Source organism: Lathamus discolor, chromosome 6 (assembly GCF_037157495.1).
Source record: "Lathamus discolor isolate bLatDis1 chromosome 6, bLatDis1.hap1, whole genome shotgun sequence".
Classification (NCBI taxonomy): Eukaryota; Metazoa; Chordata; class Aves; order Psittaciformes; family Psittacidae; genus Lathamus; species Lathamus discolor.
Genome location: NC_088889.1, coordinates 83,110,329 through 83,180,792, shown reverse-complemented (window position 1 = coordinate 83,180,792; position 70,464 = coordinate 83,110,329). Strand labels below are relative to the sequence as shown.

Below are 70,464 nucleotides of genomic sequence, written 5' to 3'. Positions count from 1 at the left end.
CTGGACGGTGCCCTGTTGTCCCATTTGGAAAAGCTCTTGCTTGTTTCTCTGGGCACTGTGAGAGTCCTCTATGAGGGATCCACTCACTTCCAATAGTAGGACCTCACCCAAGTCATGGACGCGCCCCTTCCCACCACTGCTGAGACTGGGGAAAAACAACCTTTTGCATTCACCATTCTCCTCCCCCATTTGCAGGTATCACTTCAGAGATGGCAAAGGGGGCAGGAGACAGAGCACATTCCTGGAGGTGCAGTAAGAAATAAAATGCAGCTGTGAACCCACTTGCTATAAAGTCAGTTTGGGCTTGTCCTCAGTCTCCCTTAGGCGAGACTCTGCAGTTCCTGTTGTTTCAGTGAGTTTGCTTTGCATTTGTACTGATGTGAGATGAGAAGAACAACTCATATTTTACAGTTCCAGGGAGCAAATATGATGTCTTCTGTATCATAAAACAAAAAAAAAAAATAGATTTAAATTGAATTATGTAGGACATGAAAGATGATCCCACCTCTGTTCAAGTGGTGGTTGGCACTGTAATAATAAGGCAACCTATAACACTAGATGTAAAAATAGCTGTCATTTGATGAGCTCATCTGACTGGCCTTAAACAAAGGCAGGTAAATGCTATGCTTGCTGTCTTGCTAACGAAGTAATTGTGTTGCTTTGCATTGATCTGTGGAATGTTTAATCTTAGTTAAAAGGGCACGGCCTGAGCAATCAGTGTGGAGGTATGCTGGGAAAAGATCAGGTTTAGCCTTCCTTGTGGGATTTCAGACTCCAGTGTTGTAATGCTGGTCCCCTCAGAGGGCAGCCAAGCCAGTAAAGAATTCCCTGTAAAGCGGGAAGACTACATGGGTAAGGCTGAATTTTAGGCATGACTTAAGCAACTGCATATGTGAACATCTATACCAGGCACTGTGCTGCAAGATGTTCATTTCAGCCAACGAGCAGTGCCTGCAGCATCCCCCCAGCATCTTTCTACCCAAATCAGGTGGGCCAGAGCGGTGCAGAGGGCACTGTCCCATGTGGACTGGTGTCACTGGGGTGGCACTTTCTAATGGAGATGCTGCCAGCTGGGGATTGCTGCCAGGCTACCTCTCTGAGCCCAAGTACCTGTGCTACTGTCCCATTGGGAATGCAGGGGTGAGAAACAGTGCTAGCTTGGGCCCTTTTATCAGTTTCAGGTTGCTTTTCCTTTTCACATGCCACTTTCCTTTTAAGCCATTAGCTTTTCTCCTCTCTGTCTCTGATGGGATGAGATAAGGGTCTAAGACAAGGCTTCCTAAGCTACCACTGCCCTCCAGTCTTTCGGCATGGATGCTGTAAGCCAGAGCATCAGCTTTTCCACCCTATTTGCCGAGTGCTGAGAAGCCGGTTTCCCTGGACTGATCCTTCCTCCTTCAGGTTTCCTCCCAAGCTGGTTTTTTCCCTCCTTTTCCCTGGGTGGCTGATCCAGGCCAGGCTCATCAGGAGTGTCAGCTGAGCCAGCATCATCTCATTATTTGAGACTGTAAGCTGATAACAGAGCTTGTTCACTGTTGTGCAGTTGCCTTTGATTCTGTGTGCTATATCTCATTGCTTCATGCCAAAGCTTTATCTTTGCAGCTCGCTGCTGCAGGTTATTTGTCAGGCACAAAGCCCCTTCTCTACCTGCATAGCAAGCTTAGGGGTACAGAAGCCCAACACTGGAAGACACAGAGGCCAGGCAGGCTCAGAGTTGGACCCGGTAACAGGAGTCACTAGTGGTAGGGCTGCTGCTGCCCCAAGTCATCAGTGACACAGACACAGCACTGCTGAAACCAGTGGAAAGCTGTGGGATGAGCATAACGTAGCTCCCTTGCACTGCTTTATGGAAAACAGAAGCTTTTTGATTGTTGTTGTTGTGGTTAAGGTGATACGTGTCACAGAGGAGCTGTTTTCACTGTGTGACGTGAGACTCTGCCAGGATAAATTCACAAATGCTGGTAGATGAGGTTTAGATGTGTAGTGGTGAAGGTAAGGAAAGTTTTAGTCTGCTTTGTAAGAACCTGTATTTTTGAAGTTAAAGAACAAGTGATCATCTGAGCAGCTCTTGAGGTTTTGGCTCTATTGCTCTCAGGTGGAATGAGATGGCCAGGCAGTGCTGATGTCTTGCTGCAGCCTGAGGACTGTAACAGGATCTTTCCTGTATGAAATTGCACATGTTAATGCTTTGGACTTCTGCTCTGCTTCCCAATGGCCAATTTCAACCAAATTGATTGCAAAGTTATTTGGAGGGGCAGTGCTGGACAAGCAGCATAGTTTCCTTGGGAAGCAAAGGGAAAATTGTTTCAATAACATGAGCAATAAATAGGAAATTGGAACTTCTGTTAAATTCTCTTTCCTAATTCATCAGCAAACAGGTATGAAAGATCCAGACCAATTTAAAATGATCCAATCTTGCTACATTGATTTAAAAATCAATCAAATGGCATAATAACCTCAAACTTGTATCATGAAACCATTACAATCCCCATTTAGATTACTGTGCTTTAATCAGCAAATTAGGGCTCAGCTATGTGATCAGTTTTTATTAGTTCAGCAAGTTATGGTGCAAATACACGTTTAAGCGACTTAGCATTAATTAAGCTAAACCATTTCAGTCAGTGATTAGATTTACATTTGGACACACACATGCCCAGGTTTGATTAGTATTAAACTGTTTTTTTGTTAAACTAGTTTAACACAAGCACATGTAAGGTTGGGCTCTACATGATGTTTTTTACACCCGTGGGTTACCTGCCTCCACCTTGGGGGTCCTCAGACCCACAAGCTCTGCTAAGCCCCGCGGGTGGTGAGGAAAGGGAAGGGCTGAGCAGGGTCCTGCACTTATCTTGACCTGGAGAGTTTTCATGTTTCCATTTTCAATGTAAGAAACATCTCCGATAGAAATACTGAAGGATATTTCATTCACAACTACTGCTGATTCCCTTCCCTATGATGCTGTATACTTGCATTCCCCTTGCCAAAAAATGTTTCCTCTCCATGATGCTGTAGTTGGCTTCCTTCACAGTAGCAGCAGCTTCAGCTTGCTGGAGGGACGTGTGACAGCAGCCTCGCATGGCCACAGCTTGGCAGACAGAACTCAGCATGCTGACTGACACTAATATAGATAGGCTGGGGGTTTTGTTCCTGTTTCATTACTTAGCTGCAAACATATAGGCATGGCTTCCTGAATGCTGGTGTGATGGGTAAATATAAATGCTCTGCTCACACAGGCTTCTAAGCAAAAAAAGTCCTTGAGGGTTTTCAAACAACATGGGACAAGCTGGAGATATGCCAGCTGATGCTGGTACTGTTCACCAGTGTAGAGGCAATGTATTTCTGTCTATAATGAAAACAGGCTTGGGCAAGAGATTGTTGTATGAATTACTCAGGAAGCCATCCTTCTACAGCAAGGAAATCCTGTATTGGGTATTATGTTGTTTATAGCAACAAGGTCTGCTTGCAGGCCTTCTGATTAAGAAGTGCTGTACCCTGCGATAGCTAGTAAGCAAACAGACTAGCAGAGGTAGTGAGAACATTCCACTTACTAAACAGAAAATGTTTTAAGAGAGAATGTGCAGTAACACCTCTACCCCAAACTCTTCCATGTGCATGCATGTGCTCTGGAGCTATGGCTCTCCTCAGCCCTGGGTTGCTGAATCTCCTCAGCTGTTTGTGGTAGCAAGGCACCCTCTCCTGTTTTCCCTTCCTTCAGTGGGGAGTCAGTCACCTTGCTGCAGTGACTGGCAGAGATTCATTAGTCCACAGGACAAAAATGGATCCATGTCTGCCTGACTGTTGGTTTGCATTGTCATTAATAGTGTCCCTTAAAACCTGGGAGTCAGAGGAATGTCAGATGAAGGATGTTTATTTTGATCATGGCATCTCGCTTGTATGACTACCCAGTGGGCTGGGGGAAGAGTTGCTGGCAGCCTTGCATTCAGAGGATATACGTAGAAGAGTAATGATTGAGACATAAAGTGACTGATCAAATGACTTGCATTTCTTTTTGCATTCAGTTATTGTACTTTTCAGCTCTAGACTGTTTAAAGTGTGTTATAATAAGTATAATAACTTCCACTTGCTGTAGAAGAGCAGCAGCAGATCACTGGTGCAGGAAAGGATCCCCATGTATTTCCTTCTTAAATAGACTATGTGCAGCTTTGGTTCACCAGGGTGGATACAGACCAGGCATAGCCGGTGGGAAGTCCGAGGCCTGAGTCTCAGGTACATTGTGAAAACATCAGACAAATGCCAACACCGGTCCGCACCTTCTGTCTTCCTGCCACTTTCTTCTACCCTCTCAGCTGGTGAGCTCACTGGTTCAGACTGCTCTTCCTACCTCTCAGGCAGTATCTGGTGTACTGTAGCATTAACAGATCGGATACACAGATGTATAAAATACTACTAACTGTGGAGAAACTTTGATGGATGCTATATACCCAACACTTCCCTTTGCCTCTGCAAATCTCCAGAGAGATAATGCAGATTGTATATACTGGTATATCTATTTTTAGCTCAGACTGTTGTCCCAAAATCAGGGTTCTTCACCTGGTGTGCAGAGAGCCAGTTAATACCCAGAGTCGAGATACTCATTTATTCTATGTCTGTGCAGAGATGGGTGCAAGGCAGTCACTCTGCAAAGCCAGCAAACCCTCAGTCTGCCAGCTATCCACCCTTATGCATTTCAAACAGTGGAAATCAGTGTTTTCCTTATACATAAGTCTGTATCTACATCACTGGCTCTTACATTCTCTTGTCTCTTTTTAAGGACACAGCATATATTGTTTCATTACACGTGTTCTGTAAGTAAGGGTTTCTGTGGGCAAGGGTCTCTTATCTCAGGGGGATGATTTTTGGTATTATAATGAACCAAGCTCCCTTAGGAACACAGTTACCTGCTGTTCTGCTGAGCTTTTCAAAGGCTTTCTGCCTTTCCTGATCTTTCTGAAGTTAGTTGTTACTCTTCTAATCCAGATGGTTCATTTATCTTCTACCTCTCCTCAAGGTCTGTAAGCTTGTAAGGAAACATTGCTTTTCCTTGCTCCATGCAATTCTAAAGTTGAGATTTTCAAGCTTTCACGTACATAGTCCTCTACAGAATCATAGAATGGTTCATTGCCAAATAACAAGGCTTCTTGTGGATAAATATAACATTATTCCTTATTTAATGAACAGGATATCCTGGGTATGGGATATTCTGAAGCAAGTGTTTAGATAATAGTTATTAAACAATGGACAAGCTAAACAATGGTAGTAAAAATTGATGTTGTGAATTCTCTCTGGTCTTCATTTTGAGGTCATGGTTATTATTGTACAACCTATTGCTTTTCTGGAGTACACAACTGCTATTAAAAACCTCATGAACTCTTTTTGTTCATTTTTATACACAAGAAGACGACCACTGCTTAAATGAAAAACAAGGAGCATCAGCGTTATAATTTGCCAGCAGTTTACAGATATTTTAATCCAAACAGATGAGCTGCTACTTCTTTGGGAGACACAGAAATTGGAAAGCAAATCTGATGGCCAACACAGTAGTAAATGTATTACGTATGGTCCAGCTCCTGGGCGTGCATGAGAGGTGAGTCCCATCACTGTGACTCATTCTCAGGTTCAATGCATTCTTGTTACTAGAAGTGACAAGAGGAGCAAAGTACTCTAGATAAAATGGTTTGTTTCTTGTCTGCTGTGATGGGTTGTAAAATGCAAACGATAAGGTGTGATAATGTGGGTGAACCGTATCCATGGCAAAGTAAATATAGCCCCTGCAGCATAACTGCAGTAGGACTGGAAAGATGGGTAATGAGGAATGATGCTTGTTGCTACTTGGTAACTGAAAGCAGTTTTGTGTTTGTGACCAATTCAGTTCTACAGCAGCCATCAAATGCCCTTAGCTTGTGCGAGCAGACACGCGGTGTGGCTCATCAATTGGCTCTTTCCAAGGAAGGTCCAGAGCACTCTGTGAAGTCTTCCATCTCTGACACATTCAGCATTTTGCCCAGACACCCAGTCTGTGCTCAGGGAGTCGGGAAGTAGCCGAAGTCCTGGAAAAATAAGCTGTTGGCCATCTTTCATCAGCACCAAGCTCAAGAGCTCTCAGAATCCCAAGGGTTGGAAGGGACCTCAAAAGATCATCTAGTCCAACCCCCCTGCAAGAGCAGGGTAACCTACAGTACATCACACTCTCATCTTGACACTGGCTGAGGAGGTGAGAAAGGGCTACCTCACAATTTCAACAGCAGTAGTAAAAATGTGGATTTACTCTGGTCTTGACTTTGAGGTCACAGTTATTAGCGTACAACCCTTCTGCAGCCTGAGTGGGCCTGCACAAGAACTGTATGGAGCATGTACAGGCATGTGCTGAGCTGGCGTTTGCAGTGGCAGGTCTGGTGTGGCTGGTCACCCTCTTGGTCCTTGGACATTTCCCACTGGCTTGGGGTCACATCTGCATTTTCTCCAGCCTGTGGGCCCCATGGCTGGCTGGGAGGCTGCAGCCATTCCCCTTTATGCAGGTCTTACCCTGATAATCGCCACACTGCTAAGCTCTAGGTCACCCCCTGGGCAGCAGCTGCCTCCCAGGCACAAAGGGCCATGCCAGCTCCTGCAGATGTAGCTGTCTGTCTCCTGAGCGTGGATGTGCAGCTAACTGAATCAACCTTGCGTGAAAAGACAGCCCAGGCTGCCTTGAAAAGGCAGTATGCTTGTCGTGGGATCTGAAAGGATGTAGAACATGATGGGCTCAAGGATGCAAACAAGCACAGGCTAGTGAGAATCGAGCACATGGGGCAATGGGTTCATAGCATTCAGTGGTAGTTTTCAACAAAACATCTTTAAGGTCAGTTTCATACAAGCACAGCTGTGCTTTTTAAATGTTTTTGGGTTTTGGGGATGCAGAACAAAGTGTTTGAAGTGATGGGTCACAGGCACTAGGCAGCATGATGATGTTTTTGTCCACTTATCTGCCTTTGTGAAGAAGAAATACAGGAAAATACAAATCCAGGAGTGAGGAAGAAAAATGCTCTTAATTTCCTGGTTGTTTTCAAGGATTTGGTTGTTGTGGAATGAAATTTGAGTAGCAAGGTTGTGGCTTCAGCTGTTCCACAGCTGTCAGAGACAATGTTCTTGGTTATGGGGCATGGAATATTGTGCAGATGATGTAAAATTGCTGACAGTTTCTTACCTTTACATATCCTTTGCTTTTAATTTAATAAATAAAGTCCTGATTCTAACTCCAAGGTTCAGTGTTTGGAGTAGTTAGGACACCTTTTTGTAGCTCTCAAGTGTGCTTCTGACTCTCACCCTAGTTTGGTTGCCTGTGAATTAGTTCAGGCTGCTTGAACTTGGTTACCCAGGCTGACTGTGAGTGCAGCATCTTGGCTATAAAACATAAGCTGCTTTTTGTGAAGGAGGGTTTTTATGTACTTGAAATAATGTTTTCTTTCACATAAAGTCATATTACATAACCAAACACTTGTACAGCCTTTCTCTTTGCACTTGGTGCTCTGCCCTGCTCCCTATTACAGCATTTTCAGCTGGCTGGGGTTAGTATCCTGTATTCAAGCACTGCTCCGTCACCTTCATGGGGCCACCCATGACACTATGCAGATGCAGCAAGTTGCAGCAATGCTGTAATAACTTGATCACCTGAAATTAAACCACAACAGAATGCTTACACAGATGCTCCTTAAACTTCACCAAACGGCTTTGAAACTAAGTAGCCACATATTAAATAGAAGCTGAGGACGATTACCCTGAACCGAGGACACCCATCACCATCTGAGAAAGAGCTAATACGCTTCCAGTAAAATAAATGTTTTAACAATGATCTCAAGTACCTGTGCAGAAAGCAGGTGGGATGAATTCTAGAAAGAAAATGTGCAATCCCCAATGCAGCCCTATGATAAATAAATACAGTGATAGACAAATACTATATAAAGAAGTCTCGGATCTGTGTGGCACAATTTTCCTTTTCTCTAAATTTAAAATGCTGCTTTCTCATCTTGAGGTAACTGAGATCTCCAACGACTTGCAGCAGTAGGAGCTTGATGTGCTAATTTCTTAGGTTTAATCATCATCGCCATCATAGAGGACTCTTCAAGCTAAAGCTAGCTGGGACACAAAGCCACGTCCGGAAATACAGCTTAGCCACAGTGAGCATGTACCACCCATGAGAGAGACATCACGTGAGACATGAGGAAATGTGGGTTCCAGTGATCATCAGATCTGCAATACCCTGAAAAAGTAGTTGGGGTGAAGAAGCCTTAGTGACAGGCAAGCCCCAGTGATTTCTATGGGGTTTAAGGTGACTGTTCAACTCTCCAGCAGTGCTTTGGTGGCTTTGTATGTGTGGTGATGTTTTTGTGCCTGTTTCCTGACTTGAATGTTTGGCTCTGCTATTTGTAGGCTTGGGACAATGCCTGAGGTAGCTCTGTGTGACTGTTTCTGACAGATGCTCCTTTTTTGCCTCTTCATGCTAAGGGTGATGCTGTGGGCAGAAGCGTTATGACAGTCGCAGTTAACAGTGGGCCTCATGCCACACTGTGTCTCATACAACAGATGAGGCCACAGAAGTCCCTGTGCAACAAATGAGTAACTTCTCCCAGGGTTATTTCTTCCCTTTCAGTTTGTCAGCGATTGAGTAACTTGGGCACAAGGGAAGAAACCAGGCTTTTGAACAACGTGACTGCAAGCAGCTGTTAGTACAGCGACAAACCATACGCATCCTGGTGAATTAATGGCGATGGCTTTGCTGTTCCTTTGGCACTGAGACCCTCAGGCAGCGCTGTGAGCGGGAGAACAGGACACAGACCTTTAAGAGAAAACCATTCGGGGAAAAACGTGCAGGATGGAAATTGCCCCCCCAGCACCACTGCCCCCGCAGCACCACTGCCCCCGCAGCACCACTGCCCCCCCAGCACCACTGCCCCCGCAGCACCACTGCCCACTCAGCACTACTGCCCCCCCAGCACCACTGCCCCCGCAGCACCACTGCCCCCGCAGCACCACTGCCCCCCCAGCACCACTGCCCCCGCAGCACCACTGCCCCCGCAGCACCACTGCCCCCCCAGCACCACTGCCCCCGCAGCACCACTGCCCCCCCAGCACCACTGCCCCCGCAGCACCACTGCCCCCGCAGCACCACTGCCCCCGCAGCACCACTCCCCGCCGACACAGCCGTCCCCGCACCGGGGATAATGCGGCCGCAGGGCTGTGGTGATGGGGGCATGCACCGCGTGCTCGCGCCCCGCAGTGGGGCAGCGCAGCCCGGCCGTGCGGGACCCGCGGCCGCTCTGCCCGGAGGCTCCGCAGGCTCGGCTGCGCTCCCTCAGCGCGGCGGCGCCGGCGCGAAGGAGCGGGAGGCGCCGCTCCCCGCCCCGCGGGCGGCCCCGGCCCGGCCGGCCCCCGGTCGGACAACGCCCCCGGCCCTCACGCCGCGGCCGCGCCGGCCGCCCGTGGCATTTCCTCTGAGCTCACTGAGCGGCGGCTGACGCGGCGCCGCTTCCCTCGGAAGAGGAAGCCTCGCAGCGGAGCAGGCAGGGGGGCACCGCCGTGCCGGCGGCGTAGCAGGGGGGGAAGCAGCGGCGCGGCCCGCGCTGGGGGCGGCCGGGGCGGAGGAGGGGGGCGGCGGCGGCGGGGCCGGGCGCTCCCCGCCCGCGGGGCCGGGCGGCGGCCCCCGCCGTGGCCCGAGCCCCCGCCGCGCCGGGCCCGTCTACGCCGCCAACCTGCGGGTGCTGTGGCCGCTGGCGACCGCCCTCTGCACCGCGCTCCTCTGCCTGTACCAGGCCCTGCGGGGCGGCGCGGCGGAGGCGGGCTCCGTGCCGCTGCTCAAGGGCTCGGCGCTGCTGCTGCTGGGCTGCCTGCTGGCTCGCTGCTGCGGCGGGGCGGGTGGCGGCCCGAGGCCCGGCGGGTTCCGCTCGGCGGGCTCGGCGGGGGCGCAGCGCGACGCCCTGGAGCGGTTCCACGCGCGACAGCTGAAGGTGTCCCCGCACGTGCTGGGGCACAGCAAGGCGCACGTCGGGCGCGTCGTGGCCGAGCTGGTGCGCGCCGCCAAGGCGCAGGGGCTGCAGCCCGGCCCGCTCGCCCTCAGCCTGCGCGGGGACTTCGTGCGCATCGGCAGCGCCTACGAGCAGCACAAGGTGCGCAGCCCCGACTGCTTCGACATCCTGGTGCCCCTGCGGCTGCCGCCCCACCTGGAGCCGCGGCCGCGCTGCGCCGAGGGGCTGGGGCCGCACGGCGCCTTCGTCTGCGGCTTGCGGGCGAGGGGCGGCTGGCCGCGCCGCTACCGGCCCTTCGCAGAGGGCTTCTGCGTGGAGCTGCAGGGCCGCTGCCACCTCTCCTCGGCGCTGGTGCTGCGCTGGTTCCAGGGCCACCTGCAGCGCTGCCTGGGCGCCGTGCGGTACCGGCTGCAGGAGCGCTGCCGCATCAACCTCTCGGCCTACCCGGGCCGCCCGCCCGTGCTGCACATCGTGCCCTGCTCCGACTACGTCTGCTGCCACATCTCCATGGCCGTGCGCCTCATCCCCGCCATCCCCGTCGGCGACGCGCTCTACCTCACGGCCCTGCCGCCCGAGGGCCCGCTGCCCACCCCGGCCCCCGAGGCCGTGTGGGGCCTCAACGCCTCGCGGCAGGAGCAGCGGCTGCTGAGCTGGCTGAAGGAGCAGGCCCCGGCCTCCTCCTGCCACCTCAAGTGCCTTCAGATCCTCAAGGGCCTGCGGGACCTCCGTGGGCAGGGCCTGGAGGAGCCCTTCAGCTCCCAGTGGAGCCGGGTGCTTTCCTCCTACGTGCTGAAGACGGCCCTGTTCTCCCTCCTGATGCGGGGGCCCCTGGAGGCCTGGGACGAGCGGTTCCTGGTGGAGCGGCTGGAGGACCTGGTGCTGTACCTCAGGGACTGCCTGCGCAAGCAGGTGCTGATGCATTTCTTCCTGGGCAACACCAGCCTCCCCGAGGCTGTGGCGTTGCCCCGGTTCCTCAAGGAAGCCGCCCCTGTGAACTTGCTGGCTGCCTTCGATGGGCTCATGCTGGACCTGACGGCTTTCCAGCTGATCAACACCTGGATCCAGGCCCCGCACATCATCAGGATGTACAGCAGCCCCCGGTACTTGCGACCAATGCCCACCCCGTGCCGCCATGTCACCGAGGCCAAGCAGGAGCCACCAGCAGAGTGAGCCGGTGTTGTCCGTGGACCCTGCCAGGCAGCACACGCTCACAGTCCGCTGGTCCATTGAGAGCCCGTGTCTGCCTGAGGAAGGTGGGACCCGTTCCAGTGTGGTTCTCTGGTTTTGTCCCTGCCCTGAGAAGACTGGGAAACCAGAGGCCAAGACTTAAGGGATTTGCGATTCTTGGTTTTTAATCTCATTGCTTGTTCATGGGGAAATTGTGAAGTTTCTGGGGAAATGCGTTAGTAGAGAAGCGTTACGTTCAGTCAGCTGTTTGCAGACCTAACTATAACAGGCTCAAACTGACATTTCTGGAAATCCATTTTCACTTGTCTTAATGGCATATTTGACCTTTTTATGATATTTGCTTTTTATGATACAAAATCCATTTGGGATTTAAAACTTGTAAGTGCAAACAGCCCCCCTAATGTACCAAGATGCTCTTAAAATGCGTCAAGCAACGGAGCATGGTTGTGGATCGCAGTTTGAAATGCTCAATGGCATGCTTTAAATTTCCTGTGTAATTGAGTACGTTGTTCTGAATAGAAATACAGTGCATATGTTAATGTAAAATTGGGGGTTCTTCCTCCAAACCCTCTCTGATAACAGTATGAAGAATCTAGGTGCGCGTTTCTATGTGAAGGTTATACTGAAGGATTGAAATATAGATAAAAGGAAACAAATAGCACTTTATTTTCACAAAGGCCTTCTCTTTAGGATAATTGGCTGCACTAAATATTGCATTAGGAGGCATTAGTATTTGTTAAGGGAATGATGTTTGACATCCCCAGGAAACCCTTTTAAGGAAATGCCAAAGAGGTTGGTTGGTTTGTGGGTTCTTGTTGAGTTGTACTACTTTTTCTGTCTTCAAGTATTATATTCTTAGCATTTGCTTTACCTCAAGGACCAAAAACAAAACTAAGAAATTGTATATTATGTTTTGAAACAAACCTTAAACGAGCCCAAATCTCAGTGCTGTAAGCTGACTGCTGCGCCTTCCTGCTCTCTGATAGGAGTTTGGGGGGATTTTTGGATGACTGCCTAGGCAGTTGTTTGATCGTGGCAGTGTTTTGACCAAATAAGCCGATGGGAATTTCTAGTGCTGTGCTATAGCAAATCATTACCTTCTTGTGGGGAGGAGAAAGTGAAGTGTTTTCAGGGTACTTCAACTTATTTAGCACTGATTCATGGTACAGTGGCAGTCTTAGGCTATGGATTCAAGTGTCCCCTAACTATACGCATCAGCCATATAATTTCCACTTCTTGCCCAGTTATGTCCCAGTCTCTGGAATAACCTGCTGAGTTCTAACACAGCCAGTTCTGCAAGTGTCCTTAGCTCCTGGTGTAGGTACCTGGTGCATGGGAACCTGATGTGTCTCAGGGTGTCAGCAAATTCAGCATTTCAATCCTTGCATTATTGGGCCGCCTGCTCAAGTATTTGATATATTAAGACTCAAAATGTGTTGCTGAATTGCTGGCGCTCAGGAGGCTGAGGCCTCATTACCCACTATACTGTGTCCTCGGGGAGCAGTTGGAAACAAGTTATAAATGACCAAGTGTGCCTTCGGGGAAGCTTTAGGGTAACTTGAAGTTACTAATACGCTCCTCCTCTCCCTGCTGTACATAACGATACCAGTGTGCTTTATCCAGAGTTCTGTGCATCAGAGCACAAAGCAAACGTTTTCAAAATCTATGAAGCTTTATAAAAATCTATTTTTCTAAATGGAAACACTCCCTAGGCAGATGTTTGCCTACTTCTGTCTGTTTTTTTTTTAACTGCTCTTGCAGTCTTATTTTCAGGTAATTTTAGCCTAGGTCACACCCGTAAACTGGGTTATTTTTATATAGGAAGCACTGTGCTTCTTTCTACAAATAGTGTATTTATAGGTAGTATTGATCAAATGTTCTTTGCACATGGTATTTAAGTTAGCTACCTTGGTGTTTCGGGGTTGGGTTTTTTTGGTAGTAGACCATGATACATACTATTTTTGCGGACTTGTGTTACTTGATGTTTGAAATAAGATGCAGTTCTGTGATCAGTGCCATTGAATCTCTTGCCCAAAGAAGGACTAGCCAGGTTATTGTGGCTGCCTGAACTCATGCCATAAAACCCCTTTAACTGTTAATTTTGGCATCTTAACCACTTTAGTCAGCTGTCAGTTTGTTTACATCACTGCATATGCCTGTCTCTGAAAAGTGATCTTTGCTCTGAAAAGGGATGCGTATTGGGTGTGTATTGAGTATTGCTGCAGTACACAGAAATCTGTAATAGACTTGGTAAAATGTAGCAGTGCCAGGAAGAGACAGTCACATCAGGAAATGCATGACAAGGAGAGATGCTGGAGGATATAAATAGTTCAGAAAATGAAAGTTGGGCTGCGGGGTGAGTGAGAGTGATGGTAAACTCTCAGTGAAGACATACGGCAAACAAGCCAGAGGACATGGGAATGAAGTTGGAGGAGAACTATTGAAAGCAAGGTGTACTTGGAGTGTAGGGAAAGGAGGGTTAAGTGGGTTTTGCTTTGACAGTATTTCCAAAGTGGTTGAATCTATCTGGGCTGAACAGTGAGGCAAACCCTCAGCTTATTAGCCATGTAGGCAGATCTTCAGTGTAAGTTTTTGCTCAGCAAAGCATTTTTGAGTTTGTGATGGCTGGTGATGGGGGAAAATGTATGCTCTCTTGAGGAGAGGGGGCTTCCTGCCAGTAAGGCAGTGTGCATGCAGTTGGTGGGCGGTCTGAGGAAGTCTGTCAGACTAACTTGCGGCTCTGTTGTACAGCTGAGTGTATTTTCTGTATCTGCTAAAAAGCATGCATTCATGAATATGGTTAACAAAAGGAGCTGATAAAAGTTGGGTTCTGTTACGGTATTCATCTTACTCCACAACAAATGTGATACTACCAACAGCATGCTGGAGCTATTACAGGGCCTTATCTGCAAGGAGGTGTACAGAGAACTTGACCTACATGAGTAATTCGGTGAGACTTTTGCCCTCTCCCTTTTCTCTCAACCCATGGATACTGTACACAGAACAAGGTTATGGATACCTATTTGTTAAGGTCCTAACTATTATAGTGTATCACCGATGCAGCATGGTTGCCTCTGTGTGTGTAAACTGAAACACAAACACAGAAGAAAGTGCATGTTATTTAGCTCTAATGTGGGTTCTTGGTTCTCTTCATCTAATTGCAGCCTAATTTTGCAAAGACTGCAAATGAAGTTGTTTTCATTGAACATTGATTGGGAAGAGGAGTCACACCTGCAAAAGAACAAGTTTATTTACGGAACCAAAATGCATATATGTGACTTTATCTTGTATTGAAATCTGTTGTGTATTTCTGAAAGACATCATTATTTTTTACCTGACTAGGTATCTTGGAAACATTCCTCTTTTGATTTTGAGTCTCTGCAGAGTAATGTAAATTTTAAGTGTCTGTTTGCAATGGACATTCTTGGTACAACTGTGTTTTGCTGGTTAATAATCAGACCAAAGATTAAACCAAAGTGTTCAGCTGCTATTGTTTTTTTAAAGAAAAAAAAGAAGAAAAAAAGTCTTTCTAGGCTCAAAGTGTCAGCCCATTTTAATGAAACATTTATAAATTCATTTCCTATTTAATATCAAAATACTTTTGCACTTTTATTGTTTCCATAAAACGTGGGTGGTCTTGTTTTGATATTTCACTGTAGTAATAAACAGCTGTTTTAAAGCACCCATGCCTCAAGATTTAAATTCCTTGTTATCTTTTCCTCAGTAAAAGCTACCTGCAGCCACAAAACTGTGATCAGCAGGATTATGTGCTCTTTAGGAGGAGGATCCTGGAGTGGCAAATCCATGGGAAAGCAGGAAGTCCACGCCTTGGGAATTGTGCAGAAGGATGTGGGGGAAGAGCCAGGAGAGAGACTAGAGCAGGGCTGGCACCATCAGTGGTGTTGCCAACTGTTGAAATGGAGCACGCTGTTGTTTGTGGCTGTCTTGCTCAGAGGTTGAGAAGGATTCATTCTGTGTTTCTGTGGCTCCACTTTCAGGGTGCTGCATAAAATCTGCTTTTTCTGGTGCTTACTGAAGAGCTAGGACTTCATTTCACAGCATGTGTGTGAGCTTTTCAGCATGGCACGTACAGACACCTCTCCGTTCCAAACTGTGTGGGTTGCGCTTTACTAACTATGGAAAATGTCCCGCTGAAGCCAGCAGGAGTTATGTGGATAGGCCAGCAAGTTACCTGTACTTTTATTAGTCTTTGGTAAGATGCCAGAGCTCCACATTCATGGCTCGTGCTGGTGTCCCCTATTGAAGAATGAAATTACAGCACAACCCTGTGCTTTTCAATCATTAAATCAAACCCAGGCTGAAAACTACTGCCTCTTTGTGTGCCTGGCTCCTACCATGCAGGGAATAGCTCCTGCAAGAGGGGCAGCAGCTGATGGTGCAGCACTGAGGCAGCCCCACTGGCTAACAGACTTCTTGCTGGCAAAAGCTGGAAGAATGTCATTCCTTTAGTGTCTGCGTTCAGCCACCCAAGTCAGTACAGAGGAAGTGTATATAGATCTTTACCTCTTTAATAAGATAATCTCTTGTAATGGCTTCCTTTAAGAGCAGTAATCATCCTTTGGTCTCCATTCATTCCTTGCTCTGAAATAATTTCTCTGAAGCCTAAGTTTCTATTTAGCTGAAAAATCATTAAAGAAACACAGGACTTTCCTTTCGTGATAGATCTGTTAACAAAAAATTAACTGGCCTGAGGACTTGCATGCTTGGTGTTTAAAGAAAAGCCTGTTTGCATCCAACTCCTTGGATAAATTGTTTAAAATCTTTCCATCCCTGTGCAAATAACTCCCTTGTAATGCAGCCAAGGTCGGCAGTCAATTGCAGATGAAGTTCTGCAAATGCAAGTTAAAGCTGCCTGCAGGCGAAGGGACTCTTTATTTGTGCATATTTTCATAAAGCTGCAAAGGAGTTCAGACATGAGAAATTTGTTTTCCTAGGCTGGCTTATTTCCTGTATCACCTCTTCAGATGTTTGCCTGGTGAGTCTTCCCTGAGGTAAGTGACATTCCGACTGCTGATAATTAGTTTGAGTAGCTGGCAGAAAAGCAGCCAGCCCCATTTTCATTGGACCGATAGCACTGGGAAGCTGGCAGTCGGTGTAGGGGAAGGACCTGCACCCCTTTAAGTACATAGATTCACCTTCCGCGCTTGCTGATGCTTCAGAGCACAGTGCTCAGCTTACTCAAGGGGTCTGAGTAACACAACTCTACAATAAGCAGGACGTGGAGGGCTGACCGCAGAGAGATCTGCCTGTACATTGTGGGTTTCTCAAACATATGGTATCCCTAATTAAGAGACTACCTGTGCTCTGGTGTGTGTGCCTGCAGTGTCCTATTTTAAATATGTAACCAAGAATTGGCATATGTGCAACTGTTTTATAGGAGATTCAAAGCACTGTAATACTTGATCAGCAACACAGCTATAGATAACGTATGTTCTGTATCTGTGCCACAGTCTGTTAGGACTCAAATAGCGATTTACAGGCAAAACTCTTAAAGGTTACAAATGTGTATGCGTCAAGTGTCATCATGTACCAGTCTTCTGTGTTAAGGAAGCCTTATTTTTTTTCCTCTGAAAGAATAGCAATGCTGATGCAGAGACTCAGAAAATTTCTGTGTACTCACAGGATGCATTTCTTGAGATCCCTATCCCTGGGAATTTTCTCCTTTCCCTAAAACTAGGACCAAAGCTGCATGGAGAATACTCAGCTCTCTGGGCTGGACTGCATGTAATAAAGTTTTGCTAGTGTTTTCATGATACTTGTGATCCTCTGTTGGCGTCTATCCCTGCCAAGAGTCCATACAATAATCTGGGCAGGGGGAGAAAAGTGGGGAGCTAAGGAATCAAGAAGACAGGAGTGATGGGGATTATGCCATGAGGGTTACTAGCTATCAAATTAAAGAAGAAAAATTACCATTGTGATGGACTCCCAGTGGAGAAAATGGAAGAGGTTCTTTGAAGTCTCACTACAGATAGAAAGCTGCTAGCTGTAGAAACAGGAAGAATGGTAGCAGAATCTAACAAGATAGCCCACTTCTCCACTGCTGTTTCAGTCCATGCTTTTCCAGTTTCAAGTAGGGGAGAAGAGAAACTTAGAGCTGAGTTTGCTGGCAAATCAGTGTGCTTACTAGCCATGCTTCAGGGGAGGGCAAGGGAGAGGGCAGCTCTTCCAGTGCTTTATTCTGTGCAAAATTAAAATGTTGAAATACTCCCATGGAGGGAGGGAGTGTTGGGGAATGGTTCACCAATCTGTCTCCTGTGCTATCCCAAATGACAACCTGGGATCGCTGGTTTTAAAGACAAGTCCTAGTTGAAATTCAGATGTTCAAGGCCAGGTCAGACAGAGCCTTGGGTGACATGCTTTAGTGTGAGGTGTCCCTTCCTATGGCAGGGGGGTTGGAACCTGATGATCTTAAGGTCCTTTCCAGCCCTAACTGTTCTACGATTCTATGTGGAAACTGCAGCTTCCCAGTTCCTGCTGGCATGGCACAGGGAGCTGCTCCACTGCCTGTGCAAGTGAAGCACTGGAGCAGCAGCTACAGAGGAAATGAGTCATTCCTCTATTTCTGTTGCAGGAGACTTCTCTGTGCTGTGCAGTGCATTTAGGAATATGTTCTTGTTGCTGCTTGGAAGTTCTAGGACCATGTTTAGGCGTACAAACATCAGTGAATCAACAGGCGTGTTACAGACCTTTACTTCATTTTAACCATGTAGTGCAGGCTTGGCTTCTGCAGGGAGGTGTTGTTCAGGGTCTTCCTCAAGCTGGTATTTGATGCAGTTCTCAGCTCCAGGTCTGTCTGCTGGTGGAGGGGCTGCTGCCAAAGGGGTGGCTTTCTGGGGGTATTAGTGTGTCTTCTGAGCCATCTCATTTTGTCACACACCCTTGGAGGCATGTTTCAGTGTGTTTCAAAAGGGAGAAACTTGCTAGTCATAAGGATTGTGAATCACAGGCACTTCTCCAAAACTGTACTTCAGTACAGAGTCTCTAAGGGTTTTCCCAGAGCTGCGTAAGCTCAGCAGCCATTCAGACCCTACCAAAACTAATGGCATCTCCTGAACATGAATAAAGGGGTGGGGAGGAGAACAGCATTGGTAGACCCCAACAAACCAACAAACCAATAAATCAATTTCTCCCTTTTTATTTCAGTGTGGTGTTTTCCAGAGAGCTGCCAAGATGGCTGGTTTAAGAGGCATGGTGCATATGAGGCATTACCCAGCAAGAAAGCATTTAGTCCTCTATCTCCGCACTGCTGCCCTGGCAGGTAGGTGACTAAATCAAGTGGACTGGCACTCAGCTGTAATCTCTGCTGTGAGAACACAGGACAATTTGGCAAACTGCTTGTTTTCAAATCTCGCAGGAGTCCAACTTGTTCAGGAATGAAGCAAGTCTTGGCCAAAGCTTTGTATATGCCTAAGGATGAGTTTCTTCTATCAGTATCTCCTTGAGTCTGCCCTGTAGACCCTGTAGACTTCCTGATGTCCTGCACTTGGCTGAGGGCATCAGTTCCAGCAGAGCAGTGGCAACACAGCTTTACCATGACATTTATCCCTCACATTTTACAGGTGCTCCTTAAAATGTTCCCACTTTCAGTATCACACAGTGGATACCAGAGGGAGGGAGGCTGGTAGTAGGCACTGACTTCTGTGGTTTAAATGCTACTAGTGTTCCAAAAAACTGTACAGATCTTGTGTGCAGAGCTTGTGAGAGCAGCAGTGTTTAAATTTGCCTCTTGAAATCATTCTCATTACCCAAAACGTGTACAGGGGCACATAATGAGCTTTTAACTTTCAAATTGTTCCTCAAGGAAGAATGATTATGGTCTTCCAAAGTGATCCCTGTGTTAAGTGGCAATTAAGAACTAATTATAATGAGATGCAGTAGGATGAAATTAGTATCAAACTTGGAGAGATGACAGAAACATCCATGTAGGTAAGGTGGAGAGGTGATGGTGGGAGAAAGGGAAGGAAACAACCCGGGTAGGAAGCACAGCAGCTGGGCTGCAGGGAGGGCTAGGCGCATTATCTTGGGGAAGATGGCAGCTAACTGGGTGGTCATCAGAAGAGACAGTCCTCAGTGGAAAACATGACAGCTTTTCTGAGGGCTGACCCTGGGATTTGCATGAGCTCCTTCAGCCAAAGCTTTCCGGGCTTGTAGCTTTTGTGGAAGAGGATGTGGTTTGGGCACTGCTTTCTGCCTTCAGAAATGTCGGCTGGTGAAAGCGCTGTTCACCCGTCTCTGGCAGCTGGAGTGAGGTACAGTGTCTGCTATCTGAAAAAGGGCTGTTTTGGTGGTGAAATTAATCTCTTTGGCTGATAAAGACCTTCATAATGAGACCCTCGTATCAAAGGGCTTTGGCAGCGCAAAAAAAGTTTGAGTGTTTATTTGCTCGACTGCCATTGGAGTAGATGTGTGTGAAGTGCACAGGTATTTTATTTGAATAAAGATTCATGCTCTTGGAGGTGAGCAAACACAGCTGCACTGGAAACTTGTGTGTAGTGGAACAGAAGGGTAATTTTGGGTGATAATGTGGTGCTCTGATTGAACTCGGGAGCCTGCACGTACCGGGATACACTGTCCTGGCTGCTCTGGCACATCTTTGCCCCTCAAGAACTGCTAGGGCTTGTTTTCAGCAGATCCCCCGCTCTGTGATGGGTCCAGGCTTGCAGAGGAGGGAGCAGATGGATAGTTCCCTTCTCCATCCTGTGTAGTATTTTCGTAACCTTTCAATGGCATCCCGGTGGAATGGGGACAAGATGGCGATCATGTGCTGGCCACAGCCACTCTGTTTCTTCCAGTGGGGGAGGAAGCCAGGATGAGATCAGATCTACTTTTTTCCCTTTTCTGCTTGGAAAATTATTTGTGTTGCTAACGAGGTCCCCAGTTCAATGCCGTAAAAGGGATACTGCAAGGGAGGAGGAGAAGTAAGCTTCCTCCCTTGGGAAAGGGCTAATGCAGTCCTGAACTCATAAACTGCTCTTCTGAGGTCAGTGGACATGCAGTTTGTCACCCGTGATGGCAGGTGATGTGAGTTGAGCTATTGGCACAGTGGGATGAGGCAGCAAATAGGGCTAGACCCACACTAGGACATTGCTCAGGAGCAGAGACATCTTCCCTGACAGCATTGCCTGATCAGCTACAAGTTACTGGGCACAATGGGAGGGAGGAACATAACGTGCTGCTGCCTGTGTAATACAGGGAGCAAACCTGGGACCAAGCGTGTTACTGTCTAACCTGCAAGTTTCTTTGGTCAGACACCCAGGGGAGCACCAGGTGGCAAGGAGGACTTGGATTTGAGCAGACTTTTACATACAAGATTGGTTCAATCTGTGATGAAGACAGGTTTGCTTTCAAAATGTGGCTCTGAATCTGAATGCAGAGAGCACAGTGTTAGTTGCTGTGTGCAAAGATTTTGGTTTCCATTAATTTCCAGAGAAGAGATTCCTCATGAGGATGAAATTTTAATTCAGAAAGGACTCGGTTCATTTATATTGATTACATTTAGCTGGATTTGTAGCTTCCCTCTTCAGCAGAGCTGTGTCCTAGTGAAAACACCACAGGGTAAATGCATAAGAATGGGCAGGAGGGAAAAAGAATCAAACAACAGAAATAGATGGGTAAAACCAAGATCCCTACAAGGTAGAAAGATTCAGTAATTCCATTTATTTCTCAGCTACAGCACTGCAGTGTTTTAGAACGCAAATCACCCCCTTAGCTCACCAATTTAGCTGTACCGTGTGATACAGTATTTTGCACATCTGCTTAGTGAGATGGGAAAACCAGATGTAGTGGTCTCTGCTGCTGTGAGGGAATGACTGCAAATGGAGCCTTTTGCAATAAAAATAGTCCTGCCCTTTTGAACCTGTTGAATTCTGAAGCTGACATAGGCATATTTTTTGGTAAATGATGGTTTGGTCTTTGCAGCTGAATGATCCTAAACTTATTCCCATAGTTGTTCCCTTGCAGCTCAGAAGTAGGTCTGATTGCTGTTGATGTTGATATTTTTCTCCAAAAGCTTAAAGCGATCTCTATTTTTCTGGTTTGGTCATTTGATTCATAAATTAAAAGCTTTTCTCTTACCAGCCATATTTAAATGTTTTTGTGATAACTTTTGCTACATTTTACAGCTGCACAGCCCCAGGGCTCAGTTATAAAGCTTCGCTGATTTAGTTGAAGTGTGCTTGACCACATCTGTTTCTGTATTAACTCACGTCTTTAGGTCACTGCTGGAAAGGAGAAAACTGTAAAAGCCAGTTCCTCCCTGGCCTCTTTCTAGGTTTGATAGAGTTTTTAATGTTCATATGAATAGGAAATGAATATTTTAAACTGCGACTTGTTAAATTAGTGTGAATCAAATGGGAAGAGTCATAGCACAGTTACTCAAACGGCTTCCAGGGATCAGAGCGTTCTTCTAAGAAAGTCATCTGTGAGTTTGTAACTCAACCAAACCACACAGCATTTATCTTGCAATCTTATCCTCGCGTCTCAGAGAGATGACCTTGGGTGGGAGACTGAGCTTGCCTGGTTCTTCAAAATCCCACACTCTGACCTTCATAGGAAATACCCTCTCACTTTTCTAAGGTGGGCACTGGAAGTACAGTGAGTATCTTTATCTCTGAAGTTGTGTCACTTTGTAGACCTGCGTCCCCCATTTGCTCAGCCCCCCCCTTGCCAGGGTCACACTGCATCCCTGGGGCTGGGGAACCCATGTCTGCAGCGCCCATCTGGCTCCTCTTGGTAGGAATAGCTCTCATTCTTGGATTTGTCTTCCTGAGAAATGGGGATACTTCTCTGCTGCAGAAAGGCTGATGTTTCTCAGTCATGAAATTAAAACAAATGCCAAGTAGAAATTTTCTTTAAAAATAGAGCTCACTTCCTTAGGAATTTGCTTCGGTGGGGCCTGTGAGATACTCTCTCCGTAATGATTTATATTACAAAAATAGCTCTGTCCTATGTCTGCAAACAGTTAGAAATGCAAGCCGGGAAAAGAAACCTAGCAGCTTAACTCCTCAGCACTACAGCTTGAATAAACCAGTCATAAACAAGATGAATTACAAAAGCAACTGAAAAGCTGAACTTCTCTATAAATATAATGTTCTCTCCTCGGAAGTCTGAAAATACTCTGGGCTTTTTAGCATGACCCAAAGTGTACCGTATCCAAGCTTTTTTGGCCTCAATGCAAGGAGTGAGTTCCAAAGCAGAGGAGTCCTGGCAGCGCTGTCCCTTCTCCAGGGAACTCTCCCACTGCACTGAGTCAGGGGGGACCTGTGAGCAAGCGAGTCACAGGCCACAGAGATCCTGCCTTTATTGCAAAATCAGGTCGTTGGAAGAACATGACCTCAAACTCATATTTACACACAGGACCTGGCAGTCACCGTTTCCCTTCAACACCATCAGCTGATGACACTTGGCTCGCATGCAGTGACTGCGTGAAGCCACTGAGGGCTCTGCTATTACAGGACTTGATAGGAGAAGAGGTAACGGCCTCGATCTGCACCAGGGGAGGTTTAAATTGGATGTTAGGAAAAATTTCTTCCCTGAAAGGGTGGCGAGGCCTTGGAACAGGCTGCCCAGGGCAGTGGTGGAGTCACCATTCCCTGCAAGTGTTCAAAACCCATCTAGACGAGGCCTTTAGAGTGACATAGTTTAGTGGTGGACTTCACAGTCGTGGGGTGAAGGTTGGACTTGATGATCTTAAAGCTCTTTTCTAACCTAGTTGATTCTATGGTTCTATGACCAGCGCTGAGAGGTGGTCAGCATGCTGGAAGGGAGCATGACTGAACCGGGCAGTGACGGCTCCCTCTGGGGCAGGTTTCTTTAGAGCAGGAACTTGGATTCGAGTGCTTGATACAGTAGTACATGGTGCCTGCTTCCTCAGAGGCTGCGTGACCTTTGGCTGTGGTTTTTATCTCTGTTTACTATGGAAATAGCTCTAGTAGATTGTGCTGTGTCATTCAGTTCCCTGCCAGGATGTATGGTGAAGACAAAACAGAAAGCGTGTGAGTGCAAGCAGTAATCTTTATGGCATAAGCAAGGCCATTATGAATTATGTGAGGCACTGAGGACCTGAGGATTTTAGATCAAATTTAACCACTTTACCTGGAGACTTAAGAAAAGGAAAAATATGCTTTTACTGATAGTGCCAGTTAGGGAGCTGCCAGGTGGCCAGTTAATAACCCAGATGTGCTGCAGAAGATGCAGCATCAGCAGAGACTGTTTCTGAAGTGGCTGTGCTTTCCAGGGCACAGCGCCAGCGGCTTCCTCCCGGCTACAGCATGAGTTGGGGATGGGAGATGTGACGAGAGGGATATCCTGTGGTAGGTAATGCCAAACCAGACAGGGATCAGAGCTTAGGAAAACTGCAGAGAAGGAGGAGGGGAATGCAATGATATTTAAAGACAGTTGGGTACTGAAAATGCAGGAGCCTGGGAAATTGTATCTTGGCTTCAGCTCAGGCACATTCACAGATGTCCGTGTTGATGGGCTAATTAGAGACAGTTGAGACCAAAGGCTGGATGAGTCTTGGAAATGGGTTGTAGCACCTTCCCTGTTTGTCAGTAGCTGGAATCTGTTTCTGTCACACTGATGTCAGCCCAGTTCCTGCTGGAAACTGCATCATTGCTGGCACGAGACCTGCTGCTATGACACTCGCATGCCTCAGAGGGCTAGAGCTTGGGCAGAGGCACTGCAGCTGAGGCTTCTTGCTGACCTGTGGAGCACATCTGGGAGAAGGGAATAACCTTTCCCTACTTCAAACAAAGCTATCTGGGCATGCTGCTACATGGGAATTTGGGAGAAGTGATCAAAGGGATCAATCAACACATGAGCTGGGGCAGCAGTCAGCAGGGTTTGGCTTGTGCCTTGGCCATCAGTGGGGGGTGGAATTCGGCTCAGGTCACTTCAGGTGTTTTCTGCACTCGTAACAAACACAGAGACCCTGACATTGAATCAGTCCTTGAGCTCGAATAAATACAGGTTCCTACGGCAAAGTCAAAGCTAATCCTTGCTGCCAAAAGCCTGCAATATGAGGAGCCAGCAAGACAGAGCTGTCCTACCCTATAGCAAACCATCCCCCTTACCCACACTGCACGTCAGGTCTCTCCTGGGATGCAGCAGGGGGTAAAGGCAGGTGAATAGAGTTTGCCACATTCTGCTTTGACAGCTGGGATAGATCTGCAGCTCAGAGCCTGACTTGCACTCCCAGCTAGGGGTATTTGCCCAGTTTCCTAATTCCACTGTTCAGGATCTCTGTGCCAGCGCCCTCCAGCCCTTCACTTCTCCTGGGTGCGGGTCCTGATCCCACTTGCCCAGAACTTCTTGAATAAAGCCTCATGGACTTGCTTCTTCAGGGTAAAAAAACAAGGCAGAAAAAGGCCTGAAAACCACAGAGGGAAACTGTGTTTCCATGAAACCCTCAAGGAGACAAACATGTTGATAGATATGACTGGAAGAGTGAATTGGAGATAGCTTTGTTGGAGGGATGATGCTGTGGGGGAGCAAAGCTCATCTTGTAGTGATGACTGAAGCTGGACCTTTATGGGCTGCCAACAACAGTGGGGAAGCACCAGCTACAATAGTTTGCCATTTAGAAAAACATCTGGAGATAAGAAGCTTATTTTTAGTCAGAGTGGTAGCCGGCTATTCCAGCAGGCTCAAGTGATGATAAGGATTTGGCATATGGACAGCAGAGTAAGACATCTCATCTTATCTTGCCCTGCCACTTCTCCCCATTTTCCCCCTTGCAGCAGAAAGCCCCGTCAGTTGCTTTAGGAAGATTCAAATTAAAATCCTTTGAAATAGACATCAGCTTTCTTTCCTTTCTTTCTCCACTTTTTTGGAATGATGCTCTTCTCCCTTAAGGCATGAAGCAGCTGTAAGTCTTTGACTAGGGTTTGGAAGGCACATGCAGATATGGCATCTTGAATACCAGCAGCCCTTGTTCTGGTTTGTCTGAGAAGCTGCTGAACTGATTTGCTGTGCTGGAGGTAGATTTTGCTCCTTACTGGGCTGGTTGTAATGATTCAAGTGCATGCTCTGGATGTAGCTGATGTTATTCCCAATGTGTATTAATACCAGCAGGAATAGAAATCTATCATAAAATCACATTTTGCAAAAGCAATGTTAATTTCCTTGTTTTCTGTGTAGAAATTCTGCATTTGCAAGCCTTACCATCTGCATTGCAGCCATTACATATGGGAAGTATGGAATATATCTTACCGGACACAGAGTGTGCACAGCAAAGGACATCCAAAGGTTATGTTGTCATCATGTCAAATGGGTTTGTTTATTCCGAGTGCTCTAGAAGCAGAGCTTAATCAGAGCATCAGCCATATGCAGATTTGAAATTAGATTTTACAATAACCACCTGTCTGCCGTTTTGAATCCATCATATTCTTTGGGTTAGAGCTGTGTTTGCTTAGTGAATAGATGTGCTGGGAGAATGGAATCTAAAAGCCTTCATGCAGCAGTGAAAAAGGCACTTAAATGCATGTATATGTATGAGTGTGCAAGGGAAGCACATCTATCTTATGGCTTTGTGTCACAGTCAGCTACTAAAGCATATTTGGAAAAAGAAGGGCATTTTTCTATGTATTAGTGACACCCCCCCCCCATATAACTTGTTTTACTCTTCTTTTTGGGTTCACAATGCTTATATGTGTCATCCAGAACCAAAAAGGCAGTGGCAATTGATGCATCATTTGATCTTTCTCTGTCCTAAATGCTTTAAAGGAGTAAGTACAAACATGCACATAATGTTTATACAGTGAGGCACGCCATCGGCTTTGTGACTCACAGCATTCTGCCTCCAAGGAGTCAAAAAATCTGTCTGAAAAGTTTAAGCTTCTCTCTGCTACTTTGCAACGAGGGGGAAAAAAGCCCCCCAAATGTGTTTGCTTATTGCAAACTGCATCAAGGCGGTGGTGAGTCAAGATGAAAAGAGCAACGATATTCAAAGTAAAGGCTGACATTTTAAACACTGGCACTTGGAAAGAAGGGGAATTAAGAGGAATTGCAAAGCAAAAATTGACAAACAACTTGTACCACAGTTTAATCATATCCTCAAAACTGTCTGAAACAACTACAGGCTTGGGTTTTTTCCTTGCTTATCTCCACTGTGGTCATTATTCTTCTAAAGCAGTAGATGCTCTCCCTGGGGAAAAAGAGAATTTATTTATCCAATTCAGAGTATGGCCCTTCCCACGGAAGTCAACGGGAGTTCCTCACTGAATTCAATGGGAACTTAAATGGGCCATGAAATGAGATCAGCGAAAGCTTTCCAAAGCTGTCCTGTCCCAGAATCTCCCTCCTTACCACTAGGAGCAGTAGGGATCCATGGTTTTAGACTGGCCAAGCTCTGAAGCTGTGCACGCCCACTTCTCCAGAGCAGGTGTTTTTACCATTTACCACAGCACGCTGAGGTATAAGGGCTGTTGTGAGTCGGGGATGTGCCTGTAGCATGCAGCTGCTGACCATCCAGCTAGGCTGAGCTGCAGGCTGCTGCCTTTTGCCTCTATTAGTGTAAATCCACATGCCAGGAAGGTGCCAGCAGTGTAGCCTGGGTTTCCTGTGAAGCTGACAGCAGAAGCCTTTGCTCCCAGCAGCACGTTGGGAAGCCTCTAATCTGTACGGTACCAGTGTGGTGCTCGAGGGGAGCAGCCCTAAATCTCCACCTTTCCTGTGTCTTCCCTTTCCTGGAGTTTGACCTCAAAAGAGCGCTTTCCTCCCACGTGAGTTCTCCAGGTCCAATCACCCACGTGGTGGGATTTACCCATTGCTGGACCACATCCCCTCCCGCCCTCACTTCCCCTAGGGCCAACCCAAGTAATGTGATGCTGACCGTGGTCTGTGGGCTACAAGCTCACTCCTCACTCTAGCTCCTCATCTTTGCTTCGGAGCACACCAGTATATACATGTTTTAACTTTGTTCATTCAACCTCATAAAACGACTCCATCCTTGTGAAGCTCAGGTGTGTTCATAGCGTCTTCTCACAGACAAACTCTTTAGAGGAAAACACCGCTATAGAAATCGCTCTATCAGACAAGGCCACCGCTCCACACGTACGAGCCTCCGCTTCCATCGGCACCTCCCGCGTCCCAAGGGGGCCAGGAGGGGTTTCCAGCCCTGAATTTCCGCGCCGGGCCCTCTGGAGGTCAGTGTTCGCCCGCGCTGCAGCGGACCTGTTGCAGCCCCGCGGAGGCTCCGCGGGCAGGGGCGGGCCGGGCGGCAGCCTGCCCGCTCGCCGGCCCCTCGGAGCGCCAGCCCCGCGGCGCTTTCACCGACCCGACCGGCCGCGGCGGGCGGCGGGACCCCCGCGGTGCCTGCGCGGCCGCGGAGCCGCTCTCTCACACACTCACACACGCACACCCCGCCCGGGGCGGTGCCGCACCGCGGGGCGTACTGCGGCGCGGGCGGGGTGGGGCGGGAGGCGCCGTGCGCACCCCGCGGAGCGCCCCGCGGAAGATGGCGTACATCCAGGTGGGTGCGGAGCGGCGGGGATCCGCGTCCTCGGGAGGGATGAGTGTCACGTCTGGGGCGTGTGCGGGGGGACCCCTGCTCCGTCTGCGGGATGGGTGTCGGTGGCCCCCTCCCTCCCCGTGCTCCTGGCCCGGGGCGGGTGCGCAACTTCGGGTTAACTTCTGGGGAGGAGTTCCCGGCGGTGGCAGCCCCCGGCGAGAGGGGCCGGCGGGGCCGGGGCAGGAGCGCGGTGGCAGCGGGGTCCCGCGGGCGGCGGGGAGCAGCGGTCGGCCCGCGCCCTTATCTGCCGGGGGGAGCGGGGTGGCCCCGGGTGCGGGCGAGCCCGGCCCGAGCCCGCACTAGGACTTGCTGGAGGGAGGAGGATGCGAAACCCCGCGGGCAGACCGAGCTGCGCCGGGGGTGAATCGTCTCCCCAAGCCCGAAGGGTCGAGGGGCCCCAGCCTTCGGTGCCGGGCGGGACCCCCGGCAGTGTGAGGCCGAGCTGAATTTGGGCTGGTTTAAACCCCGAGCGGTTTCCCCCCCGCCTCGGCCCCGCTGCCCCCAGCTGCTTGTCCCCATCTGTAGCTCCCGAGGCTGCCGCCCCGCTTTCAGATGAACCCGAGCGGAGCATTGGCAGCGCGGGCGCTGGTAGAGACACCCGCTACCGCCCGCCACCCCGCGGGGCCGCGTCCACCTCCAGCCACCCCGCTGTGTCCCCGCGACCGCCTCCCACCGGGACTGAGCCGCCGCGGGTGTGTGCGGGGCACCGGGACCCTCGGCTCGGGGGGGATCTCGAGTGGGGCCGGGAGAGCTCCACGGCAGCGCCGCCGTCGGGGCCCGCTGTGCGAGGCGGGAGTGCCCGGCTGGGAGGAGGGCAGCAGGGACACCCCGTTATCCCCGCACCGTGGTGTTAATCACGTTGGGGTGGGGTGGGACACTCTTCCTAGGCTGTGGTGTCTGCTGTGGTGGGGCTTGTGAGCCTTCCCTGGGGGTGTCACAGCGGGAACCCCACCTCGCTGCAGCATCCCCCAGCAGGGACATGGCCACAGTGGGTTGCTGTAACTGGTCTGGTGACGTGGTTGTGATGGCAGCTGTGCTGGCTCGGAGCAGGGGGACCCCTCATGGGCTGGGCAGGCTGGGGAACAGGGCTCTGCATCAAGGTGTGGAGATGAAGTCCTGCCTTGCACCCAGAGCTGCATGGCGGGATGCATCCAGGGTGCTCACGGTTGGTCTTCAGTGAGGCTTCACTCAAGTTCACAGCCGGGTTGTTTACTGCTTGGCCGGTTTGGGGAGATATGGCAGGGCATGACAGTGCCTCCCTGACCCCAAGGGCTGAGCCCTTCTTCTGGGGGTGCTGAGCACATCACAGCGACTTTGCACCCTGAGATCCTGCTGCACCTGCTTGCCAGTGCATCCTTCCCTAAACCTCTGCCCATTCCCAGCCCTGTCCCTCCTGCCTGGCATGACATGAGCGAGGTGGATGAATATGGTTGGTTGTGTTTGCGTTCCTCTCATGGACCCCTGCGTTGAAGTTGCTGGTTACTTGTTTACCTCTTCTGCACTAGAATACTTAGTTCCTATTTCTGCCGTCCCATTTCCTGGTGGAGATCTGTCGGTGGTCGTGGATTCACTCTGTCATGGTGCCCACAGGACCACTGTGCTCTTCGGGCTGCTAGCACACCGGCATGGCTTCACATTGCTACTGGCTGACTGGGACAAGGAGGGCTGTTTGACACCGCGTGTCCCCATGGGCCACTCTGAAATGCCTCTTCCTTCCCACAGCACGTGCTACGGCATTCCATCGTGTGGCACGGATCCAGCCTCTTCGTTTCAGAGTGATTTAAATATTCTTGTTGCAGCTTTGCTAAACCACTGTAGCCTTGGCTGCAACTCAGCGTTAATGAGGAATGATAAAGCCTTTTAAGCCGTTTAGAGTTTTCTTAAACAGTTGGTCCATGGCTGGCTGGTAATCATTGTCTTGTCATACAGCACTGCAGCCTCTTACTTCGTACTTCTAACAAGTAGTGGCCTTTTCACCAAGCACTGGCTTCCAGGAATTTTAAAGGGGAGGCTTGCACCAAAACGTGGCCCATGAGAGAGTTCTTGGAAATAAAGACACCTTTTGTGACCTGGTTGCTTTACAAAACTCTGCTCTTGTTCTTGTCATGAGCATAAAGCTAGAAGCCAGTATCTACACGTGGAAGAGTAGAGCGTGTAGTCTTTTGTTCTGCGGTTTTGTCTTGGTTTGATTTTGGGTTTTTTTTAAGGATTCCCCCTATAGAAACGCAGCCAGGACAGTTGGGAAACTCTTTAGACATTATCTAGGGAGAGTTTCAAGACGTTTCAAGAGGCACCTGAAATGCTACTGAGTCTTCAGTTGTAAATGAAGTGGGTCAAGTATAATATTCTAAGGGTGGTTTCGTGAATAAAACACTGCCTTGCAATGATTTCTTCCTTTGCTGTAGATTTTCTCCACGGCTTGGGGGAAGTGGCTGCAAACTGGAGTTTGTGGCTCAAGTTTTAAGCACTTCTATTTTTTTTATTCTTCAAGTCACATCCGAGGAAGATGCCCAGCTACCTCAAGTGCTGCGTACTTAATGGAGAGTATGCTGCATCTCTACTCCTTCCTAGAAACGTTGCTTTTAATGAGTTGGCATCAAAGCTATGTTTATGTGGGCTGAATCAGGAGGAAAGCTTTTTTTTCCACTGTGGCATCTAACTGGAAAAATTTGGGTATCATTTGCTGTCAGCAGCAAGTAGTTGCTTCAGCTAGAGAGAGGATGTTAGAGAGGAAAGTAAGTGGTTGCATGTGATACCCAGGTTGTAAGGGGCAGTGAGGAGGATTTTCATTGCTCTACGATGAGTTTGGGAAGGAGGAGCAGAGGGAGCTTGGTGGGGAAGGACTGGAAACAGAAGCTGATGGCTGGTGAGGAGACCTCTCCTTCCTCTAACATCTACAAGGTGCTGTCTGAAATTCAGGCTTATCGCAGGCCAGGCCATGTCATGGCAGAAAATTTAAAGTTATTTGAGCATTGCTAACCTGCTTTTGTCTTTTTAATTTTGTTCCCTTTTGCTTCATCCTGGATGTCTAAAAGGACAGTTGGAACCAATAAATGAGGTGAGTTAATCTGATGATTCACTCTCCGCTCTGTCTCCTAGCTCCATCCTGAGGGGATTGTCTCGTCTTTTCTGACTCTTTACTGATGTCCTAGATATAAGTGATGCGCTGCATTTTGGGCTGGTAATTTTTAGGGTTTTTTTCCCCTTCTCCCCCAATGTTCAGATTTCGTTTATGGAAATAACGTGTTTTACTGGAGCAAAAAGAAATGTTCCTGTGGCGTCTTCTCTACAGATCTGTGTTTCTCAGAGGAATCCCCTTTGTGTGGATGATAGTGCCCCTGTGTCTGCACACTCCTGAATACTGCAATGTCTCAAGTATTTTGGGGGGGATATCTATGGAGAAGATCTCACATGCTTTATTTCTTCAGCTTCATAGGAACATTTCAAGGTCACATACCATCATAAAGCGATTGAAACCTGTATGTGCACATGCTGTGCTCTTGCAGCTGTGTGTCTACCCCCATTACTAGAGTGTGATGCCCTTTATTAGCAGGGCCCTTGTGCTGGCTAAGCGAGCCTTCTTATGACCTGCAGAAGTTGGACCTGGTGTGGGTGGGAGATGGGCTGAAGTTGGCTTTCTGCTCCTCTTGAAGCAAGCAGAGCTTTGAAGTGGAGGGAAGGCTGTAGGGATGGCATGGAAGTGGGGCAGCAGTGTGCTGCCCTCCAATGGGGTATACCCTGTGGTTGTAATGTCATCAAGGAGCACTGCTACAGATGATGCTGTCAGTACCACCATGGAAACCTAAGGAATAAAATACTTTTCTGGGTCAAGTAGCTTCTTTACAAAAAATCATTGAAGGTTCTTCATGAAATTAATCATAATAGCCGAGGCAGGCATGTGGACAGAGTGCCTTTGCTAATCCATTTTAGTGGCAAGCTTGTTGGGCTCTAATGCTGTATCCGTATGGATCATACAAATCCTACGTACTGATGGATCTGCAGGGACGGAATGTGTTCACATTGCTGTTTTAATTTAATAGACCCTTATTGGATTAAATTGGAGCTTTCACTTACCTTCTCCTTTAAATTCCTTCTGCTGTACATTTGCCGATCTATTAGTTTGTTGATGTGCGTGAAAGAATAAGCATGTTTCCACTCTAGCATATTGCTATGCCATAGTGTTTTGTAAATCACCCTCTTGCCAACCTATATAATAATACATTGCTACTAGAGGGAAAATACCTGCGGTGAATGCTTATTTTTCTGCCTTGTTGTGGCATCAGTGAAGTTGGGCTGGTAACTGCATAGCATTTGTCTGTTGATATAGATGGAATAAATATAGTTCTTAATGTTCTGTTGCAGAAACACAAACATAAATACAGCTGAATGTTATTTCCCAATAGCTATTGATGGGTTGTAATCTTGTACTTTGGTTTCCAATGGCTTCAGGGGCTGCTCGCTAGAATCTCGGATCTCTTGCTGTGCCGGTGGACTTGTAGAAATTGTTGTCAGAAGTGTTTCGACTGTAGCTGTTGTCAAACAAATGAAGATGAAGTTGAAATCCTGGGACCTTTTCCTGCTCAAACTCCAGCCTGGCTGTAAGTTTAGATGAACAATTTCCTAGCTTTACCTGAGGAGTAGGGCTGCTTGGCTGCGATGAGAGTATTAATGTGAAATGATGACAGGACATTCAGAGGATGCTACTTAAAAAGGAGGAACCTTCTGTTGAGGCTGGGAATGTAGGCTACTCAATAGCAAGGTGAAAAAGGGCAGCCCTATTAGCTCAGACAGTAAGGTTAGATGGGTGAGATGGAAGTTATTTAGCAAGCAAGCTGACAACTGGTTTAGCTGTGCACCCTTTTCTGAAGATGCTTTTCATCTTCGGGCTTCCTTCCTTTTCAAATGGACCGCCCCTTTGGAGCACTTCAACTTAGCTTAAATGCTGATGAGGTTGTTTTGAAATGTTTTCTTACCCTAGCATGAAGGTGATTATCATATAGGCAGATGAAAGGTGTACCTTGTACATGCTCTAAAAAGGAAATGAATCTAAAATTTCATTTAGCAAGACTTGATCTCCTGTGTCATCTCAGTACTCTTCAAGATTTCCTCTTGAACCATTAAAGAACAGCAGTGGCAGCACCAGGTTTTATCTGGAGCTTTGATTAGTGTATTTGCAAATCTATTACTAAGAAAGTCAGTGAAGTTGTGCTTGTTTTAATCCCTCTCTTTTGAGAGCCTGCAGCACAAAGGTGACCCTGTGGAGACATTAGTGAAACCCAGAAGGGAGAAGAGGTCTCTTGTCTTTTAGTGGCTGCTCTGTCAGCTGGGCTGTCTTCTGTGAGAGCAGATTGTTTGATGAGCCCAGTTTCAGTGAGTCCAGAAGCTGTGGCACAGGAGATGTCTGTTCAGTGCATCATTTGGTGCTCAGAAGTTCGTACCTAGGCACTGAGACACTTGGTTGATTTTATCTGCTCTTGTGAGTAACTGCGGTTATTCTCTGTCAGGTCTGGAAGGTCCGTATCTTGGTGCTGCATAATATACTTTGTCTCATGTTTGAATCTTGTCTATATGCTCTTCTGAATCCAGGTAGAACAGGATGGTAATTAATACCAAGCTATAAAAATAGAGATGTTCAAGGTGTGTTAGAGCGGTTTTTAAATGTGGAGTAACATATTTAAGAGTCTGATATATGCCCAGAAATGGATTCACCTGCAGTTAATGGGAAATGGAAGCAAAATCAATGCTAAATAGGAAAGCACTGTGCACAGAGCAGAGTGATGAGGTTGCAGTATTGGACATAGAAAGATTGCTGCAGGAACAATTACATACTTGGGAAGAAGTAGCTAGGCTTGTTGTGAGAGGTTGTTTTAGGGTTTCTCTGGTGTGCTGAGAAGCAGAAGGGACATTATATGTGTTTGAGGGTGTGTGGTGATTGTCCTGTGATATTGATTTTGACTGCTGGATTCTGTCTGGCTAAAGGGGCATTTTAAGCGTTGAAGCTCTGTTCTTCTTTTGGTCTCAAAACAAGGATGTATGGTGACTTTGCAGATGAGCTGGACTTTGCCACAGGCAGAGAACATGGAGACCTTTGGACTCATAAAATGTTCTCTCCAGCCTGTGTTGTTTTCCTGCAGTCCTGCTCCATCTGAAAGCCTCTATATTAACTTGCTGGACTGGCCACAAGCAGAAGACAATGTGCTCTGAAAAGAAAAAAACCCCAAGCCTAGTTCTTCAGCCATGGTGCAATTTATGTTGCACCTACTCGTGCTAGCAACCCTGGGTAGGGGCCCTGGACCCCAGCCTAGGTCATGTATTCATCTTTCCTTCCAGCCTCAGGTGATTTGGTGCCATTAGGGTCTCCCTGTTCTGCTCTAGTGCTGAGGGAAGCTGAGTTCCCAAAGGTAATGCCTGAGAGGAGCAACAGGAACCAAGGAAGAGGACACACAAGATAAGTAGCTTTGCAAGGAGGCATGGATGCTGCTATGCCTTAGGATCACTGAAGTCACCAGCTCCTCTGGCACTGTTGCAAATCCTGTGATCTCTACGTATGCCTGTTAATACATGTTGATATGGAAGCTGGAGATCAGGCCTTGCTTGCTTGAAGAGGTTTTTGGCTTCTTGTCTTGAGCTGAGATGGACCCAGGGTGGTGCCAGGGAAGATGGTGATGCTTTGAGCTTCGAGGGTGACTTTGCTAGAAAATGGTGAGGGAACCCAGAAATTAGTCAAGTGAGAAGGGCAAAGAGAGCAGAGGAGATAGAGAGGGAAAGGAGCTGAGGGGATGTGATTGAGAGGAGAGGGGGAAAAAATGAGCCTGTAGAGGAATGAGAGTCTGGAAGATGAAGAGGAAAGGAGAGTAAAAGGCAAGAGACAGAAATGGTGTCTTTTGTTTGCTGATTGATAGGAGTGCCATGCTTTTTGTGTGTGCAGGTTTAAGGTGGAAATGATCCCATGCAGCCTCTGCTGGCTCAGAATTCAGGAGCCCAAGATTTCTATTTTCACTGTGTTGATTTCAAACTCTTAAATCGCTGTATGTGTATTTGGAGGTAGGATATTGCCGGGTGTTAGATGTGTGAGCAGCATAAGAGTTTGGAGTTGGTCTAGGAATTAGGTGTTTAATGGGTATGTTTTCAAGTGCTCATAAATCTGCGTATGTCAGTTGACCCCTCATCCTTTTATTTTTTAAAATGGGGCTTTTGGATTCCTGAAATGGAAGATGGATTTGACACCACCATATTGTGCATTTAGATGCATGCATTAGAAATACGAACAAATCAATTTACTGTATGCCATACTCAGAGCCTGAAAGTGTTTCAAAAATAGACCTAGGTTTTTAGCTGAGATCTTTCCATCTTGCCACTTCTTCACGGGCCCAGGACACTGGCATAATGCAGAATGCAATTTGCTCCTTTCTTAACTCCCCACCTAATTCCCAGGGGGAAACTGCTTCTGTGGTCATCATTGGCCTACAAGCAAACATCTGAACTCCATGCTTAATAATCCATCGTTTATTTTTTGCCTATAGGTTTTCCCTTTGGCAGCTCTGACACACCTTGCTGTCCTGGAAACTCAGGATGGGATGTTAAAGCTGCATATTTAAGCCCTTCCTCTTGGGAGACCGTTGAATTTTATCACTTCCTGATTTTTTTACAGTGGTAACTTGGGGAAAAAAGATTTCTTACAATAGTGAGTGTAATTATATTGACCTGAATGTGTAGTTGCTGCTTGTTATTCCCTGAGGAGCATTTGCATCCTGGTCCTTGCAGCAATGGGAACGAGCTGTGTATGTTGGAGCTGCCCGTTATGGAGAGTATTCTACAGAAACCCCAAAGATAAATGGATAAATGGTGTACACTCTGTGAGACTGAATGGCAATCAGGATGCAGCTCCTCTTCCCAAAGGGTTGGATTAAACAGAAACAGAAACAGAACTGCTTTAACCAGAGCCAAAGTTTATTTGAGGAAAATTATTGTGGCTCAGTAGCAATTTCCTTACTAAAGGTCATCTGTATGTTATTAACTCACTATTACGTTTACCCATTGTAGAACATCCCTAATGCTTTTCTTCCTGATTTCACCCTGCCTTCTCCTTGTTTTGTGCATTTTCTTCTCAAACACAAGTATAGCCAAATGCTGCCTATGATTGTGTAGACCTGCACTTAGGCATGAAAAAGCTATTTGTGTTCCAGGTACTGATTATATGTCAAACCACATGATTTGGACTGCATTTAATGGGCTGCAGAGTCCTGCAAGTATTGCATGCCCCTCTTAGCATAGGGTTTGGTTTTCATTATGAACAGACTTTAATGTGGATAAGTTGTGTGACTGAATTAGTGAGATTGGCATGGATTCTGCTGTGACCTTTGTGGGTTTGGAGAAGAATTTCCAGTTCAAATCTGTTTTATATGGGGGGTGGGGAGATGGGATGGATATGACTTTTCTGCAGTTTTACTGCTTTTTGCAGCATATATTTATTGCTCTGCTCCAGTTATTGGTTACTAAAGCAAGTGATTCAATATATTTCATTTATACCCAACTGTGCCATGCTTGTAGAAAGGGTGAATCAGGAGCAAAACTCACACAGTATTCCCCTTTGTTTTGCTCATTTCATGCTGATGCTTTCCTTGTGATCTGCAGCTATTTTCTTTTGAGTGCTCTGTCTCATGGATTAGCCAAGGCTTATTTTGCACGATGCACTACACGTCATGTACCGCTGAGTGATTTCATCTCCGTTGGCAGCCGCTCCCCTCTGAACATGCAGTTGGAGGCTTTATCTCCTGTAGTTGTTACTGGTTGCTCTTGCTCTTCTTTCGGTCAAGGCTGGGAGGTCCTGACTGCTTTTGTGAGCCACTGTGGCTGTGACACAATGAGGGTTTTAACCAGAATGTTGTTATAAGATATATAATAGATGTTACTTTCACATAAATTTTTTCTTTATACTCCGTATTGATGTATTTACATATGTATAATTTTATATATATCTATATAAATAAACTGAATTGGGAATTACACATGGACTTCTTTATGATGCCGGTCTTCTGTAGAGTCTTCTCAAAGATGTTACAACTCTCATCAAAACTCCCTTTGTTATTTAGATCCTTCCAACTTCCCTGCTCCTCCCTAGGCCCCAGGGCAGTAAAATTACTGTCTGGTGAGAATCACCTGTTGTTTATAGAAGTGGATAAAAAGCAGCCAGTTACTTAAACAACCCCCTCCCCATGTCAATAAATAGCTCTTAATGAATGTATTTAAAGGATCGAGTTTTGAAACCTTAGTGGCCTACCTGCAAAGCAGTATTTTACTGAGAGAGGTGTGTTGTAGGTTTGAGATGTCTGAGCATGGTGGTGGTTTCCCATGCTGGTTCATTCCTAGCGAAATCTGTGCTTCCAAAGTGTACCTGTGAATTTACAGCAATAAGTTACTTTTTGGGGTTTGTGACTTGTGGTTTTTTCTTTCTTTTTTTTCCTAAAGACAAAGATAACACTTTTGGTCAAGATCTGCTCGTGTGGCCTGTGTTGTGCTCTAATACTGGTACAACTCTGTTTGAAAGCCAGGCAGAAAGATAAAGAGTCTGTTTTTCACATAGGTCTGAAGTCAGTTGCTCAGCCTTTTGCTTGCCAGATAGATCAGGAGATACTCCACAGCATCCAGGGATGTGCGTCTGAGATTAGACACAATACCAGGATGCATTTTTATTCTGTATACCCTTTTTACTGAGTTGAATCACGCAAAGGTCTCTTCTTATAACAGGATAAGCAGCCAAAATGAGGACAAAGATGGAGACTCTGATAATACCATCAGTGAGCTGCCTCCCACTCTTCAGGATGTTTCCCCTGACAGAAGGCGGTCATCTTCAGATACATCACGGTCCACTTATAGCCTCACGAGGCGGATTTCAAGTAAGGTCGTCCTTCCAACATTAATGTGATTCTTGTGGGGAAGAAAATCAAACTGTAGTGTTTGTTCTTTCATCTTTTAGGCAGGGAATCAATTCAAGTTGAAGGTACATTGATTAAAATCTTATTCTGTCCTGCAGGAACATGGCTGGCTCTGCTTTCCTTGCTAAAGCATATGCATGGTAATTGCATGTGAAAATGGACAAGGAAGGAAAAGTGTAGGTGGGCTTGGACTTCAGTATAATTAAGGGTCCTCCAGATCATGGTGAAAAGTCCCACTGGGAGGCCTGCTGTGCAAGGTGTTGCACAGAGACAATAGCTATATCCACTGAAGCACAAGTTGACTTGCACCTTTAATGGCTTCCATTGAGTTTCTAACAAACAGTTGCATTTTTGCGTTTCTCTCCTTTAGGTTTAGAGTCGAGGAGGCCAAGTTCTCCGTTAATTGACATTAAACCTATCGAGTTTGGAATAATAGGAGCTAAGAAAGAAGTAGTTCAGCCAACAATCCTGCGGAAAACCTACACCCCAGATGACTATTTTAGAAAATTTGAGCCAAGACTGTACTCTCTTGACTCAAATAGCGACGATATGGACTCCTTGACAGATGAGGAGATCTTATCAAAGTACCAGCTGGGCATGCTGCATTTTAGCACGCAGTACGATCTGTTGCATAACTACCTAATAGTGCGAGTCATTGAGGCTAAAGATCTGCCTCCTCCAATTTCTTATGACGGTTCAAGGCAAGACATGGCTCACTCCAACCCCTACGTGAAGATCTGCCTTCTTCCTGATCAGAAGAACTCCAAGCAGACCGGAGTGAAGCGCAAAACGCAGAACCCGGTGTTTGAAGAGAGGTACACATTTGAAATCCCCTTTTTAGAAGCCCAGAGAAGAACTCTGCTTTTAACCGTAGTGGATTTTGACAAATTCTCACGCCACTGTGTTATTGGCAAAGTGTCAATGCCCTTGAGCGATGTAGACCTTGTGAAAGGCGGACACTGGTGGAAAGCCCTTGTGCCTAGTTCTCAGGTAACACAATTTATCAGATTATTGACACAAATTCTCTTGCTGTTTTTTTGTGCGGTTCCTCTGCTTGTTGGCAAGTAACGTGCTTTCCAATTAGTCACTGCCATCTTGTTAATACAGCATCTGCTGGGTTGAAACAGTGTGGGCCTATAACTGGTCTTATAATGAAAACTGTGAGGTAGAGGAGATGGCTTTCATATTCAGAGGAGGTGGCGTGATCCTATGCAGCTTTAATGACAACAACTTAAGACTGCTTTGGAAGTCTGCACCTTTTAGACGATCTTCCTTGTCACTGCAGTGACCTGCATCCATTCCTAGACACTGCAGTGACACTATCCCATCTGGGTCACTCCTGTGGTGGGTAGCGTGACTGTGCTTTGGGGACATGCCAGTTTGCTAATGATCTGATTCAGTAAAGTCCAAATCTCCACAGACTTTTGGCATAATGCATAAGCAAAAGATTGCAAAGTAGTGGTAGATTTCTTGTCATCATGTCCCTGAAGGAAATAAACTTGCCATGGATTTTGTCTAATGTACATGGCACATTGCATGCATGAAAGCTTGAGTGTCTGTCTTGGGCTAGATTCAACCCTTGATGGGATGGGAACAAAAGATGCAGAGTGTCCGTGTTCTTTAGTATCTGCCCCCAGGAAAGGGCCCTGATCAGTGCCACCCCCTTCCCAGCCAGGAAGAGAGTTTTTCAATCAGAAGGTCTGAGCTTTGCAGCCAGGAATGGCAGTTAGCTGCCAGATTTGCTACCAGCAGTATCACTTGTGTAGCTAAAGGCACAGGACCCTATAGAAAGCCACACTAAGAGCACAGCATGAGCAGTATCTCAAAATTAGTATGAGAGGGTTGTCTCTTCCTATTCCTTGCCAGCTCTGGGATTGCAATTTCTATGTTTTAGAGCCTTTGCTGAATCAAAACCCTCTGTGTACTTGGATGGTTCACATTTTCTTTGATTTTTATGTGTTCACAGAATGATGGCATAGCCAGAGATATTAGACAAGATGAACAGTGAATCATTGACTTCATTGCTGATGTACAGTGTGGGTCTGAGAGTCTGATTTAGAGTGGGAACTTGTGATGAGACACTGGTACAAGTAAAATCCACCGAATGGTGTTTATACGTGAAGCCAGACTGGTCTTTGACTCTGCTTTGCCCTCTGTCTGTCTGCAGAGGGGCTGGGAGTGCTTTTACCTCTTGCTCAGACTTTCTGCAGGGTACAAGGGGGAAGAAGATCAAGACCCCTGATAACTGCAAGAGAGCTAACTAAATTCCCTGTAACAGAATTAGGAGCATTATGGGATTAGCCTGAACAATATTCAGGCAAAAAGGGTAAGTTTTGAATGCTGTGCACAAGTCAAAATCGTGGGTCCCTGAGTATAGCTTTATGTAGGACATGTCTTTGTGTCATTGGATCTGCTTTGCTCAGTAGAGTGGCAGTGAGGGGGTGAGGGCATGGCTGCGTTACAAAGCCGTTCATAAGGGGAATGAACAAGGACAGATATCCCTGGGCTGCCTTTGCTGCCTGAACCTTTCCCCAAATATTTACTTAAAAATGCCTGCAATAATTTTTATATACATATACATATACATACATATATATATACACACACACCTTTTTTGTGTGTTAGCAGTTCGTCATGGGCTCTGTGTTGCGTATCTGAGCACAGAGCTCTCCTCGTTGCATCCTGTAATCCTCCTGTGATTCACACCATGCAGCCTTACTCCGCCCTGCTCCCCCTGCTTTTGCATGATAGATACTTCTCTGTGTTATGTATCTCTCTGTTAGTAACATGGACTCATTCCACAGCTAATACAGACCCTGATTAGACAAGATCATCTCTGCCTTTGTGTGCCAAGCTTGGAGCCAGCCCTTCCTCTCTCCCTCTCCAAAGTTTCATTGAAAGCTGCTGATGTTTTCAGCAGTGCTGTCTGCTTCACCAGGATTCAAGATAAATTTATGCAGAAATCAGCATTTCTGATATTTATAAAAGGAAGGAGAAAAAGATAAAACTCAATTTGGATGGGCAGGCCTAACCTTACATGCCTTTTGCATTTATCTGCTTGCTATCGTATGGAAAAACTTAATTTAAGCAGAAAGGTCCTCTGCACCTTGGTTAGTACAGTGCCTTGTTTTGGTCTTTTCATACTTGCTTGTTCTTTTACCTTGGCTGGCAGACTGCAACTGCAAAGGGAACAACAATACTTTTACTAGGACATCCAGAAAGGATGTTTGGTATCGTCTTCCCATGTTTCCTCAATGATAAGATTTTTAAAGTTCAACGAATAAGACATATTTTATCTTAGTTGGTTAAAGTTAAATTAATTGATCAGAGGGTTAAAATAAAGCCTGGAAGAAGTAAAACAATAAAGCTTAGACCTTTGAACAAACCTGCTTTGGAATGTCTTTCAATAACAGTGATGCTTGAGCTAGAAATTTGTGAGGTGTTTTTGACTGCTGGTTGGAAGATTCTGCCTGCAGAATGATAGGCTTGACATGCTGACAATATTTTTATACTTCTTTTTGCTTGATGATTTGAGGGACAGACAACCATTATTAGTTTCTTGCTGGATTGAAGGGGAGTCTGTTGAAGTGTGCTTTGTGCTCTGAGCTCATGGTAGACAGGGACAAAAAAAGTCTCTGTGCAATAGCATTTTATTTTGCAGAAGGTGTCCTCAGACTCTGGAGAGCCACACGAAGCCGATGTGCTGCAGCTCTGATCATCAGTTGATGAAAATTTGCCAGGCTGGGTTGGCTGCCCCGGGCTCTGACATGGAGCAGCAGCTGGCAGCAGCACCCCCCCCCAGCGATAAGGATCATGTTGGAGACAATCCTGAAGCAGGTGCTTGGAAAACCAGTAACAGGAGGGAGAGAAAAATAGACAGCCACAGACGTGGTATGTAAAGATGAAAGACACAGAGTATGTGGGTTTTTTTACTGGCATATATAGACAGAAACATCACGAGCTGGAGACATGGAGGAAAGTGAATCCAGATGGCAGGAGCTATGGAGAAGGTTTTCTCTTTATACAGATGGGAGTGGGATGGGGCAAGGTTTGTGGAAGAGCAGAGAAAGTGGCCTAAATGGTATCACCGAGGATGAACATCTGTTTGCACTTGCTGTATCCAGCTGGAAGCCATTGCCATAGTGTGTGCTGATAAAGTCAGGTGCTGAGTCCTTGTCCCACCATCACGCTGAGCCCCATCAAGCCCAGAGCTGGAACACAGCCTGAGCACAGGACTGTGCCAGCACAAGTGAGTCCTGCTGAAAGATATGGGGGAAGCCAAGCAATCTTTTGGTGCTGTGGTGTTGGCAAGGCTGGGTGGATTTCTCCCAGTCTGAGGCATGGTCCAGCTTCTGCAGCCAGCAACTCCATTGACTCCACTAAGAGCTGGACCAGGATAAGATGAATCGGAGGAAGATGCTTAGAGGGCTGAAGGACCTCTCCTATGAAGAAGAAAGGCTGAGAGAGTTGAGGTTGTTCAGCTTGGATAAAAGGCGGCTCTGGGGAGATCTTAGAGCAGCATCCAGTGCCTAAAGGGGTTGTCAGAGAACCCAGTACGGGTGATCATCATGCTCTCCTCTCAGCCTTGGGAATCAGTGCAATAAACTACTTGATGTAAGCTTCAGGCAAAAGATTGCACCTGTACATAAGTGCTTTTTAGTTTGGATCACTCATTGAGCACATGGGGGATTCGGTCTAACGTGGAGGCACAGGCGAGCTGCTGTCCAGTGTGTCATCAGAGCCAGCAACTAAGCAGAAGGACTTATTCCTTGTGGAAAATGTCAGTGCAGGTATTGCCAAATCCTTTATCCTTGGTAGTTCTGGGAGGCTTTTTCTTGCAGGGTAATTAATATGTTTCCAAAGCATAGTGGGAGCAGCTCCTGAAGTAGCTGTTGAGTCCAGTCCCCATAGGAACACTCTGCTCCCCTTAAATATCCCCTTAAACGTGTGTGGCTTTGCTTAATTACCATGAATGAAGTTGGCAGGCCTTGCTCTAGCTGGGCTCATATTCGTGTATTTCACCGTTCACATTGATTCTGAAACACGTGTTTAGGACCCCAAGTTTTACTGACATATGATTCATTTCTCTTTCGGTAGATTTGAGTAGGCAGGAATAAATGCTGTATACCAGCAGTAATGAGAGTTTGGAGATCATTCCAGAAAAGAAAAAAACAATTGCCTGGTCATGGAGGCAAAATAGCATAAAAATTCCTTCTACTCTCAAATGAAGGCATTTTTTAGTAGAGGGATTACATATTGGACTTGCTTTTTTGACTTTGTACTATGAATGCACTAGAATGAGCTCTTCGCTTTTTACATTCAAAGTGTGGTATGTGCTCCACAAATGGAGTGGCTTTGCTATGGCAGCTCTCTGCAATGGTAGATTCCCATCTCAGGATAAGCCTACAACAAGCACTGCGCTGTTCTCACCATGCCGTGTTTGGGAAGGAAAAGGGCGAAATGAGTTTGAAATTCAGATAATGACTCATTTTGGCATTCCTCGTGGGTGCTGCCTTAGTTCTGCCATGCAGCCAGGTGGTTATGGCATGGGCTTCGGGGCCTCCAGGTTTGCGTGTACCAGGTTTGTTCTTAGCACCCTTGTTCCTTGGCTTATCCATTGCAGCCCTGAGAAGGAGCCATCCTTGGGGAACACGGATGATGCCCTGTGTTTGGTAGCATGGCATATTATTGAAAATAGTGCCTGCACTTGTCTCTCATGCAGGCATAAAGCATTGGTCACGCAGAGATTTGGTTCAGAGAATTGTCACAACAGTTGACTCAAGGCTGTGTGTGTCCGAGTGCAATGGGGGTGCATGTTCGTGACAGTTAAATATGGGAAATGAAACATGAAAGTGAATGGTGTCAGGGATTTTTCCTTTTCTTACTTTTTCCTTTTTTTTCTTTTGGTTTTTTTTCTTTTTTCTTTTGTTGTCGTGCCCCAAAGCTCAGTGGCTGCTTAATTAAAGGAATAATGCATAATCACTGATGGTGAATGTGTATTGGTTACTTAGGGCTATGCTCACTCATTAACAGGATGTTAAAATCAACCTGGCAGTTTGCCTGCGTCAGGCAGGAGAGATGTCCTGAGCAAAGCCTGGCTGGAGGTGGGATGCCACCACCCTGCAGGTCACTGGAGTTGAGGGAACTGTGATGGGATGCTGCGATAGACACTTGTCCGTCATGATGACATTTGCAGAGCCTAACCTGTGGTTTGTTGTTGTGTTTTGGTTTATGATATTCTGCTATCTTTCTTTCTCTGTGTGTTTTTTATTCCCCAGATTTGTTTGTGTTATTTCCCCCCTTTCATTTTCCAGTGCTCCAGCATAAGAAATGCTTCTAGATTATTTTCTATTCATTCTTATCTGTCTCTTCTGCTTCCAGCTGTTGACCCAGTCACCTCATCCCTTCCTCTCTGTGCTGTTCACTCCTTGCCCTTTCTGTGTAAGACTGGGATGCTGTGGGGTGTATTTTGCGGAGGAGCTGCCCGGAGGTGAGGCTTGTGGGCTGGGCCTCTCCATGCGAAATCTTCTTCACAAGTGTTTTTGCACAGGAGAGGTTTTCTCATGGCTGTCGAAACTGATGCAAAGACAGTTAGGCTTTAGAAGGGATTTTGTGACTCTTCTCATCATACCTCTAGCCAGCTTCTGTTACACAAGTAACACTGTTCTTAGCCATTGGTAAGTACATATTTGTTTTCTGGTTCTGGTCCTTAATAGATCGGCCTTCCAGAAATGATTGCTGTGTGTTGCAGGATGCTGTAGACAGTCTGTTGGAGCAAACTGTTGTAAACATCGGTTTTCTAATGTGCCTGGAGGTACCGTCACAGATAACCTTGAGGAGGAAAATCAATCTGAAACTTCATTAGGAGCATTGCATAGATGTCTGTGCTGATGTAATGTGCTCTGGATCCCATTGGGAACAGAATTTAGCTGCAGAATTGTGCTGGTGTTGTAACAATGCACAGCCAATAGTCTGGGATGGGGGGCTATGAGGAAAGAAATGCGCTGGTCCAAACCAGATGTGTAAATGGCCCTAATTATAAACTCCTCTTCCCTTGAGGTGGCCTCTTTGTGTTTCAGAGATGTCAAAAAAGAAAAACAGATTTCTTATGGGTGTCTGGTTCCACCCTGTCAGTAACTGCAGGAGGTTCTGGATCACAGGCGAGCCAGAGGCTGCAAATCCAAACGTCTGGCTCTGTAACGCAGCTGCAGAGAGGAGCAGCCAGGAGTGAAATGTAAATCAGAGCTTCAGGAGGGTCTCAGATGTCCCAGACTTGGTGTCACTCCGGCACCTCATCAAACAGGAAATTGCTTTTTCAGGGTCATCTGGGATCTGGGCACAAATCAGCACATCATCAGCATGATAATGGCAACTAAAATGATGCCTTTGCACCGTGGTGCCTGAGGGGCACCTCTGCAGCTGTGTTCTATGAACAAAATATTCAAAGCAAAACCAACAGCATTTTAGCTTCCTGATGAAAAGACCTAGGAAAAGTAAAATTCAGGCACTTCCTTTCCCTATAGAGAACAAGGTGCTGATGGCACCTCTTGTGTATGAACTTGCATCCCTCTTCTCAGCTCAGCCTCTGCGTGAGTCTGAGGTTGGGGATGCTGCAGTGTGTGACAAAAGAGGAGCCATGCTGCTACACCTGCGGTCCCCCAGCAAGACGTGTCGTAACACCCATAAAGACACCTCTGAACGAGATGATGGGCATGGGAGTCCATGGTTATGGCAACACAGAGTGGTTCCGAGGTGCAAGTGAGCTGGAGAGGCTCTCTGGTCAGCTCCTGTGGCCCCACGAGCCACTCAAGACCTCTATGGCCATTCATTCCTCCCTGAGCCGAGTCTCCTGCCTGACCCATAGAGTCCTGTTTCTCCATCTCGCAGTGGATCCAGCTGTGCCCTCCAGTTACCTATGTTTTGCCTGCTGAGCCGGTCAGTCCATTAAGCTGCAGCTCTGTCTGCATCTCCGTCTTCATCTCTGACACACACTGTGCCACCAGCATGTCTTATGAGCATCAGCATAAGTATGCCACAGCGTGAGCTTGTTGGGGAAAGAATAGCTCTAAAACCTAAGGAGGCCTTGTACCTTGTGCTCCTTGGAGCAACACGTTAATTCCTTGCTAATGGTGGCAGGTAACCAAAGAACAGGAGAAAGCTAGCAAGCGTGGTGCAGTGGAGGCAGTGCTGGTCTCACATGCTGGGGAGGAATATGTGGTGGCTGCTGGCCACCAGTTCGTTTTCTTGAGTGCCTGATGCCCCCTCAGGTACTGTGGCAGGATTTGAAGCATGTTTCCTAGATCCTTCCAGCTAAGCTAGAAATAATGCATTCATAAGAGCAGAGGCAGTTCAGTGCTTGAGTTAAGTGCCTTGAAAAGGCTGAGTCACTTGTTCTGGGAGGTGAGCTATCCAGGGTTCTGGGTTTCCTTCTGAAGACACCTTTTGTTATTGCTGCAAGCACTGCTGGTGCTCACCCTACAGTGGAGCTGCTGCTTCCTGGCTGGCTTTGAGCACACTCATCCTGCCATGGCCTCTGTGGGTTGGATGTTCCTTCCCTTAAAAGAGTTAATGGAAATCTGGGAATGCTTGAAAAGCACTAAGGGGCAGAAGGTGCTACTGAGATTTAGGAAATTAGGTCAGATATGAGACTCGTTAAAGCTAGTGCTAGTCTATCTTCTGACTTCAGTGGATCACACTTACAGAATACACCATTTTGTATCTCCCCTTACTCAAATTTAAGCCCAGATAGTCAGAAAGATTTCTATAGGTGCCAATCCCTGTTAGGTTAGGTCCTACGGAAAATCAGGGATTTAGCTTTACCTTTACCTGTGGAAGGCTTGTACGTTAGGCAGCAGTGTGACAGTTACGTTATAGTGGCTCCTTCAGTAACCTCTGCAGCGGTTATGTGACCCAGGGCTGGGGAGGGTTCAGGTGGTCATGCTTGGTTCTGCTTGGGGGTAGATGCCTGGTTCCCCTTGCAGTGCCTTAGAGAGTGTTACATGCCCAGTCTGATACTGTCGTGCATAAATATAGTCAGGAGTTAAATGTGTCCAACTTTAAATGTGTTGGAAGTGTGGAGATCTGCCTTCCCTTGCTGGGCTTCACCATTCCTCCCTGACCCAGGGAAGTCCCTTAGTTCCTGCAGGTCTTGGATAAGATCAACAGGCTACAACAATGGATGAATCTGGAAGTAATTACCCCAAATCTTAATGTGGATTTTCAGCACCCTAAGCTTGAGGTGACTTGAAAGGTCCTGCATCCCTACCCAGAGCCAGCCGGCCTCCTGCCTGTGCCAGAAGTTTGGTATTTGCAGCAGGAGCTGTTTGATTGTCTCCTCTCAGCAGGTAATAACGTCACTAATTAGTTTCCTAATTCGTGCTGTCCAAATGTACCTGAATTTCTAGGAATTAAAGACTGCATGGAACCCGACACAGCAGTTAATGCACGTGGAAGTAGGACTGGATATGTTGTCGATCTGTTATAAGGAATGAGTTTGAGGGGTACCTCAGCTGGATCCTGTTGTGGGCACTGTGATGCTTCATTACTGTCCTGGTAATAGATTTATAAGTTGCCAACTGTTCTTGGTGATAAATGTGTCTTCAAGGCAGTTCCAGCCACAGATCCGAGACCAGAAAGGAGTTGTTTGGGGAAAATCAAACCAAAGGTGATAGCTTGAATTAGATAGATGATGTTTAAATCACCTTGGATGTCAGGCTTTCTTAGATCCTAACGTTGTGCAACCATTGGGCACGGCGGTGTATATAGGTATGGCTTGAGCTCGCAGAAGTCTTGTCATGTCAGGTTTGTGTTGGGGAATGGTGTTCTGATTGAAAGAACTTACAATATCGTATATTGAACAGGACTGTGATATGGGAGTTGGCAAAGGTGGACAGAAGAGGGGTGCGTTCTCAGTGAAGCAGTACTGTAGTAATGGAAGGAAATGCACAGGATGAATGTGGGGGTGTGTGCTGTGTAGTTGTATACTGCCACATCAGAAGATGCTGTGACAGAAGGAGTTTGGGGTAAGAAATCAGATGCTTTTCCTCGTGGGGAAGAAGGGCTGTGGGTAAGGTCAGGCAGAAGGTGGGTAGCTTGGGGTGGATGCTACCAGGCTGGCTCTGGGGCAGTGGAGTGTGTGAGGAGGGCCCATGTGTTTGCCTTAGGATCGATCTGTGATGTGGATCCACGCTTCACCCAGGGGCTGGGTCAGGATGCTGCTGTACTTGTACCTGCTTCCTGCATGGTGCTTCCCTTGTCCTTTGCTCATTAAATGTGTGGGGTAAAACACAGGGGGGTTGCTTTGCTAGCTCCTGAAATGCAGTGACCTTTAATATGAAATTGGGCAGCCTATTGCCGTATTTTCTATGAAAGCCAAAAAAAAAGGGTATTGATTTAAATTGAATTGTGTTATGTAGCATCGGGGGTGCAGGACTTCCTCAGCCTGCCAGTGCTCCTGCATGCCACGCATGTCCTGCTGCCTTCCCCGGGAGTAGTCAACAGGAACAGGAGAGGAGACAAAACGCCTCGGGGAGAACTTTTAATACCATTACCCCTACGTCAGTTTTAGTGCTTGGCTGGTTAGGTGAGGAGCTGTGTGGCCTGTGGCCAATGGGAGCCATCCTGTGCTGCTCCTGTCTGAGGAATGAGGCTTTTCCCTGAGCGTCTTCTTGGGTTTGCTCCAAGCCCTCTGGTTCATCTGTGCTCAATGGAGATTGTGCTTTCCCCTTTGCAGCTGGGTAGCTGTAAGCTGGTTGGGTTTCCTGGCAGTCCTACCCTCAGTTTCCCCAGAACTGTTGGTAACTTCACCAGGGATGGGTACTGCATGTGCTGGCCCATCTCTTTGGGTCAGTTCAGGCTGTGGCTGCGTCTCAGAGCTTTTTTCTTTATTGTCTACATAGTCCTTTAGTCTTGGGTTTCTGTAATTTAATATTTGGGGCATCAACAGAGATATTTAAGCCTTCTGTTGCGACTGCAATACCACTGCAGCTCCTTTTCCGTTCGGGAATGGCTGTGACTTGGTTTTTGAACTGTTTGGCTATTTGGGATGAAGAACCAGCTCTGCACTCTGACATGGACCTGGGACAAGGCGGATGGATTGGTGCACTGCCTGGGCTGGCTGTTGTGTCTTCAGTCTCCAGAGTTGTTTCGGTGTCTGGATTTTGCATCCGAGAGTAACAGCATCTTGGAGCCAGGTCATTCCAGGGGAGGAGAGGTTACTTTAAGCTGTCATGTCTGAGGAGCAGTGATGTCAGTGCTCCAGCTCTTTTTTGGGGTTTGTTTTGTTAATTAATAGTTTTAAGCATCATTAAGTAAAGGGAAAAGAAATACTGGCTGAGCAACTATTCGATGTGAGGCTATGTCCGTGCTACAGCCTGATGAACAGCAAGGGCACAGTTAAGCTGTGCTGTGGTCTGGATAGAACGGGCTGGATGCCAAAGGGATGTCTCCTCTGAATTGCCTTCCTGTGACCCGGTGATGCATTAACCATCTCATGCCTGGACTTCCCAAGTGGCTGGTGTGGTCCTTGGGGGCTGGTAAGGAAAAAGGGTGTCTTCTCCAAGAAGATGAGCGATTGACCTTACATTCATTCCTCCTTATAGGTCCTCTTTGCACGACTGCTGAAAAGCTGGTGAAGGATCAGCAATTAAAGAACAATCTTCACCTGGGGATAGTATTCTTTCTTGTTTCTGCTCAGCACACGGTACCACCAGATGGTTGTTGGCTGCGGTTTAGAGCGTAACTGAAATTTGGTTTTCAGGCACTTAGATAAACAGGATTTATTTAATTTCTCTTCCTGCTTCTCCGTTCCCCTCCAAGCTCTGTTCTGAATTTCCATGTTCCCTTTTTCCTGCAGAATGAAGTGGAGCTGGGAGAGCTGCTGTTGTCACTGAACTACCTACCCAGTGCGGGAAGACTGAATGTGGACATCATTAGAGCAAAACAGCTTCTTCAGACAGACATGAGCCAAGGTTCAGGTAAAGGACAGTGCATTTCTCACATTACTCATGGACAGATTATATGTGCCTTTACAGCAGACCTGTGGTGAGGTTGCAGTTTGTGGGGGACCCAGGGGGATTCGTAAGCTCAGTTCCTATTAATATAAGGCTCCAGATATTAATTTGGTATATATAGCCAACAATAATGAAAGTATTTGGAACCCTGACATAAAATGGAGGGTGTGAATACCTTTGCCATATTTAAGTTAAAATCTCTGAACCAGGGTGAGGTGAGGAACCAGGCGCTCTAAATTACCCCTGTGTTGTGTTCTGTGAGCAGCCCATTTGTGGCTGTGATGTGCTTTGCAGATGCTGTGTGCTGCCTGACTATTAATGTTGCAGTGGTTTCATTTATAATATCTAGCTGCTCTGTGGATGCTCTGAGGCTTTTCCAGTGCCCATGCTTTGTTCCCTGCTGAGCCGGCTGGCTGGTAACTGCTTCATGCATGTCCTCAGGTGTATTTCCCATGTTCCCTGCCCCAGCTGCCGCTGCTGCCAGAACATTGGCATTTTCCAAAGTGAACAGTCCGCTCAGCCTCTGTCAAGGCTGCCATTAATTGCGGTTTTGGCAAGGAGCAGTTTTAATCCACCTGCCTGACTTTTGTCTCCACTGCAAATCCCTGGGAGCAGCGCAGTAGTACAAGTCCCAGTCATTTCCAAGTGCTGTTTTCCAGCACGGTCCATCCCCGTAGTGCCCAACCTTCACAGACTGGGGTGCTGGCTCAGGATGCCCATAAAGCAGAGCTTGTGCTTTGTGTTTTTTGCCAGATCCCTTTGTGAAAATTCAGCTTGTTCATGGATTAAAACTAACAAAAACCAAGAAGACCTCCTGCATGCGGGGGACAATAGATCCCTTCTACAATGAGTCCTTCAGCTTCAAGGTTCCACAGGAAGAACTGGAAAACGCCAGCCTAGTGTTCACAGGTAAATGTGGTGGTGTTACTGACTTGGCATGGTTGTGCTTACCTCCAGCATCAACAAAGAAGCAGCTGTGGGTGTTCAGATGAACCTGTGCAGGACGGTGTCTGTCCCAGTAGCCACCCTGCAAGAGGTGAGTCGGTGGGGTCTCCAGGGAAGCTTAATTAGCACTCTCTCCTCTGCAGAAGAAGGTCCCAGCGTTGCCACCTCATGGCTGGAGCTGGCTGGGAGCACACCTTGTCATCCTGTGCTTAGTTGGTGCCGTTTGGAATGGTTTTGTGCAGAGGAGGAGGAGGCGCTGACCACACTTCTGAGTGGCAACAAGCTTGGCATAAAGTAAAATACTGGAAGAATGAGAGGGAAATATTGAACAATCCCAGACACAGGCAAAGATAACTGCTGGTACTTGACATAATTCGCTGGTGAGGTGATGCAGCTACAGGTGTGCGACACTGGCATTACCTGTTCTGTAAACAGGTTTGTTCATGCCTTTGTTTAAAGGACTGGAACTTGGTGTCAAGCCCTGAATGACACAGCTGAGATAGACCAAGAGACAGACCACACAGGCTGTAGGCCAGGATGAGTCCTAGAGCTATCCTCAGTCAAAAGCTCTGTCAGCACTGGGCATGTTTGGCTGGGATAGGAATTCTTATTTTTATGCAGTTTCTGAATCTCCTATTTTTGTTCTCTGGGCATGAACACAGTCAGTGAAGTTGGCAACTGGCGTGCTGCTCAGAGCAGGAGGAGCAGAGCACAAGCAATGAGTCTCCGGCTGTGCTCTCGCTTGCATGCTGGGCAGCAGTGCTGGGGCTGAACTGAGGCCATGGACCCACCATGGCAATGGCCTTGTTTGCTGTTCCATAGCATGGAGCTCATGGGCAGGGCTGCAGGGACCTGTAAGAAGCAGTGGGTTTCTCTCCAATGCCATGGCTTCACCCAGGCTGTGTGTGCTGTGGAGCTTAGGCACTGTCAGGACCAGGGTTAGACCCTCTTGTCCTCTGGAAGAACAGAGGGGTTGGGCAGTGGAGTCCAGCTTTTCTGCCACACTGGGTTCCCATGCTTCACAAGCATGTTTTTTGGCAACTTTCCACCCATTACTCACCATCTTTTGAGGAACACATAGGAATCTGCATCTCAAGGAATATATTTTGAAGTGTTTTTTCATTTTATTTCTTACGTGGCAGATACAGGTGTCAAAGCTGGTGCAAGGAGCCTAATTCCAACCAATTAGTTTGTTTCCAAACATGTTATAACAAAAGAGATGCTGATGAGCAATTTAAATGTTACCCTTCATGTTCAGAAATTTCCTCAACAAAAAGTCTATAATTAATCACTGCTTTGCATGCACGTCACCCTGCCTGTACCTTGCATGTGCTATGATGAATTTGTTCTTGAAAGCTTCCATCTAGGTGATCTTGTGACTGCTGTGAAATATGCTTTTCTTTGTTTTCCCCTTTTCCTAATAGAAGAAGAAGCAGCAAACAGAGTAGCAGTTCTATATAGGCAGAAGGGTGAGGGGAATATGCTGCTCCTCACCCTGGCTGATGGAGTTTAGCATTAATGAGTGGATGCCCCATTATTTTTTTCTGTGCAGGTGGATGTATTCTCAAGCAAGTCAGTGGGTAGTTATCTGATTTATAATCACACATAATGCAGTCAGATTTCAGTAGTGTTCCTTTTAAGTGGTGCTTCACTTTCTAAGTGACGCGTTGCTCACTTTGAATGTTGCAATAAATAATCCCAGGCCAGAAATGTCACCAGCGCTTCAAAGCTGGGAAGGAGCATGCAGAGCTTTTTGGAGGAGCAGCAGCGCCAGGTGCTCATGGCTGCTGTCAAGCTGAAGGGTGATGAGTGGTTTGGGCATAGCACTGCAGGCATCATTGGGCTTGCCGCTTTTGCTGTGGCTGGGACTCTGTTGTTTGATATACATGGTTTGTGCAGCCAGTATATAGCTGGAACCAGAGGTGTTGGTCATGCTGTTGTGTGTGTACAGTCTTCTGGTTCAGTGTCTGCACTGCCTCCCATTGTTAGAGAAGCCAAGAACTTGTCTTGTTATGAGGACCTTTCTGAATTGGCACTCTGTGCGTCACAAGAGTGAGGTAGTCCAGGGGAGGGACATGGTGGTGGTGAAGATGCTGAGCCACATTTAGTGTTCACCTAAGTGATGGAGGTGCTCCGGATGTTGGTGGAAGCCTAACCACACCAGCGGGTGCAGCACCAGTTTCCTCTTGTGTACATCTATGAGGTTTTAATAAAATGAGTATCAGCATGCAACTTGGCTGAAGCTCTGGGCTGGGGATGGTGGTATTCCCCATATAGCTGCCTTCTTGGCATGTTAGCCTATTGCAGAGCATAAAAGTTTGTAAAGGGCTTTGGGATCTTCTGTTAAAAGACAATAAAGAGCAAATGGTTGCCCCCATGGAGAAGCTGTACCTCGCAACGTGAGGATCTTTTTATTATTCTGCATCTCCAGAAAGCAGGAGGATGAGGCACATTTTTCTTTTCTAGGTTTTTGCTTTCACTTGGGGGTTGGGGTGTTCCTGGCTGCAGTGATGGGTCTTTCTGTTGTGTGTTTTGTGGGAGTTGCTTTGTATTTCTTATTTTTTTCAATCCACAGCTCTAGTCCATTAGGTCAGTTAATTAAATTTGCTGTCGAGTCAAAGTCCAGTTGAAAAGGCAAATAGTCGTGCTTGATTGGTGGGTGATGATGCTTTGAATGAAGAGCGAGCTGTAAAAGCAGTCATGGGAGCTGGGAGTCAAGCGTATCTTCAATAATTTAAAGGAACCTTTTTTGTGGCTTCATATTTTGGACCCAGTGTGCAGCTGTCTTTACATTGGCTTGGCTTCACTGGAAATCAGTAGAGCTGTGCCAGTCCTTATCAGCTGAGGCTCCTGGCTCCCTCTGTGCTATTGGTACCACGCTGCAAAGTAAAGCACTATGTAGACAAAGTAAGATTAATTCTTTTTCCCCTGGGTGTTTTTCTCCTGTGCATCTTGAATCAAACAGTCTGGGTTTGGTTCTTACTGGAGTAAAAATTTAGGCACAGTTTTGCTGCAACTTTAGCAAGGGCTGTGTGCACAAACACTGTGGATGGATGGTTTTCCATAAAGTGCTTTCCTGGTGGTGCTCTGGAGAGCTGGGCTTTGGACTGAAGTGCAGCTGGACTAGGAGACAGGCAGTGGGTGCCTCCAAGAAGAGGTGCACAGGGTGAGCTCTGCATTAGCCAACATTTGGAGGGGTTTGGACTGGTTCTTAGCTCTTTCCTCAGGCATACTAGGATTCAACACTGTAAATTACTGGCATTTGCAGACCAAAATGCTTCTCCTTCCACACTGGTGCAGGACACCTTGTGCAAGCTGTCTTTCTGCCTTCCTCTCTGTTCCTACCTCAGGTACTTACTGGAATTGTCACTAACTCACATGTCCCTGTTTAGTGCCTAAGATGAGGTGGGATGAGCTTAGGTGGAGATGTCCTTTCCAGCAGGAACCATCTACGGTCAGGATCGTGGCTGCATGTGTCACAGAATCCCAGAATAGGCTAAAAACAGGAAAGCAGCTGATAATCATAACAAGTATAATGTCCTGACAGAAAAATAGATGATGAATGAGGCAACAGCTAGTGAAGAAGATACTTGTTTTTCATTTACTCCATCAAACATGTTGTCTAGGTAATGAGCATCTGTATACATCCTGTCATACTTTAGGTCCAGTCAGTAACTCAGAACCACGCAGCTGCTCGCTCACTCCCCTCCTTCCTGCCCCAACTCCCAGAGGGATGGGGAGGAGATCAAAAGAATGTAACTCCCGTGGGTTGAGATAAGAACAGCCCAGTAACTAAGGTATTACACAAATCACTGCTGCTGCCACCAATGATAATAATGATAAGGGAAATAACAAGGGAAGAGAATACAATCGCCCACCACCTGCCGACCGATACCCAGCCCGACCGAGCAGTGATCTAACCCTTCTGGGTAACTGCCCCCAGTTTATATACTGGGCATGACGTGCTGTGGTATGGAATACTCCTTTGGCTAGTTTGGGTCAGGTGTCCTGTCTCTGCTTCCTCCCAGCTTCCCCTACTCCCTGGCAGAGCATGAGGCTCAGAAGTCCCTGGTCAGAGTAAACATTGCTAAGCAGCAGCTGAAAACATCGGTGTTATCAGCGCTGTTCCCAGGCTGAAAGTCAAAGACACAGCACTGCACCAGCTACTAAGAAGGAGAAAAATGACTGCTACTGGTGAACCCAGGACACATCCTGTAACAGAAATGCCCTTTTTTGGGTGGTTCTTTTTTCCACTTTTGGGGGATTTTTGGCAACTTGATGCATACCCTCCATGTGCCATCTTCTGCTTAAATGAAAGTAAGTCTGGGTTCACCTCTTGCAGAGAAATGGCGTGGGGTTTAAAAGATGGTATGTTCTCCTAACCACGTATACCTGTGGTATATATATACCTGTCCTGTGGTAAAGGGAAGGCAGAGTTTGGCCCTGGAAGCCAGGCTGTCAGCTGCCACCCAAGGTCATTTCCAAGCAGAGAAGAGGGTATTTAAGGTGCGACTGCAGCTTCTGAGCTCAGGATGGTTTGGTGCCCCATGCCCTCTCCTCACTGATGGGTTCTGTGCAGGTTGTCCTCTAAATCTCAGCCTAACATTTGGAAAACGTGGGCTGTGCAGCAGGAGGTGAGACAACACCTGAAATCTGAGCACTGTGGTGTTTTGTTAGTGATTATAATGTTGTTAATAACAATCATTGGTAATGCTGTTTGTGCTGCAGTAAAGCCCAGATGGTCCAATAAAAACCATCAGTGCTCCAGGGCAAGCTTCATCTTGGTGGGTCGTTAACATCTTTTGATCACTTACCATAAAAAATAAAACCTGCAGTGCTCACAGACAGATAGGGAATATGTATCTCCCTGAGGTCCTGTGGTGACTCTGTGTGTGTGTCTCTCCATCTAAATAATCTCTTGTACATGTTTACATGACAGCATCGTTAGGGCTTGTGAAGCAAGCAGGGTCCCCCAAAAGGGAAGAATCATTTTCATGCTCTGGGTACTGGTCTGTGCAAATCCAGGGGGAAAACCTTTGCTGTCTGAACTGGCTGAGAGCATAGCAGGAGCTGGGCTGGTGGTGTCTGATGGAGAGCAGTGGTGCGGCTCATCCCACTGCACTGATCCCCTGGGAAAGGTGGCCGTGGCTCCAGCAGGACAGGATGCTCTGGCCAGGGGAGGGAAGTGGGCTGAGATAGGTTTTACTTCTTGATGGAGAGATGGCCTTGTTACATGTGTGAAAGCTGGCAAGATCTTTATCTGAAGTACTGGCTGAGGATGCAGCCCACAGGCCCTCTCTTTTGAACCATTCATAGGATTTTATATGATCCTCTTAACTTTTCACTATGTTTTAAACATGGACTGTACCTGTCTTCTATAAAGATTTAGGACCAATTTTTAAATGGAGTTTCTTTATGTATTTTAGTTCCTGAGGTAGCATTGAGCAGTGACTCTTTGCACACCTGTACCTGGGGTTTCGATAACTACTGCAGAGAGGCACTGACAGTACCATCAAGCTGTCTGTGCACCGAGTGCTGTAGCAATGCATGTCTTCAGACCCCCAGATCCCTTGGATGCTTTATTCCGATTAGTTAACTCTAATTAACTTCCCGTAATGGGCAGTACTTGATTAAAATAACAGATTGCTCCTCAATAACAATATACCTGGTCCTCTGTTGGCTCATTTTCTCTTTCCCTTGGCCTTTGGGAAAATTTAAGGACCATTTAATCAAGCTGGAGTTTTTAGAGGAGAAAAAAGTCACTGTTGGTGTGTGTTGCTAATGGTGCGGTTCTGGGTAGTTTGGTTTGCTTTCACTGAATGCTGCCTATTTGAGCATATTCATTGCTTTTGTGGCATTACAGCTTGAGAGGAGAGGAACTAAGTCTTCTTTGAAATCCAGACTTCTTGTTGGAGATGGATACTTTGGCATGTTTCTGTACCTGAAAAAGTGGTCACTAATGGCACAGACAGCCCCTGGTGAGCACAGCTCTGGCCCGCTGTCACCCTTCACTCTTGGGGGTGCTGGGGATGCTCTGCTGCAGACCAGTTTGATTTTGTATGTTGTCTAATGAACATTAGTTGGATGTTCTATAGAAAATGTGTTGGGGTGCTTTAGACCAACATAGCAGAGTTTCTGGGTCAGTCAGGGGTGGTGGAGATGGGGAGGAGGAGAGCAGCCCTGACCTGGCAGGAAAGGCTGCTTGGAGATGGGCCAAAGTTGATCATCAGCTCCAGACCTCACCTTCCAAGTGAGCCCAGACTAAGAGGAGGGGAAGGCTGCTGCACCAGAAGCTTACAGCTCACAGATGCACACTTAGTTATTGAAGCTGGAAATAAAACTAGCTAGGATTCATTCTGGGTGAGTCCTAAAGTCGGGTCTCCAGGCACTGGGTCTCTTAAGTCCTGGTGGAGCAGAAGATGCTGAAGCTCCTCTGACCTTAAAACTATTCCTGTTTTTCCCATCAGCTCTGGTGGTCAGACTGTGGTGTAGACACTGGAGACAAGGTGATGCTTTTGGTGCTTGCCTGTGCTGCAACAGATTTGTGAAAGTGCCGTGGATGGGATGAAGACAAAGCGAGGCTTTTCAGTGGGACCTTTGTAAATAACAGTCCATTTTCCAAATGTCCCAATTAGCTGAGCAGGTTGAAGGCCGACAGTGGTTTTATGCCTCAGGCTTCTCCAGAAACACACCTGGATTTTGATTTGCCTGGCTGTGTGAAAACATGCCCTTCAGATGCCAGCATCATCTTTAGTGCCCGTTTGCATGGGTGGAAGCCAGGATGTGTTTGGGGTCATTACACATGTACATTTTGACTTGCTGCTTCAGACACATGCTCATCTCTCCTTTCTCCTGTTGCTTTTCCTTTCCCATAAAGAAGTATCCGGGTATTTTGTCTTTTGCACACAAATATGGGGGGTGGAGGGGAATCTTCTCTAATATACGAAGCAAATGATTGGGGTTTTTTTCCTGTGCTGGGATGCAGGAGAAAGAAGTGGTTTCTGTTTTGAAATGCTATCATGTTGAGCACCGTAACATCTCTCAGATGGATAGATAATTAGGCAACTTGCTGCTAGAAAATTGTTTCTTATTGTCTATTAGACGTGTGTTTCTGAAGTATTGGACTGTCTGTATATTCCACAGATCTGGAGCTCAGAAGCAGAATCTAATTTGTGCCTAAACCTGTGTAATCCTATCTTAGCCAAAGGGAAAAAAAAAAAAGAAAAACCCATTGATGTCAGCACTGGATTTTCTGGGGATTTATACCTGTTTATTTTAGATCAGAATTTGGCCTTTGTGTCTGGCGTTATAAAATACTTCATGTATTTATGCACCAGACACCATATGCTCTGTGCTCAGGTCTGGGGAGAGCAGAGTGCTCTCACCCAGCACCCTGTGGCCACACGGGGTGACCTGGCAGGTCTTGTGGGGACATCTCCTCCTCTTGGGGTGGTGGGAGAGGAGCACGGTGAGATGTGCTTGCTGTGGCAAACCCTGGCCTCCTGGTGACCACTCTGCCTGGAGGAGCCTCTGTGCAGCAGGAGTGATGCATGGGCTTCAAAATTCTTCTCCATTGCTCTCCATCCTCCAGGCCCCCACCTGCGGCTTCCTGGTCTCCATGATAGGTGCTGTTTGTCAGCCTGGAGCAGCGGCAGCAGAGCAGGCAGTGGGGGTCAGTTGGAGCCACTAAGTGGGGTCCTGCAGCCCTGATCACGGTTCAGGCTCATTCAGGGAGGATGCTCCAGGCATGGTTTTGGCTTGTTTTGCAGACTCGCTGCTTTAACAAGGAGGAGTGAAATACTGTTAATCCTGGTGAGAGCAAGATGCTGACACTTCCTGAGCTCATCTGTTGCTTGCTTAGAAGGCAAAATTAGATTCTTCAAGTGGACAGACTTAGTTAATAACCGCATTGCAGACACGGCAGAAGCTACTTGTCCTGGAGCTTTCTGGAATGTTTGGGAATCTTTTTCTCCTGGAGAAAGTAAGAAACCCTCCTCTGTCCAGGCTGCTCGTCAGCGCGTGCTCATTTTGCCAAGCCCATTAATTTAAGCAGTGTCATGCCTGTCTCGACCTCAGTGTTTCATCTTGTTTGGCTCATGCCGTGGTGAGAGAAATTGTTCAAACGTCTCACAAGGCCATAATCTTCTGTGTATCAGATGAAAAATGTCCATGGCAGGAGCCGCTCTGGGCGGCAGAGCAGTGTCTGGAGATGAAATGCCTGTGCCTGGCTCCATGGGTGTTGGAGGAGACACGAGTGGCTGGCAGGGGCTGCCTGTCCTGTGTGGCCATCCCCACCCGTGTTTACAGGTGCTGTACTGCACTGGTGCTGGAGCCTGTTCCTGTGAGGTGTATAAATATGCATGAAGCCATTCGTGTGCTTTGTTGGATCTGGGGCTCATAGTGCAGAGAATGGAGATGCAATTAAAACGAAGAAAAAATAAAAAGGGGAATTGGAGGTGGAAAAAGCCCGCTGTAGGTACTGCTTTTCAGTATGCTCCGAGCTGTTGCAATGGGTGCATCCAGTCTGTTATTACAGCGTCTCCTGATGAGATAATTTCATGAGGTGTCATCCCTGCGTGTCCTTGAGAGCTCTGTGAGACATGCTTATGTGTTTCCCCTGCTCCCTGGGTCCCTGCTCTCTCCTGTGGGACTTTCCTCTCCCTGTCTGACATCAGACCCCAATTAGCTGAATGCCTGGCTTGGGGGCACCACTGGGTGCATCTGCAGGGTCCCCTTCCCAAGCTGCCCCAGCCAGAGCACAGAGGAGGTCGAGGAGGAAAGTGGTTTTCTAAAGGGAGTTTCCTTGCTGTGATAGCGTTCCCCTCTATGGAGCAGCAGCTGGATACTGGAGCTGCGGTGGGTCTGTGCATGGCCAGGATTTGGCCGTGTGCTCAAGAGGTACCGATTCCCTATGGAGCTGGGCAGGCACAGACGTTGCAAGGAGCAGGCTCACGGAGGAGATGCTGGGAAGTGAGTTTTACATGCACATCATGCAATCGCCTGATGGAGATTAAATTGATAGATATGAAATCACTGCATCTTCTCTTTCTTCTCTAATAAATATCACGGGCCATGCTCAAGGAGCAAGGGGCAGAATTTGGTCTGTACCTGTGACCTTCGCAGTGTGCATTATTAGTCCTGCTGCTGCCTGCTCCTAGCAGCAGCCTCCTTGTGCTAAACAGCTTTTCAGTATTGATGTCAAGCAGTTCAGAAGTAGTTTTCAGACCTGCTTAACCTCATAGCTCAGACCCAGTATAGCTGGTGGCAGAGCTCCGCAGCCAGCATAGAAAAGCCTGGACACTGGTTTCTGCCTGCAAAGGATGGGGGAAGAAGCACTGCCTGTGTGTGAAACAGAGCACTTGAGACCCTGCCAAGACCTGAGGATGAGGTGGGGAAGTGCTGATGGGTCAGTGCCAACAGGATTGTGGTTCCTGGCAGAGACCCCATGGTCTGCTGAGACCTGTGTCCCCAGGGGGACACTGCAGCTCAATTGCCTGTATGCAGCCTTGGCCATGCCTTTGCTTACTTTTCCCTTTTTCCCTGGTTTGGCTGTACTCTGAGGATGTGTCTGGGCACAGTGTGCAGTGTGGCTGCTGGAGCAGGATGCTGGTGGATGAAGGTTTCTGGTGTTCCGCAGCTTACAGCAGGCATGGCTACAGGGTTAGGTATGCCTGCGCTGCACAGCCCTTGCAGTAAGCATATCTACTGTGTAGGTGTTTATTCAGTTCCTAGCTTGGTGGGCCAGGGGGACCAAACTTCTACAGCCTGTGGCAACAACAGTTGCAGGTGTATGATGGTGGGTAGGGTTTAGTTAATGACTTCCATGCCCAATGGTTGACCCAGGCACCAGATATTCTCCTCTAGACCAGCTATAAGAATTGAGGTGGATTTTTACTCTCTAGTATTTCGAATGAATAGCTTTACCCCATAGAGGAGAGGAAGAGAGCAAGGCCTTCTAATTCCTTCAGGGTTTCTTCCACTGGGATGCTGGTTCCTGTGGCTGTGCCTGCAGCAGTGGGCTGGCTCTGTAATCATGCCAGCTGGCATGTTGTGTGCCAATGTTGTGTGTCAGAGGGGTGCACATGAGCTGCAGTGAGGGGTGCTCTCTTGTTTAAGGCCTTTTAAAATATGCTGGATGCAAGCAAATTGGATTGAAAAAAGCTAAAAAGTAGAAGACTTTGGGGGGCAACTTGTTAGAGAGTGGGTGGTGGTGTGCTGTAATTGTGCTATAAAGAAGCTAATGCAAACGGCGTGTATAACCCAGTGTATAAACCAAGGTGTATAAACCTAGTGTAAACTGGGTGAAGATGTTCTGTGTGATGCCTACATTGAGTAAGAAGACAGCTGAAAAACAGAGGCACATTCCTGCTTGTTATTTTCTTCAGAGCTAAATGGTTTTAATTGCGTTGCAGATGACTGAAGCAGAGTTAAATTCTTGGTGCCGGAGCTCTCACCCACTCTAGTGCAGGTTTCTCTGCCTGGAGATGTTCCTCCTGCAGAGGCAGCAGTGGAGGGGAGGCTGCCGCAGGGGCTCCGGCAGCTGCAGGCGGCAGCAGAGGCACGGTGCGGCTGTACTCAGTGGAGCAGCGCAGATGTAACTGCTGAGTAACTGCTGGGCTCGTCTGGCAGAGGGTTTTCAGGAGATGCAGGTGCTCTGTGGCCCCAGCTGAGCAAGGTGCTGCTGCTAAAGCTTGTCCCCCATCACGTAATGGTACTGATAGCTTTGAAGTTAGCTTAAGGAAAGGAAATGTTCTGAATTAGTGCTTCTTCTTGGTCATTTCAAGCAGCTAATGTGTTCAATCAAAGGGTGAATTAGTATCTGAAATGCCAGCTTAAATTTTACGATTGCATATAACTCATAAATCACAAATACTGTGCAGTCATGCTCTTCACAATTACTTGGTTTGCAAGTCTCAGTGTAAAGGGGAAGGTAAAGGACATTTTGTCTGGGTTTAGTGCCAGGTCTGATGCCACCCAGGCAACCTCATGGTTCAGGGGCAAGTGCCGGGTTATGCAGTGACATGTGAAACTGGTGAAAAGCAATTCCGTGTGTGGTTGGTAGGGGACAAAGGGAAGCTCAGGCTGGAGCTGCCCCTGGAGCCAAATGTTGGAGCTCCAAGTCCCAGCGCATCTCCTGGCAGTCCCTGCTGCTGATGGGGTGCAGCTCTGGGCTGTTCATTGCCTGGTACCTGTCGTGCCATGCTGCTCAGCCCTGCGGGAGCAGGACAGGCAATGGCGCTGTGACTCAGCACCCCTCCTGCATGGGAGCCCCACAGGGACATGTGCCCCTACCCCCAAAAAAAGTTTAATGTAGCACCCAGGCCCTCATCAATCTGATATGGATCATGCAGGAGCACTGCATCAATGAGTATATAACATGAAAATGGTTTATTTACATTACGTTACTTGTCCTCAAAATTCAACCCTTTTTATGAATGGAAGTGAACCCAATTTTCTTTTAGTTTTCAGCATTTCTATTATAAAGAGATTTATTTTTTTTTTAAGAGAAGTCTTTCTGTTTCCAAATGCATCCCTCAGTAAAGAGCAGCTGCAGAAGGAATTGGTTTGACCTCTGCTTCCTTAATTGCTTTTTGTTCTGTGTTAGCCTAGAAATGAATGTTGCTATTGTGTAAATTACTGTGATGGTAGAATAAGAGCTCATGACATCAGGTGTGTAGTTTCTGTCAGGAGAATAGGTTTCTTAAATAGAAAACAGTGTCTTTCTGTCCATAATCAAAGTCTGGGTCAGTCTGAAACCCTAAATGGTAATTACCTCATTTTCTGCTTCTAAGCAGCTCCATGGAGTTACTGGGGTTTTTGTGGCCAAGGGAAGATTTAATCTGAAATCTACTCTGAGCTCCTGTCAGGCTCTGGAAGGGGATGCTCAGACATCAGGGAATACAGCTCCATCTACTTGTACCATAACCAGTGTTCAGAGTGGTACAGCACCCAACTGCTGTCCCATGGGCTGGACCACAAGGGCTTCACCTCTGCCTGCTGTGGAAGAAGCTGAAAGGAAAGAGCAGGAGCCTTTTTCCTCCTAAGGTGTGAGCTTGGTCTCAGGTCTTCCTGTGGATCCCTTTGGCAGGTCCCCTTCAGCCAGGGCAGGTGTCAGCTCCTACAGGTCTCCTTTCCAAACTTTTCTTGGAAGAACTGGTGACAGCAATGGGGAAAATCATGCACCTGAATGTGAGCAAAGAAAAGGGCTTATTTTTGCAGCACCTTCCCCTAGGTAGGGTCCACACAATACCTCTGTGCAGCTCAACCACCAGCAAATTTGCCTAGCAGATACCGGTCATTTAAAAAGGGGAATAAAGCACGAAAGGCACATCCTTGAGTTGTAAAGGCTCGTGAAGCTGGATTTCTGGCACACAAAGATCACTCATCTTTTCAGAAAGCTGCTGCAGTGAAGCTGCAAGGTTGTATACCAGAGGCTGAATCAGGTGCCACCTCTTATGGTCGGTGTGTGGGCATTTAGCATTTAGCCTTGGAAAATGGTGGAAGAACAATGCAGCAGCTCACATGTCATCTGTCACCTTCCTGGAATACGTAGAGGACTGCTTCCTCACACAAATGTTAGATGTGCCAACCGGGAATGAGGCACTGCTGGAACCAAGAAAACCTACCTTGTAGTATCTCAGTTACTGACAACCTTGGCTGCAGTGGTCCCAGTATCGGGGAGTTTGGGATCAGGCAGAGCATGCTGGAGGTTAGCATGTCAGAAGAGCAAACCTTAACTTGCTCAGAGCTCAGCTGGGAGGGATTCCCTGGGAAGCTTCTGCTGTTCTGTGATTCTCTGAATGTCCTCCCTGTTCTTCAGCAAGAAGTCTACCTCTGTGCTATCTAAACTAGTTAATGATAGAAGCGACAATGCTTGTGTAATTAGCCTATTAATACCCTAAAGGAATCAACATGCTAATTACCCGGCATGATGACATTTCTAAAGCAAGATGCTTTAGAAAAATTCAAAGTACTTGGATCAACAGTGAAATCCAGGTTAGCACACCTACCTGCTTTACAGTCCTGGCATGGACGGGGTTTGAAGAATTGGTGCGCTTTGGGTACTTCTCCACTGTTAATTTACCCTGTGATTAATTGATGGCCTTTAAGACTGCTTGATTTAAATTACTTGGTGTTGTCTCCCAGGACTAGGCTTCATCTTCTTTCATCCTACGTAAAGAAACTAGGGAGGCATTTGGTTTGGGGGTACTTTTATGTGATTTTATTACAATATTTCATTTCTCTAGGATAATAAATCATAGCAGGACATTTAACACAGTCATGCTAGTGGTACTTGTGAGGCCTTGTTGTAGTAGAACTTGTTAATAACTGACAAGCTGTGCACTAGCTGGAGATGGATGGCTTAAAATTCTTCACCACATCCTCAAAAGGCCTTTCCAAGTAACACCAGCCTGGCCTCTTGACAGGGGCACTTCCTCGGCAACGTGTTGCAGAGAGCTGATAGCATCACCTCTATGTAAGTGATGATGACAAGCAGAAGAGATGAAGTCTTCTTAACGGGGGTGGTACCCCAATTAATTGTTAACTAGTTTGAAGGTAAACTTACAATGGTCTGAGTTTCAGGATAGTTGCTATTCATTGCAATTGTTTGGAGAAATGATTTAGACATCTGAACGATTGCCATTATCAAAAATGTCCCCAGGTAATTTGATGAGCAGTAGCATTTCTGCCCGTAAACTCTGTGTGTCAGAGCTGTCAGAAGGTATAAAGTGAGATGTAACCTTGTACAGCTTGTTTTGGGAACGCACTGGCAGGTAGTACCTGCATCACACAGAGCAAGATCCCGTACTGATGCAGTAGCTAGGAACCAGCCTTTGGAAAGAAAGGAGATGGTAGAGATACCGAGTAGCATGCATACTAATTACAGTAATTGTGGGACAGGTATACTAGGAAATACACAGCCTTGGCAGAGATGTGTGGCTAAAAGCGAGGTCGAGTGTTTAGTGCTCGGGGTGCTGCCTGCCTGGAAGTGTGCGTGCTGCACCAGGGCATGCTGCCATGAGGGATCCCAATTGTGGCTTTCCTGCCAGCGCTGGTTTCCAGCAGCCCTGGGGAGGTAGTGCTGCCGGCAGGGGCAGCGCTGGGCTCCATGCCAGGCTCATGGCTCCATGCCAGGGTGCTCTCCCCCTTTGAACTTGCTCTTGCTGCACAAGCCTGGGTGGATTTGGAGCCCCTGCAGACATTTGTTCTTAAAAATCCCTCTCTTCCCTGAGGAGATTTTTAAATCCTTGATATTCCAGTCAGTGCCTGTGGATATTCTGGCTGCAGCTTGCACAGACTCTTTGTTCAACTTTCTAATGAGCCGAGGCAGGGCTTCGATTTGCAAAGTGCTTTTGCTCCTGTCCGGTGGGAGCATACTAACTTTCCTGGGATCAGGCCCATCATTAGAGTTTGCTGCTGTCTGCAATCTTTTGTTCCAGGAGACTGGGCTAATCCAAAGGAGGGGGTGTTGGGATGATAGATTTCCTTTCTTTGCTTTCCTGGACTTCTAACAAGTAACTGCAGTGATAATTATGGCAAACTGTTTCTGTATAAATATCCCGCTGACAGCCTGTAGGTGTGTGGTTCCTGTCTGGGTCGGCAAGGCTACTGATTAGCCTGGAGTGGTTCATGACATTTGTGTTTGGAGGAGGACAGTTTGAGATGCTGCTTCTTCCTTTACACAGGTGCAGGCTGCTTGTCTGCTTTTACCGTTTCACAGTGCCCAGGCAGAGCTTTTGTCATGCCTTTACCTGGTGTAATTCTTCTTCAGAGCAAGGTTGGATGGGGCTTGGAGCAACCTGGTCTAGTGGGAGGTGTCCCTGCCTGTGGCAGGGGGATTGGAAATGGATGAGCTTTAAGGTCCCTTCCAGCCCAAACCATTCCATGATTCTACTTTACCTACTCTTGCTAAATACCATGATAACTGCAGATTGGTGTCATTTGTTTGAATTGTATTTCGGTTGGTAGTACAGCTTGTCTTATCCCTTTCAAACTCCTGATTTGGTCTCCAACATTTTTGAGATGCTGAGCTATACACCAGTAACACTGGCATCTGGTGTGCTGTGTAAGGGGGCATATGCAGGACGTTTGGCTTTCTGAGGGCAGGGCTCTGGGTGGACAAGTAATGCTTTTGCCTTGACCAGTCTCCGTCTCTGCTCCCTCCAGTGTATGGGCACAACGTGAAGAGCAGCAACGACTTCATCGGGAGGATCGTGATCGGGCAGTACTCAACGGGGGCCCCCGAGTCCAACCACTGGCGCCGGATGCTCAATGCGCACCGGACGGCTGTGGAGCAGTGGCACAGCCTGCGGTCCCGGGAGGAGTGCGACCGCGTGTCTCCAGCATCCCTGGAGGTAACATGAGGTGGGGATTAACAGCACCCAGGCCAAGCAGGTGGACAAGGCACGTGAGTATACCACCGACCGAACCACCCCACCTCACACCCTACATGCACCCCATGGCAGCTCTGTTGGATTGAAGCCGCTGCCGGCACCCAACCAGCCGCACTGGCTCTGTGAACCATGTCCCACCGGGTCCCGGCTGTTGCCCTGGGACCACCGGCGTCCCTCCTGGCTGGACCTCTCGCTGCTCGCACCCGGCACCACTCGGCTGTTCGCATCCCGCACGGTGGAGTGTGGCCAGGCTGTGTGTGGAGGTGCTGCAGCAAGCGTTGAGCAAGTGGAGGAGTTGGGAGTTGCCTCCGCTGTCTTTCCAGTCCAAATCCATGGCTCATCCTCTCGGAGATATAAGTACCTGTGTGCTCTCGTTGGTGAACGTGGTAATTAGGCTAGAATATTTTTTTAAGCGGTAGAACCTGTGGTGAAATCGATTCTGACTCCAGTTTTGTCCTTGTTCTAGTTTAACAGAATTAAGCTCCTGTTAGTACATACATGTGTGTGCTGGGGCACGCGTGTGGCCCCGTGTCAAACGGATCCGATGTCATGTCAGCGGTGAGACATGCCACTCTCGATAGCAGCCTGTGTGCATCCAGTAGATACAGTGATGATGTAGCAAAGTAAACATTTCCAATAGCATTTGTACTGGGAAAGCCAGCTCATGTCTTTTCAAACCTGTGTTGTGCAAAAGAAACCTGCTCTGGGGACTTTTGCAGTTAAGAAGACCCAAAATACATGATTTCAATTCTCCCACAGACTGCAGTGGCTCTTTCTGTGTTGTGTGTGTTAACCCAGGTAGTTCTCCAGGTCACCAAGTGAACTTAGCTACGGTCAAGCTGTCCTGTTGGTTGCTTCTGTACATTTTATTTTTTCATGGCATATTGTCTAGTATTGATGCAAATTGTATATTTATTGAAAATAAAATTCTATTTAATTGTGGCACATAGACTGGGGTGATACTTGTTGGCAGAATTCATCTTTGTGTTGAGCTCCATTGATTGCATTTGTGGCGCAAGAAAAGCCAAGATGTTGGCTTTTGCCCCCGTGTCACTCACTGCGGGTGAACCAGGAGACATTTGGGAGAAGCTAGGGACCAGATGATGGAGATTGGTCGGGTGAGTGAGCCATTGGTCTGGACCTGCGTGGTTCCCAACCAGAACACATTGACACACTGCAGGGTGGAAGTGTCAAGTTTCTGCACCTGGCTTTGGGTTTTGGCTCTTTGCATGGGTGGGCCTATATTATTATTTTTTATTGCTCTCTTTATCAACATGGAGACTGCATAAAAATCTGTACCTTGCTTACAGCCCATTCAAGAAATGGAACAAAAAAGGCATTGCCCAGAAGAGAGCTGGGACTGGCTTGAGTCTTTATTGTCTTTCCATGTCTTAATTGTGGAGGAGGAGGGATCTGTTCTGTCTTCAGCAGTGTTTATTTGTGTTGGACTGGAAAGCTTCACAGTGTTACGGATGGTTTGGCTCTGCTGCCACATCAGTGCTGCTGTGATGGAACAGAGGTGTGGAAGGGCCCCTGGCTCTGGCTGTATCTGCTCCCTAGGTGACCTGTGAAGTTACTGGGTGTAGCCCATGGCCTCTACCCATGCCCATGGCCCGCTCCATGCACCCTGCAGTGCAGAGCCTTCCTGCAGCCATGCTGGTCCTCAGATTCCAGAGCAACAAGCATCCGGAGCTGGCATGTGGTAGGGCAGGCAGCAGCCGTTTCCCTCCCTTATCTTCATCAAGTGCAGCACAGAATGAAGTTCCATTATCTCCTTACTTTTAATATTTTGGTTTTTAGGAAGAAAACAATATATACGTGTGGCTATTTCACCTCCATTTGTTGTTTGGCTGCTGCAGTTAGTCGAGTCTTAAAAAGCTTAGTGCTTGTTTGGGCAGATGTCTGTGTTGGTCAGTATCCTTGCTGCTGTCCAGGATGTTCGTGCTCCACTGTGAAGGTCTGTGTTGTAACTCTGGTACCTGGGACCTCCTCCAGCTTACATTGCAGTGGGTGTTTTGTTCTCTTCTGCACTCAGAGCATTACCATGTGTGTTCTCCATGCAACAGCCAAGTCTGATATGGTGACCCTGCCATTGTGGAGGAAGGAATGCAGAGAATGCAGGGAGGCTCCAACAGATGCTGTCTCTGCTCTGTATCTAGCAGCTCTCTCTCAGCGGCTTGGGGAGCTTAAAAGTGCCCGGGTAGGGCATGGTGTTGAATAGATGTCAAAAAAGAGCCTTGGTGACCTTGTTGTTGAACCTTCTCCTAGTTGCTGTGGCTGGGCATGAATACAGAGAGGAGCTTACCTTGTTGGTGTGGTTGTGCACACAGTCCCCTGGTGAAACACCTTCCCTTCTTACTGATCACAGCATATGGCTCATGGCTGCTTGGCAGCACGATTGTGTGTATTGGCAGCACAGAGTGGTGGGGACAGTGGTTGCTGCAGGGCTGTCCATGGGCATCCTCTTTCTGAGCATATTGTGGATGGTGGGTTTCAATTCTAACCTGCCTCTCTGCAAGGTGAAACTCCTCCTCTGTCTTGCAGCGAGGTTGATAGCAAATCTCTGTTCTCTGGCTTTCTCCTGGTTTGTCTCATCAATGAATCACAGTGGAGAGGGAGCCCATGGGGTGTCCTGGGAAAACATACACTGTAGGAGGCCAGTCTCTTCCTGTAACTCAGGCTCAGACAAGGGGCTGTGGTTTCAGCAGTCACTGCCATTGACGTTAATGTTCTTCCACTTGGTATCTGTGGGCAGCAGCAAAAGCTCTGGCTTCCATGGAAGCTGATCTGAGACCTGCCACGCGCTTTGCTCAAGCATTGGGGATGAAAGTGAACAGACGGCGCTCTTGGCCCTTAGTCTGTCCTTGGAGCCATGAGGTATCTGTTTCACAGGGAGGGGGGTGTGATGTACATATGATGACAAAAATTGGTGAGGGAACCCTGAGGAAAGGTCAATAAAAGCAGGATGGAAGCACACTGAGGAGCTCCCGACCTGGAGGGCAATTGGAAAACAGCATGAGGCAGGAGAGGAGCAGAAGGGCTGAGTACACGAGACATGGCTGTGCTTCTGGGGCTGCATCCAGCAGGTAAAGCACATCTCATGCTTTGTGAAATCAGAAGATAACCCCAAGTGCAGCTGAGGGCTGCAGCCAGCTCTGCGTGCGCGACGTGTGTGTACTCTCCCTGCGCTGGGAGCAAAGCTGGTGTCCAGCTGCTGTGCCGGGCACGGGGAGCTCAGTGCTCCCCCTGCGCTGGGGGTCTGCTGTTAGAGGCAGCATTAAAGTTACTCTGGGTCTCTGCTCCCTCTTGAAGCATAAACACTTGTGCTTTGGGAGTAGATTAATACGCTCAAAGAGCTTTGTTCCATAGTTTGCTGTTAATTGCTTGTAACATTGGTTTTATCTGGGGATGGCACACAGTTAAGAAGGGGGAAGGCATGCCTTGGTTTCTAATAATCAAAATTCCTTCATTTTTAGTGCTCTGATGCATCAGTAGGCTTTTCCTTGAGACATACAGTTTCAGATGAACGTATGGAACTGCAAACAGGAGGACAGGGGAAGGAGTTTTCTTAGAAGGCTTTACTTAATGCAAAGAAAATTTAATATATGAAAGCTGATTGAATTAGTTCCTGTCTCTGGAGTAAGTCTGGATGTTTTACTATACTGAAAGCTTTGTGTCACCCCAAACTGTTTCTGGTTGAATCGTGCCTGTAAAAATGGGTTGTCCCAACTGAAGTCCCAGAAAATGCTGAAAAGTTTAACCTGTAGCTAAGAATAAAAGGGGAGTACCATTGAGTGTGTTCCTAAGCAGTTCATTCAATGCTCATTTAAGGTGTAAACTGGAAATGGAACAGGACCACACAATTTCATGGTATTTTGTCTATACTGTTTCCCTGCCCAGTGTGTTTTTAAAAAAAATGGAGTTTATTTCCCCCCCAGAAATGACCGCATGAAGGAGACGTGGTAGGTCATACAGACTGTTAACAACACGGCTGCTACCTGATGGGGAAGGTTTTCTGCTGTTACAGGACTGCATGGACCTGGCAGACGGGCAGAGTGTGAGTCCCCGAACCAGCCTTGGACCTGCGGCGCACCTGGTGATGCCCTCTTCCAAGATGTTTTATTGTGTCAAAGCATTGCCTGTCCATGGTTATAAATAAATCAAAGCACAAGACGGGTTAAACCCCACCATTACAGGCTGTGCCAAGCCTGCACAAGGCAGTGCTCCCCTGCAGCCCTGGCACCCTCTCTGCCTGAGCCGGGGTGTCCAACTGCCGCAGCTTCCCGTGTTAACACAGCGCTTGCTTCCAGCTTCTAACCTTGTCTTGTGCTCGGTGGGCTGCCAGCCTTGCACAGCAGGCAAGGGGCATGTTCCTGAGTCACCCCAAGGTGGAGGTGTGCCCCGAGCCCCCTCTCTGCTCTGCGCCTGGCCGCTGATGCCCACCAGCATCCCTGCGGGAAG

General features: G+C 47.4%; 2 protein-coding genes across 3 annotated transcripts; both read left to right on the top strand.

Annotated features, from left to right (window-relative positions):
- The first annotated feature begins 9,219 nt into the window (after window positions 1–9,219).
- ITPRIPL2 (ITPRIP like 2) lies at window positions 9,220–14,868 on the top strand. The gene is made up of 2 exons (XM_065685825.1): window positions 9,220–9,455; window positions 9,515–14,868. Exons 1-2 carry the CDS (start codon window positions 9,220–9,222, stop codon window positions 11,166–11,168), a joined length of 1,890 nt encoding a protein of 629 aa, XP_065541897.1. The 3' UTR covers window positions 11,169–14,868.
- Window positions 14,869–27,607: 12,739 nt separating this feature from the next.
- SYT17 (synaptotagmin 17) lies at window positions 27,608–66,952 on the top strand. Of its 2 annotated transcripts, XM_065684230.1 has the most exons (8): window positions 27,608–27,678; window positions 30,758–30,775; window positions 32,167–32,315; window positions 37,465–37,613; window positions 38,023–38,642; window positions 49,507–49,627; window positions 50,417–50,572; window positions 65,777–66,952. In XM_065684230.1, exons 1-8 carry the CDS (start codon window positions 27,664–27,666, stop codon window positions 65,971–65,973), a joined length of 1,425 nt encoding a protein of 474 aa, XP_065540302.1. In that variant the 5' UTR covers window positions 27,608–27,663; the 3' UTR covers window positions 65,974–66,952. The 2 variants fall into 2 exon arrangements, with proteins under 2 accessions (XP_065540302.1, XP_065540303.1); XM_065684231.1 differs by lacking the exon at window positions 32,167–32,315 and having other exon boundaries at window positions 27,638–27,678.
- Window positions 66,953–70,464: the final 3,512 nt, after the last annotated feature.

Bases quoted from the DNA above. Each gene is read 5' to 3' on its own strand.
- SYT17 (XM_065684230.1), top strand. The intron at 38,643-49,506 runs GTAACACAATTT...TTTTTCCTGCAG, and splicing joins CCCTTGTGCCTAGTTCTCAG to AATGAAGTGGAGCTGGGAGA. The intron at 49,628-50,416 runs GTAAAGGACAGT...GTTTTTTGCCAG, and splicing joins AGACATGAGCCAAGGTTCAG to ATCCCTTTGTGAAAATTCAG.
- ITPRIPL2 (XM_065685825.1), top strand. From the start codon at position 9,220: ATGGGGGCATGCACCGCGTGCTCGCGCCCCGCAGTGGGGCAGCGCAGC. The intron at 9,456-9,514 runs GTGGCATTTCCT...TTCCCTCGGAAG, and splicing joins CGCGGCCGCGCCGGCCGCCC to AGGAAGCCTCGCAGCGGAGC.